Source organism: Adiantum capillus-veneris, chromosome 3 (assembly GCF_014529385.1).
Source record: "Adiantum capillus-veneris isolate H3 chromosome 3, ASM1452938v2, whole genome shotgun sequence".
Lineage (NCBI taxonomy): Eukaryota > Viridiplantae > Streptophyta > Polypodiopsida > Polypodiales > Pteridaceae > Adiantum > Adiantum capillus-veneris.
This window is the reverse complement of record NC_140933.1, coordinates 104,938,323-105,008,761: the sequence shown is the minus strand read 5'-3', so window position 1 is coordinate 105,008,761 and position 70,439 is coordinate 104,938,323. Positions and strand designations below refer to the sequence as shown.

Genomic DNA, 70,439 nt, shown 5'->3' with positions numbered 1-70,439 from the left:
TTTTAGGCCAGCAGGAAGTAAGGTAGGGATGGCATTAGTTCGCCTCTATCGCAACGCCAAGGCGGATTGAACTATAGAAAAATATTGGATACAGGGAGAGAAAATGAGAGAAAATGCACGAGAGAGAGAATGGCAAGATTGTTGCATGCATTCTTGCAACGAAAGAGCAGTATCTTGTGAGATTCTGCTTATTCACCCTTTTTCGAAATGTGTACGACCTACTGCTGGTAGGCATTAACTTTTTGGCCTGCCCCAAAGGGGTGAGCCTCAGCACTATCTCACACGAGCATGGGCATGATGGGATTAATGGCCCACGCCTATTTCCCTGAGCGAGGCATCGTGGGCCGCGTTCGATGTTGCAGAATGTCCCAAATTTACCAATTTGCTTGAATTTACTAAACTAACCCGAATTGACAGAGCGGAAGGATCATCATAGAAGAAGCCCTTCTCCCAATGCTTTCAACAAGCACACGCAAGTGAGGTGGTTAAGGTGATAGGCTTGCAAAGGTGACATTCCGCGTTCGATTCCGAGGGTGAGGGGGAGGGGCACGCCCGAATTTACAAGTTTTGTTGCACCCGAATTTACTAATTTGCTCGAATTTACCACAATCGCATCGGACAGCTCACATCCCACCCGATCCCCAAAATGGGCGTGGGCCATTGATCTCGTCTTGCCCATGCCCGTGTGAGATACTGAGGAGGAGGGGCAAGGCCTTAGTGATGCCTCCCCTTTTTGCTAATGAAAAAGAAGAGTTATTCTTTTAGATTGCATAAATTTTTTGGCCTGCCCAAAGGGCAAAGGCTATAGAGATGCCTTCTCGTTTTGCTGACCAAAATAGAAAAAAAAAAGTTGGGTTGTATTTTCAAGCATTTTCTCATTAGGTTTTTTTTCTATTGGTTGAAGGTCACTTCCATCATTAACCAAGATACGGTGATCTTGTTGAATTAGGTGCGGATACATTATTTTCAATATTGTGTGATTGTAAGAATGATGGATTGGGAGTGGAGAATGATGTTTGTCTGCGGCGGTAAGGTGAGGGCAACGTAACGAGGTTGCGATTGAAGGGTACGGAGGTTGTCGTGGAGATTCATTTACGAAGCAAGGGTTTTGTCGGGGACGCTCTGACCTTGGCGTTGCAGCCTGCGAGCCTAGGGGACCAGCGAGTGTAAAAGCTTGGCATTGCAACCTGCGAGGCCAAGGTGCTAGGGAGTGTCAAAGCCTAGCGGACGTTATGATTCTGCTCGAGAGCTACTGACCAGTTTGTACGGCCTGGTCTTCTTTGACATGGACAAGGGTCTGGATGCAAGGTGCAGGTCGACTTTGGCCCTGTTGGGAGCTACTCACGATGGGTTTGAAGACCTTGATAGTGTTGATATCTGTGTTTGGGGCATATTTCAACTTTGGTGTTGGGCTTTGCTGTGTTCGTGCAACTTTAATGGGCGTTCATGTAGGAGGCACAGGGCATGTGCTGGGAGCCCCACAGCAGAAGCTACGAGTGTCACCCATGATGATGAAGGTGCTCACCAATAGAGCAGGTAAGCAGAAGGTTGTGGCTGCCATGCCGCCCCCGCTGTCCCACTGTACTTGTATAGTAACAAAGGAGATAGGAGGGGGCCAAGGAGAGGACCTCGCAAGGAGGAAGAAGAGAAGTGCATTATGCCCGTCACAAATCTTGGGTGCCTAGTGAAGGAGTAAAAGATCTGTACTTTGGAGCAGATCTACATGTTCTCTTTAATGCCTGTCAAGAGTGTAAGGTGTTAGTCGTACAAATAAGGAAATTATTGCACAAATAACGTATGCCACTATAGCTACCAGCCTACCAAGCTGCAGGTGATGTTGTCCTGGCAGCATCCTACTCTCATGCACTGCCTCATTATGGGCTTAAAATAGGATTGGCAAACTATGTTGCAGCTCACTGAAACGGGCTACTACTTACTCGCAGGATATTGAAGCATTTTGAGCTGAACGAGGTCGAGTATGTTTGAAATGTGGAGGCCTCTAGGGAAGATTGCAAATTGGGGACGAGTGACATCCTTTCACAGCCCTTGTAGATGTCGATCTCATAATTTCTATTGGGAATTATAGGGTTGTTGGAGCCTCGAGGGTGCCCTAGATAGGGGCTTGGACATTCCACACAGTGACAAGAGGTCTGCAGGCTATGGTATGATGAGGTGCTATTATTCTCCATCCACATCATGATGGAAAGAAGAGGTACATCTCTCTAATCATGAAGGGCAAGCAGATGCCCTCGGCCTCTTTGGTCTTTCTACAGAAATAAGAAACGATTGGCTTCATCTCACAGTCGCAAGATGCGGGTGGCCTGATCAAGTTTGTGACTGAGCGAACAACCAACATTACATTATGGCTCATGTCGAGACCACCATCGTGCATGCAGGTGCAAGTAATCAGTTGTTGCTGCTGCAGGTCATGTCAAACCTCGCTTTGCCCACACAACAAACTCAACTTTTTGTTTCACACAGAAGCGAGCCACAAAAGCCATCTTTGCTTGTTGTTGCCTTCCTACTCATTGTGCAAAGTGGTCTTGGAAGCTTTGCCTATGCAATACTGACTTAATTTCTGTGCAGCATTCTGACGCAATCCATAGTGTATCTTTACTTGCTAAGGATATTTTGAGTCGGTTTCAACTGTGGAGGATTTATATAGAGGACATAGATGAGAGCTAGTAGGTGAGCATCTTCAAATTTAAGTTTTTCAGCTACACATGTGTACCATCCTCGTAGCTCCAACACGACCTCCTCTACTTCCTCGTTCATCAAGCCAAGGTCGAAACCTTGCATGCCTAACCATTGATACCAAAATGAAGTCCTACACTCTACATACTCATGCAATTGTATAGTCGCATTCAACAACCTGGCACACCCTCCCTTTTTGCAAGTCTAATAATGAGCTCCAAGAGTAGGCATACATCTTTCACGTGCTTTTTAATGTCCTGATATATGGTTGTTGCCTAGCATGTGATACCTAAACAAATTCATTGTTGTGAATCAGGTTGGATTGCATGTAATTGTAGGTTGTCTGAGCTCCAACAATGGATGTTAATAATACCGTGAAGAAACTGATGAATTTCTTTGGGAAAGAATCAAACCAAAGGGCAAGAAAGAGCATGCATGTTGCATCTACGTCCCGAAGAAATCCGGAACTAGGCAGACTTTGCAAAGGTCTTCAACTTTGAGGGGAAGCAGCCATTGGACAATTTGTAGACCCTTCCCTTGCATATGCAACATGTGGTTGTCTTGTTGATGAGGGATATGAGTCCACATGTTGATTAGAGTGGGATGAAGTTGATGTGCATCCTGATCTCTTAGATAACCAGTTGTAGGAGCTTCAAGAGCATGTCAAAAAGTGCATGAAGCAGAAAGTGCATGAAGGGTGTTGTTCCTAGTGTCAAGAAGGCTAAGGAAGCATTGGGGAGTGTCAAAGGCTAGTCACAGAAAGCAAAAGGCAAATTGAAAGGAGAAGAAGAAGAAGAGATTGACGTAGGTATTGATGTCTAGTTGTCTTTGTTTCCAAGTGAAGGTTTTATAATTGCTACACTTAAAGGTTGTTTGTTTGTAAATCCAAATTCCATATGGGCAATTTAGATTGTTTGTTTGTAGATCCCAAATCCATTCTCATGAAAAGTATTCCCCTGTGTTGGTACACATTCAAATTGAGGATGCTTCCAATGATGTGTTAAGTAGCCCTTACCTAAAAATGAACTTGGGCAAAGGCATCAATGCATCCATTGCAGGATCAACCTCTCATACTCCATCCCCTTTTGCACCAGCACTCTGCAAGCATGGAGGAAGAAAAGGACAACTTTAAAACAACAAGACAAATTAGGAGAGAGAAGAGGGGTGAACCCTACATGGCCATGCCACCACCACTGCCTTCCTTTTCTCGCCTCACAAATGGAACCTACTTAATGGGATCTTTGGTGATTTCATTTAATGGACCACCCATCATCACATGAGTACCCTATTGGCTAAGAGTTTAGCTTATCTATCCTTTATGTTAGGCAGGCCTTGTGATTTTATCACTTGTTTTGATTAGAGAATAAGTTAGTGGGCATTCATTGCTTATAGTGGGATACATAGTAAACAATGAGTGCTTCGTTAATTGGGGGCTGAAATTCGAAGAAATCTTCCAATTTGGAAAGAAATGAATTAGTTGTTGCCATAACCCGCTCTATGCCACATCTTGCTTCCCCTCTAGGCTCTCACCCTCGTCTCCCCTCGTTTATAAAAGTAACACGGGGTGGAGTCAAGGGATCACCAACGGGGTGCCTTTTCGGTGGGGCAGAGGGGCTTTGGACCGTCGGATCCATGCGACAGGAAGGGACAAAGATTTATTCCCACGGAGTCGTTATACCTGCACGGATGCGTGATAGGTGGGTTGGATAAGGCGTGTGAGTCTGGTGGAGGAGGTCAAGGGCTCGAGCAGCGAGCGCGACGGTGGGCACCTATAATTTTACCCCATGTAGCAAAAATCAACGGTGGATTGAATGCCAGTTGTTGATCCCTCGACTCCATCCCCTGTTCTTTATAAACAAGACTGGTCCCCCTCCTCACCATGGCTACCTCCTGCCTCCTTGGAGAACGTGGAAAATGAGAGTGCAGGATATGGTGTAAAAATCGTGGACCGCGGTGCAGCTTTGCTTTCCCGCCTCCTTGGCATCTCCAAGGCTATTTCGATCGACGTTGAAGAGCTCAACAACATCCTTTATGTCAGCTTTCTAGGGTTTTTGTTGTGTCTTGAAGCGATCTGATCTTGTTTGAAGGCTTTCAATCGATTGTTGTTACCTTCTCTCTCCACTCCACTGCCGTAAGATGGCCTCCCATGGCCTCTTTGCCGTGCAAATCGAATGGCATGGACTGCACTCCTTTCCTGCCATGGCACATGTAGGACTTCTTGCTCATTTTGCAAAGTTTTCCAATAACTCTGTGTGTGTGTGTGTGTGTGTGTGTGTGTGTGTGAGAGAGAGAGAGAGAGAGAGAGAGAGAGAGAGAGATATCTTCCCTCCTACTTTGCTGGCAGCTGACACCATGGACGTCACCCTTCTATTAGCTCTTGAAGGCGAGTTTTCCTCATAATTGAAGGGGAATCACTTTTGAGGAAGGGAATGAGATTCCTACGGAATGAATTTATGAATTTCAAAGGAAACCATCACAAGTTGTCGCTCCCATCGGGTCTACAGAAATGCGTCAGCCCTCACATGGCAGTGTAGGCAAAGCGGGCAAGAAATTTGACACTATGCATGATTTATCACCAGCCGTGTGTGCTCATGCAGTTAGCTTCTCCTACTGTGATGTCTCGTTCTGTACTAGGCATTGCAAACGGTAGGGCAAATAAGCTATGGAGCAGTGCATGGGCAAATAAGGGACACAAGGCAAACAAGTAGGCCATCGCATGCGATCAAAACAGACAGCACATGGAGATCTCTCTCTCTCTCTCTCTCTCTCTCTCTCTCTCTCTCTCTCTCTCTCTCTCTCTCTCTCTCCACGTGCCATTTCCCTCCCTTTTCACCTGAAAGGTGTGAAAGCATCTATATTAAACTACATCATGAGTCCTAGTTGAAGAAACCTAATTATGAAGTCACCTCATGATCTTTCTTCAACTACATCATGAGGAGTCACCCATGAAACCGGCTTGGTGCAAAAAAGGATCACCTTATGATGCTCGCATGCTGCATGGGCGGTGAGGGTTGCAACTACCAATAAGGCTTCACACTGAAGACACATAACCAGGCCCAAATCAAAGACCAGGGATTTCACTACAATGCTGACAATGATGGTGTGAGTTGTGCGGATAGCAGGGCCAACACTACTGCAGCATAGCCTTTAAGGTAGTGGGGGTTTGTCCACGATGCATAAAGTATCATAGGCAAGAACCATCAATCAAACCACATCAACGAACCCAAGTTTTCCTACTCAAGGCAGTAGTGCACAAGTATAGGGTAATTTCTTTTTGGATCACTGCAGCTAGATTATAATTGGTTTCAACTTCAATGACATAGCTTCTCCACTCACAAGTGCAAGGCAAAGCATTGCAACATGCAAAATTTACTACATTGCCAAGCAAGATTGCATGTGCATGATCTATGAGCACTTTTATCTTTAAAAGAGGACCATTATTTATAGCAAGCTTGGTGTAATTTGAACCATTTGCAATCAGGTGTGCGCCTCAAGTGGAAACTTCAGGTTGCTGATTAGCAGGTTCAAAGTAGTAGTTGGGGGTGTTTCAAAGGGAGAGCAGGTGGCTGGAACAAGTAGCAAAAAGGATCATGAGCATTAAATAGCAAAATAGCCCAACAATTTTCAACGGAATTTGGGGAATACACCCCAAAGTTGGTCACGCACCATAGCTTGGATGACATGTTGAAAGCCACGCTGCTTTTACCACATTCACACAAATGGGAGACCAAGGCGGCCCGAGGCAGCCACCTACGATATTGACATGGTGAAATGAGGTTTATGAGTCTCTTGCCAGTGCTAGGCACTGTCACCAGCTACGAAAGCTTGAAAAGTGGACGACTGAGATTGACAAGGGTAGATTTTGTGGTTTGATTGCCACCAAGATTTGAACACAAAGGAGGCCATGAGCAGCAATGCCATTGGGATGGAGGCACTACTAGCCGTGTTAGGATAGTTCTACCTATAATAATGTATATTAATCATGGGATTAGCAAGGAATGTGGAACAATAGTGAAGTTGTTGACAACAATAACACAAGGTTTTCATCAATGCTTTTGTCAACAAACAAGAGTATTGTACATAGCTTAAGGAACAATAAGGAAAATCTGGTGTTGTGGTAGAATTGAGTAGAATTTGGTGTTGTCCTTTGTATTGCCTCTTCTTAGGTATCCTAGGATATTTCGAGATTAATACCCATTTGACCTTCTACTCTGGGAGTGTCTTGATTGCACCTTATATGCCCTGACCTTTGGTTTTGGTACCCATATCTATCGGTTACCTCTTTAGTAACCCTTTTCTTTTAAAGTCCATTATGATGATATGCATTCCATATTTATGTCTTTCTGTGTTGATCTTCCATCTTTAATGGACATTGGATAATTGACTTTTACTAGACTACTCGGGACAAATACTTGCTCAACTTTCATTTTCTTTAATGAGTACTTGGGATGATGTACCTTTTCTTTTCTGGATGGCTCTCTAGAGGTTTTATGTGGGTCAGAAAATATATTGAGGATCTATGTTCTTCTTTTGTTGTGGTTTCATCTTGCTTTAGCCGAGTCTCTATGGAAGGTGATTTGAGACTTTGTTTTCCATTAGGACTTCATATATTGACTCTGTTGGTAATGATTGACTGAGCTTTGCTCTTTCTATTGCTTCCTGGTTGTCTGCAACCTTGTTATTCTTCATTTCTAGCTTTGATGGCATCTTTTGCTCAATAGCCATGGTTGTTGTTTTTTGTGTTTAATTTTCACTTGTTATTGACTGGTCTTCTTTAAGATCTTTGGAGGTTTTCTTGGTTGGAGATGAAACATCTTCAATAAACTCGGCTTTGGCATCAATTTCCATTTGAGTTATACTTGTGTTGTCTTCCCTGGGACCAGTCTTGGTCTTCATTCTTTGTTGTCTTTGAAGACTGCATCTTATTTTCACTTTGTATCTCTAGAACATTTTGGGCCAATGGCATTCCTAATATAATATCGTATGGTACATCTTTTGTTGTCATCACATGAAATTGGGCTATGATAGTCTTTGCGCCTATTTGACAGTGGTGGAAATGATTCCCTAATATTTGGCTTGTTTGTTTCCAGAAATGCTAATAAATTTAGGAGCATCTTCCAATTGCGGTTAGCCACATTTTTTCCAATAGTGTGTAGCATAGATCATGCTACAAATGTGAATATTAATCAATACATGTAATCAAGAAGGTATTGTGAATTGATTGTCCATTATTCAATACATGTAAACATGTATTATGGATTGATTATTCAATACATGTAAACAGGTATTATGGATTGATTGTCTGATATATTGTTTGTTGTTGTCTATAATATAAAATTCAAAGAATGTGAGTTATAATAAACTCTTCTTCCAAATGAGTGATGAATTACCTATTATAAAGGTAAGACAAACTACTACCTTTGAGAGAGAGAGAGAGAGAGAGAGAGAGAGAGAGAGAATATCATCTTGAAACTAAGATGCGTGCTAACATTGGCAATTATAAAAAGTATTGTATTGCAAAACATACACAAACCTAGGAGAAGCGTTGTTATTAGTGTATATGCAAAATTCCCTACATTGGTCAAAGTTTAATAATTCATTAGGAAGTGCTCTCTTCAAGATCTTACATCCCTTCAAATGTATCTATTATTGAGCATACGAAAGATTGGTAGGACAAAGAAGCCCCTCATTATTCTCATCTAGCAGATGTGTAAGGCTTTTTAACACAGCTATCCAAGTATTTGAGATATTCCCTTGTCTAAGTATTCTTCAATTTGTTGTGCTCTTCTAGGTACTTGGCATGCATATCCTCACGAAACATAAACTCGATGCTCCAACAACCTCATCATCAAGTTCTTGTCGTGAAATTGCTCCCCCTTTTGACTTTGTATGCTCTATGAATTCCACTAGTGTTCAAAAGAATATAAACGACTTGGCCCATCCTATTATTCATGTATTGTGTAGGATGGATTTTTCTTTTCCTCGCCCCATAGCACTATTTAACATCTGCTTGTCCCTCCCCGTCTCTCTTTCTCTCTCCCTCTTCCTCTCTCTCTTGGTGCATCTACATGGTTGTACTACCTAAGCATATAGACATGCACATACCCCTAGTACTAGAGCTCCATTCCCCCCCTCCCCATAGATCCCATCACAAACCAAGGTTTTTATCCTTATCCTTATTCTGCACCAATTTGGATTGTTTTGTCTTTCCGATAGATGGAGGACATACACACACGAATATTTGATTTGTCTCATAGGTCAACTTCGGCCTCACATAGACGTTAAAAAACTTTCTTTGTTTCTTTCTTTTGTTCCTTCTTTCTCTCTCTCCCTCTTGATGCCTCTTCCCATGTAGTGTATGTTTTTTGCTTGGATCAAGAGTTATTGCATGGATTAGCACCCAACATTTGTTCTTTACTTAGCTAGCCTAATGACAGTTTTAACAGAAGCGACAAAGGGAGTTTTGTAAACGTCGACAAAGGGAATGACATGAATAAAGCCTGTAGAAAATAGTAGCGACATCAAAGGAGCTTGAGCATGAGCAGTGAAGGAGTCGCGAAAGAGATGATGATGGAGATTACGGTGGACATTATCGACATAAGAGAAGGTATGAAAGACGAAGAGACCATGACAAAGAGGATGAATATAGAAAGGGTGGTAGCCCTCAATTGAAAACCGTATTTTTTGAAATAGAAGTTGTTTATAACAGCGCTGCTAAAAAGCAACAGCAAAACGGCCGCGAGGTGTAGGCACGAGCGTCACTAGCAGCAGCAAAGATCTGCAGGAAGTAGCGAGGAGCCTTTAAAAGGACATGCTGATGGAGAGCGCGGTCGACATGAGAGAAGGTCACTTGGAATGTATTGATTGTAGGACATGCCCAACATGGTTGTGGAGCAAATAGCTTGCAAGATATGCCCAACATGTGTGGAAAGGGAGCTCTAGCACCGCACAGAACTAAGAGATGAGAGACCATCATGGAGATTGCACTAGATATGAGCGACATGATGATGGAGATCGCAGCTGACATGAGAGAATGTCACTTCGAATGTATTGATTGCAAGATATGCCCAATATGACTAGTGGAGCAAACAGCTTGCAGGATATGCCCAACATGGCTGTGGAGCTCCTAAACGGTCATGAGGTGGAGCCATGAGTGTTACGAGCAGCAGCTGGCTAAGATCAGCAAGAAGCGGCAAGGAGCCTTTAAAAACTGGCGGAGCAAACAACTTGCAAGATATGCCCATCATGGCTATGGCAAGGAAGCTCATGCACCACATTGGATTAAGAGATGAGAGATGATCACGGGGACGTAGTAGACATGAGCAGCAGGAAGATATGCTCAACGTGGCTATGGAAAGGAAGCTTTAGCACCACAACAGTTTAAGACATGAGAGATGATGACAAAGATTGCAGTAGAAATGAGCAACATGATGATGGAGTGCAGGGTCGTGAGAGAATATCAATTGGAATGTATTGATTGCACGATATGTCCAACATGACTTTGGAAAGGAAGCTTCAGCATCACAGCAGATTAAGAGATGAGAGATGGTAATAAGCTCGAAGTAGACATAAGCGATATGATGATTGCAGTATATGCCCACCAAAATGGATGTGGAAAGGAAGTTCCAATATCGCAGCGGATTAAGAGATGATAGATGATGATGGAGATCATAATAGACATGAGCAACATGATGATAGAGACCGCGGTCCACATGAGAGGTCACTTGGAATGTACTAATTGCAAGATATGTCCAACATGTCTGTTGAAAGGAAGTGCTTGGCTGTTTTAACCAGATGCAAAGTGAGGGTTATGAGATAAAAGATGGAGGCCGTAAAATACGAGTGACATGATTATTGCAAGATATGCCCAACTTGGCTGTGGAAATGAAGCTCCAACACAGCAATGGATTAAGAGACTAGATATGATGATGGAGATCTCAGTAAACATGAGCAACATGATGATGAAGATCGTAGTCGATATGAGAGAAGGTCACTGGGAATGTATCGATTACGAGATATGTCCAACATGGCTATGGAAAGGAAGCAATTTGTTGATATAACCAGATGCGAAGTGAGGGTTTCTTGCCATACGAAGTCCTTGGAGTGCTCTTATGGGAGGATATGCCCAGCAAGGCTGCATGAGGGAGCTCTGGGTGCGTTGATTGCAAGATATGTCCAACATGGCTACAAAAAGAAAGCTCCAACACTACAACAGATCCAGAGATCATGATGGAGATCACATAGACATGGTCCACATGAAGGAAATCATGGTTGGAGATTGTCACTTCGAATGTATGAATTGCAAGATATGCCTCAACCATGGTTGTCTCTTGGCTGTTTAAACCAGATGCAAAGTGAGGGTTTCTCTACCCAGATGTAGAAAGGAAGCTCTTGGCTAATTCAACCACATGTGAAGTGAGTGTTTCTTGCCAAACAAGGAATTGCTCTTACACAAAGATATGGCCAACAAGACCGGTAGAGGAAGCTTTGGCAAAGTGAAGGCATGATACAAAAAACAAGAATTATTGATGAGCCTTCTGTGCAAAACTGCATACGTGGAGCACGTTGATTGCAAGATATGCCCAATCATAGCTGTGGAAAGGAAGCTCTTGGGTGTTTTAACCAGGTGCAAAGAGAGGTTTCTTGCTAGCTGAAAGTCCTTGAAATGATCACATGGGAGGATATGCACAGCAAGATTGGCCGATGAAGCTTTGGGAACGTCGATTGCTCTTGGCTGTTTTTAACACATGTGAAGTGAGGATTTCTTGCTGAACAAAGTCCTTGGAATGCTCTTATGAGAGGATATACCGAGCAAGGCTTGCCATGGAAGCTGTGGGCGCATTGATAACGGGACATGCGCAATATGGCTATGGAAAGGAAGCTATGGCAGTTTTAACCAAATGCGAAGAGAGAGTTTCTTGCCAGACTGGAAAGAAAGCTACTCCATGCTTCATTATGTAAGGCACTTAGGTTTGTGCCATGTTCCATTACATAAGTTCATCTGATTTTCCTAAAGATATGCAAGGGGCACCTTTATCATGAGGTCAGTGCCTCCCTTACATCAAATTTATCATGGTCAAATATGGGTACTTCCAGTGCCTTGGAATGTGTCAAATGCAGCACGCAGCCCCGTTAGCGACTCTTCTACCCAGGTGCATCTGATACATGCCTAAACAGCCCCACGTGATCTCTACCTACTTTTTATTTCAACGATCAAAATATTTACTTCGGTAAGAAATTGACAGTTTTAAACATGTTCATGAATTCAAATGAAAAATACAAGAAGCTCAAATCTTTATTTTTTCATCTTTTTCAGCAGGTTGGGTGTATAAGCACAATATAGTGGGTTGCTTGCTACGGAATCACCATGGATCACTTGCTCTGGAACCAGCCTGGAACACTCTGCCTACTTCACTATACAACAAGGGGCTCCAGCAAGATCTGATACCATATTCTGGCTGTAAAGTTAACTGAGTAATTGGCGCATGTCTGTAGCCCAGAGAAACCCGAAATCGGAACTTCTGTAAGACCATACAAAGAACAATCTTGGCCTCCATCATGGCGAAGTTCTGGCCAACACAAATTCGCGGACCACCCCCAAAAGGCAGAAAAGCTGATGGATGTTTGCAAGCGTTCAAGACCCCATTCGCAAATCGCAGAGGATTGAACTCAAGAGCATCTGCACCCCACAGTTTGCAATCAACATGCAAAGGCAGAATAGGAATAGTCAATCCAGTGCCCTTTGGTATTAAGATGCCACCAAGCTTTTGATCTTTGATGACTTTACTAGAAGTATTTACAGCAGGTGGATACAGCCGTAGGGATTCTTGTAAAACCATTCCTAACTGCCAAAACCACACATGCGTCAGGCCAAAAATGTAGACAAATGTCTGCGTGTAAATCTTATTAGAACTTACAATCTTCAAATGATTCAACGAGTCTGCATCTGGGTGCCTGCTGCCAAGGAGGGAAAGAACTTCTTCCCGAGCTCACTCTTGCCATTCAGAATGGTTGGCAAGAAGCATGACCGTCCATGTGAGCAGTACAGAGGTTGCCTCATGCCCAGCAAAGAAAAAAGTCTTGCATTCATCCATAATTTCCTCCAAACTCATTGTAAGATTCTTCTGGCCTCCCTCTCTAAGAGCAGAGAGCATTAATCCCAACAAGTCACTTCCATAAGCATCACTGGGAAGACTCAAGCGCCTTTTCACAATCCCTTCCAAAGTAGATGTGATTTGTTTCCTTAATTTCCACCGATACCTGTTTGTTGCTGTAGGTAGGTACCTACATTTTATGTAAAACAAGAATTCTATACCATTTGCACACTGTTTTTTGACAAATTTCACATGATCACCCACCAAATCTGAGAAAGGAAATAACTCAAGCTCAGTTCAAGATCTTACATTCAGACCCTCTACTAAATTGGTTCAGACATCCCCACAGTCGGACATAATTTTCCACAGATGCCTAACCTAGAAAATATTTTTCTTCAAATACCCTTTTCAACAAGGAGGATGCTGTCAACTTATACAATCATAATTTAAACCAATAAAAAACAGCCTTCTCTACTGGAAAATGTTCCACGCTTGAGGTTCCATGAGATCTTGTGAAACATCATTTATTAAATGCGATCACATATCAAGGGGAAAATGACAGGCAGTTTTAGAGTTACACGTCATTTGCCCCCTGATTTGATCACTTGCAAGGCACATCTTTTCATGTGTGTCAAATCTCTCTTTTGCTTTCCCATCTACTGAAATGCACTGTTCAACGCCATGCGCCAACCCAGCAGGGGGCCGCGAGCTGTTCGTGGCATTCAGGTCAGCAGCGAGGGTTTCGCTCTGCAGGGAGGTTAACTCCTCGTTACACAGCAGCAGTGGGGTCCCCTATAGGTTTCTATGAGCAGGGCTTTTGGAGCATGTTCTCCCACACCTTTTTGCATTGAGACTTATTGCCCGCAGTGGATTGTGGAGTTGCTTTTTTGGAGCTTGGGTTATGTATGGACCTTTGAGGCAGTGATCACAGCGTTTTGAGTTGAGTTGCATACCCGCTGAGGCGTGGTACAGGTCAAGCATGAAGAAGCAGAATGACAAATCTGACCCTTTAGAGGATGCCATTCAAAAGCGCAAAGAAGAAATGGCCGAGACCATTAACAAGATCACCTGCAACCTCTTGGGGTCGAAGAACGCGTGCTGGTCCAAGAAGGCAAGATAACCACATTGGAAGATCGTGTGACGGCCCAAGATGAAGAGATTGTGCTACTTACAAAAGAGCTTGCCGAGGTGCGATTCCAAAACACACTTGAAGAGGGAGAATTACAACCCTCACTAATAGAAGAACTCAACACGATTAAAGAGCAAGTGCGGGCCATCAAAGAGGGGGAAGACCAATAAAGAAATGACCACTTCTTGGGTGGATGTCATTACAAAGACTCAACAGAAAGCGGACAAGGCCGAGAAATGGATCGAGGTTGCCAAGAAAGGAAAAGGCAAGGAAACAACGTCGACACCCACCATTATTAACCTGACGCTAGAAGAGGAGCAAAGAAGACGTGTGAACTTTACATGTGAGGATTTGTGGCCTTAAAGACAAAGATAACGTGGATGAAAAGGTTAAAGAACTCATGACTACAATGGGGGAATGAACCGATGCACACGAGAGATTGGAGAGTGGGCAATAAGAAAAATGGAAGCAATGGGGAAACCTCGAAAGAAAGGGAACTCATCCTTCGTTTTCCCTCCATGGAAAGGAGGACTTTTTGAAGAAGAGACCAACTCTTAAGAAGACGAAAATCTTTCTTGGGGATGACCTTACCCTCTCGCAGATCGCTCATATATAGGAGATAATGCCAGAGATAAGAGCAGCAAGGGAAAAAGGTAAGATTGCCTTTTACCGAGATGGAAGACTGGTGATATTGGAGCGACACTCCACGTGACGGTGCGAGATCTGTGGGACCACATTCAAAGTTTCTACTTAGAACTGTAATGGATCTATGCGCCTTGGTGTGGGTGCTTTTGAGGATAGTTTTACTGGGAGAGACATCATCTTTTACTATGAGACACATCACGCCCATGGGCAGCCTATGTCTCACATCAATGGATACAGATGGGAGATAGCGTGCACACAGGAGACACGGCCAGAGCACAAAGGGCGGGGCTCAGGGGGAGTGGCAATGTTATTCAGGGAGGAGTTGCAGCCATTGATACATATAGCCTGTAGGGATGAGCAAGCTAGGTACATGTGGGTGAGATTGAGAGTAGAGACAAGCAGATATATCTACATTGCTATTTGCTACTTTCCCCCAAGTACATCAGTATATGCACCACCCAGAGGACAGCCTCTCTTTTCTATTTTGAATGATGGCATATGGGAGTTCTCTAGAGATGGTGACATTATCATCCTAGGGAACTTCAATGGTAGGACTGCCCACCACCAGACAGTATTGTACTTTATGATACTTCAGAGGAGATGCTGAGGGAGCTCGATGTTGCAGAGACGGGCCTGTCTAGACTATCACAAGATGTGGAGCATATTGAGTATGGACGACACTTGATGGAGACTACACATGTACTGGCCATCTTGAATGGCCTAAAGAGATTTCCCGCTGCGGGAGGTTTTACATGCTTTCCACACAGACACGGAGCCAGCACAATCGATTATGTCATGGCACAACCGAGCTTCATCTCTAGTATCCAAGACCTCACGATTGGACCTAGACCTGTTGGTGTGGCAGTAGATCATGCCCTTGTGTGGATGACAATATCTTTTCAGTTTAAAGTGGCATATAGGTTACGGGTAGCAACCCCTACTTGCTACAGCTTCACGCGAGAGACGAACTCTGTATACATAGATGGGATCTACAGACGCATGTACACTGAGAAGCCAAGGCGACTTACTACTATACTGACACAGACACTGCACAATGCGGCAGTAGAGGGTTACCCGCACACCCAGCCTGACTAAAGATGATAGAGACGGCGTTCTGGGAGCATGCCCCAAAACATCTGGTATGATGAGGAATGCCCCGAGACAAGAGCCAGATTTCAAAGGGAGGTGCTTTTGGGGGACATCACTCACACATAGTCACAGATTGACTGACTTCCGACGCCTAGTGTGGCAGAAAAAGAGGGCATTTTTGGCTCGACTAGAGCACGATCTATACCAGCTATTCTTGAGTCAGGACTCACGTGAGGCATGGGGACCCCTTGCCATTATCTCTATAGAGGCCTGGGGCCATAGGCATCAAAGAAAAATGAGGGCTTCCTGTTCTTTCACTTTGCCCTAGGTGCGGCAAAGTTTGTACTTTCGTTCATCTGATTCGGTCCGGGCCCCACGCAATGTGGTGCCAGTTCTGTTTTCATCTGCCTTTTCTACCACATTCCTTTGCTGCTCTAGAACTCTCTGGCCTGTCTGCAATCGGTTCTTGCTATGCCTTTTTGGGGCACTTTGCGGAGATGTGCCCATGTTCCCCGTATCCAAAACACTTCCCCTCTTTGAGATAGATAACCCTTTCTGTATGAGTCTGTCGGGGACGTGTATCATTCTTTTCGATGTTCTGGGAACTCTTTTCTTTCTACTTTCATTGTGAGAGGTCTGTTGGGTTCTCTGAGTCAAGATCTCATCATTGGGGTAAGTCAAATTCCCCAAATGTATCGCAAAAACCTCGTTTTACATGACCCATCAATTCTTCAAAAGAATTCAACTTCTGTTCCAAGCAGTAGTCTCGGATCTCTGTAGGAAGTCCGCAGCAAAACCGCTCAATTTGTTCCTTAAACAAGACCTTCATAAATAAAGAGGCTGGTAGGAAAGAGTTCCAAAATCTCTCGCAATAAGCGTCCAAAGAATCACCCTTGGCCATCCGAAGATGATTCGAAGCAGTTCGTATATCTCGTTCGTACTCCCGAGTCAGCCAGGTTGAAATAAAAAGCCTTTCAACCATATAACCGGAGCTTCGTTTCTCAGTAGAAGAGTGAACCACCATGTTCGAGCATCACGGAACCCAGAAAAGAATTCAAATCGACTATCCACCTTCTTTAAATTCTTTAACATTCTTGCTTTTATCTTCGAGGAAGTCGTATATTGGTTGGCTTTTTTAAAAATATGTTTCTTCTTTGCATAAAATATGTGATTGTCGGAGTCCGAAGTATCTAAGGATGAGTCCTCTGTAAAACTCTCAGAAACTGGGCAAAATCTAGGCTTCTTTGCCTTTTTCTTGCCCTTTCTGAAGCTTTGCTTGTCCATGTCTTTCTGCGAGTACAGGTTCTGCTTTTCTCCACTCGTTTGTCCTTTTGGCTTTACTCCCTTCGTGAGAGTAAAAGCAATGGCCACACGCCATCTCGAGTAAATCATATCAATCGGGTAATTCTTCAGGTGTATTATAAATCTCGGGTTCCTGGAGTACTTAATCAATCTGTTGACACATGCGAATCTGCAGTTGAGGTTTGTACTCCTTTTTTCGCAAACTTGTCCGGAAAAAAAAAATACCCAAATCTTCATTCTTTTCTTCAGTTCCCGTGCCAGACCTTCAACTTTTCTTTGCCTTCCCTCTGAGAGGTGTCATCTCTGTCTGATTCTTCACCAGAACCCGTGTGTAAGCTGGGATTTGTAATGGCTTTATGGCCTGTCAGACAGAGCGATGAAGACGGGAACGCGCCCGATCCGCGATGTATGAAGGGTGGGAGTGGCTAATAAGTCCGGGGTCGGGGCACGAAGATTCTTTCCCAAAAGCTGTGCGCTGTAAGAAGGATCGCATCCTCCGTAGAAGAAGAATCTTTTTGCGTTCTGATACCACTATAACGAGCTTGGACACTTCAAGTCAAGATTCTACCCCGACACAGCAGAGATTCACTTTAAAACAGTTCACAATTCACAATTGATTTGACACGGCCCGACGGAGTTCCGTGCCTAGAGTTAATCCCCAAAAGACTGGCACCCCTTTCGGTATTTTTATTTATATTAATCTGTGTTCAAAGTACAAGAGAGTAGGCAGGCGCTCACTCTCAGACTCTGCGTCCAGATGCTCTGAGTTGTGAAGGCCCTGCCCACTTATTTATAAGTTTACAAAGGATGCCAAAAAACAGAGCCCCAAAAGCAGTCGATTTTAAAAGCCTCTTAAATAAAGCAATTGGCCCAAAAGCTTCCCAAAAATCAGCCAACGTAAATCTGGTATTTCCGTACAACAACGCAAAAAGAGGAATTCCGTACAACTTTGCCACGTCAGCACTGTAGCGCAAAAGGCAGGACTGCCGTACTGTTTGTCAGCGGAATTATCAAGACTGCCACATCAGCTTGTCCCCGCATTTTTCGGTGCTGCCAACCGGGGTATGTGTGTGTATGCTCTGCTGCCCCGTGTCCATGGCCATGCCACGTCACCAGTTTGTGACAATACGAGCGTGGAACATGGCATTCTTAGGGAGGCATACAACACTCTGACTATCACAACCAATCACAGCATGTGTTGGAAGACCAAAAGTCCTAACAAGCCGACCAAGCTAGATGGCTTCTTTCCAAGCTTCTGTGATAGAAATATATTCAGCTTCTGTAGTGCTCAATGCAACAATCTTTTGCAATCTTGAACACCAAGAAATAGCTCCATTAGCCAATGTAAAGACATAACCACAGGTAGATTTCCGAGTGTCAAGATCTCTTGCCATGTCTGAATCACAGAATCCCCGCATTGACAATGTACCCTTTCCATAACATATGCATGTGTCATGTGTACCTTTCAAGTACGTGAAAATGCTCTTTATTGTCTCCCAATGTGGTTTGCCAGGATTAGACATAAACCTGCTAACAACTCCCACTGCATAAGCAATGTCCGATCACGTAGCAACCATGGCATACATCAAAGAACCACAGGCTGATGCATAAGGAATGCTTTTCATAGCATGGGCAGCTGCATCATCTTTTGGGCAATCATGCTTGCTAAGCTTTGTGTGTGGTGGTAAAGGCACACCAAGAGGCTTAGCATCAGCCATATTAAATCGCTCAAGTACTTTGTTGATATACTTGTCTTGAGAAAGGAATAAAAGACGCTTCTTTCTATCCCTTGCAATGCGCATGCCCAAAATATGTTCAGTTGCATCCAAATCTTTCATTGAGAAAGCTGAACTCAGCTCCTTTTTCAAAGCATTCAAAGTTTCCTTATACTTGCCTACAATCATCATATTTTCCACATATAGGACTAGCACAATAAGACTACCATCAGGAGCTTTTTTAGTGTAAACCAGTCATCTGCATACCTACGTTTGAACCCATGGTTAAGCATAAAAGTAACAAACTTCTTGTACCACTCTCCAGGGGCTTGTTTCAGCCCATACAAGCTGCATTTTAGTTTGCAACCAAATGCTCTTTCCCTAGAATGACAAAGCCCTCAGGCTGTTGCATGTATAGCTCCTCATCCAAGTCGGGAATGTAGAAAAGCAGTGATCATATCCATGAAATCCAACTCCAAATCCAAGATAGCACATAAAGCAAACAAAACACGGAGCGTAGTCATTTTCATCACAAGTGAAAATATTTCTTGGAAGTCTATGCCTTCCTTCTGTGCATAACCCTTAGCAACCAAACGCGCTTTGTACTTGGGTTTTTCATCTACACATTTGACCTTATAAACCCACTTGTTATAAATAGCTTTCCTACCTTTGGGCAAAGGCACAAGCTCCCATGTATTATTTGCATAAAATGATTGCATCTCAGATTTCATAGCAAGTCCCCCACTTACTTTTGTCTTCACAAGACTTGGCCTCTTTGAATGTAAGAGGCTCCCCCTCATCAGTCAACAAAATGCAATCCATAGATGGTTGAAACCCCTCTGGTTGCCTTCTAGCACGTGTAGACCTCCTCACCCAATGATCTACATTGACTGACAACAAGTCTACATTATCCAGAATGTGCACATCATCAATTGGTGGCTGATTTTCAGCATTACCTCGCTGCTGTAATTCATTTTCAGCAAGCTGGTCATGTGGTATAATCCCATTTTGTGCATCTATTTGTTGTCCTCTCCTAGCAATTGCACAATGGGTTGCTGCTCATTTTCAGCATTAAAAGGAATCAAATTTTCAGCCAAAGGTGGCTTTATGGCTGGTTGATTATGATGAAACTTGACCTTCTTTTTGTCAATGTTTACATGTGTAGCATTTTTCAGCAACTTAACCTCATTGAAAATTACATCTCGGCTGCATATTATCTTCCTGTACTGAGGTATTCAAACTCTGTAACCCATCTCTCTCTCATCTCCATATCCCATGAAGATGCCCTTGATAGATTTCATGTCAAGTTTGGTCCTCTAATCAACAGGCACATCCACAAATGCATCGCAACCAAAGACTCGTAAATGGTCATATGAAGCTGGTTTGCCAGACCAAACCTCTTCAGGGATGCCATTATCTAACGCACGATTCGGAGAGTGATTGTGCACATGAACTGCATTTTTAAGAGCCTCTCCCCAAAACTCTTGAGGGAGATAAGTTGTGGACAACATGCATCTCTCTCTCACAAATTGTGAGATTATATCTCTCAGCCACACCATTAGATGATGGATTAAAAAGGGCTGTCAATTCCCTCTTAATGCCATTCATCTCACAAACTCTGTTAAACTACGTGATAGATACTCTCCCCCATTATCCGTCCTCATAGCTTTGAACTTAAGTCCTTTTTGTGTGGTCACAAATGCATTAAGTTTCTTAAATGAGTCAAGCACATCACTTTTACTCTTTAGTACACATATCCATGTCTTTTCATTGTGATCATCAATGAAAGACACAGGCATGGTGCAATGTCGTTTCTGCTTGTCTTGTTTTGCTTTCTTTTCCCTTCTTTTGGTTGGCTTGGGTTGTTTGTTTGGGGTTTTGGTTTTAGTTCTAGCTTGTTCATGGTTTGTTTGTTCGGGTTGGCCAGCTACATTCATCTCAGCTCTCTCTACCAAGCTTCTTCAACCGGTTTCCACCTAGATGCTATGTCAAAGACTCCTACACTGCCTCCGAGAAGTTCCCGCTCCAGCTATGGTCTTGAGGAGCCACTTTTAGCAAGTGGAGTGCTTGCTCTTTTGGATTAAAGCCCCTTGTCACCTTTGGTGCAGTGCTTTGTTACCCACCTCGTGTCATCCTCCTGATGCAATTGCTCTTTCCCTTCTATTTCTCCATCACCTCTTGTTGTCAGATTTTACCAGTTGGCAAATATCTACTCGACATTGAGCTTCTCGTAGCTGCTCGCTATCATCTTCATCGTTGGTGGCTTTTGGTGGCTTCGGTTCTTGATTTACAGTTGCTGACTTGGCTTTTAGTTGGAGGGCATATGTTATAGAGGTGACTGATGGCCTCTCTCTACTTAGCAACTTCAAAAAGAGGGTCTCAAAAATAAAACAAAAATCATTGGAAAGAAACCAACAACTAAGGTTAGCAGTTGCCACGTCCTCGTGACGCGCACGCACGCACACACAGAGCTTGGCCGTAACGAAGGGCGAACCTGCCATATGAAAACGTGTTTGCCGGACGTAACTTTGGTCGTTCAAAATTGCACACGTTAACCATAACTGCTAGTCGTTGATGCACGCTACCACCAACTACTTGCTTCACGCCTATTGTGTGCTGCCCGCCTCCTGTGCGTTGTTCGTCAGCTGTGTTGTGCGAATTTATGTGGCAGTTGCTCCCCTACAGAGTTTACACGCTTGCTGCTACCTTGCAGAGTTTACGCACCAGCTGTTGCTTGCTACCTGTTGCCTTCAACATTCCTCTATGTATACGCTGTATAGGTAGGATTGTGGAGACTCCCAACCACTGCCTTTGGCGATCCTTCTTAATTTGGCTTTCTTACGTGGGGAGCAGTCTCGTTGTCAAGGCATTGTCTTGGCAATCATTTGTTTTGTGAGGGAGCTACCACGGATCCAGTATTTATGCTGAGCGCCTCAAGGTATCTCATGGGTACCTTGAGTATGATAGCTAGAGCAGGAGCGCAACATGATGCTCCTTAGATCCGAGATGAGGCATACTGGATGCTATTTGTTGTGGAACAATGGGGGAGCTTGTTGCTGCCACGTTCTCAGTGTTGTACCGTCCACTATTGTAGACATCCTTGCGGACATTTGGGTGGACACTATCCACACTCTAATAAGACCGGCACTAGGTGCCAACAAAAAAGAGTATCCAACTTTATTTTACTGCCTTTTGTCCCTTGGGCCCCATTGGACGGGGTCCCAAAAGTTGGTAGAACTCTCTTTGATAATTTGCCCCCACTCGGCGAGGATCAGTAAGTCGGTGAGAAATCTTGCTTCTTCTACTGCTACTAGGGTTTAGGCCCCTCGGCCGAGATCTACAAGTCAGTTCAGGTCTTCAGTGGCTTGACACGTCAACAGTCTGTGACAAACCCCCTTCTTGAAAGAAGAGTAATCGTCCGGAATTAAAGTAAATTTGCACAACTCAAGTTAGCTCAAAAATTTCTTGAGAGTCATTCCGAGGGACAATATCACAATTTAATAGCATGGACAGCTGTACGGAATACCGAAAAACGCGTTGACATGCTGACTTGGTAGGCCCTACGGATTTTGGCAAAATGCGCTGGCAAATGTTGAAGTGGCAGAGCATAGGGATTTTCGCGTTTTTCGTTGGCAACTCTTGGGCCAATAGCTTTTAAGTTTGAAGCTTTTTGATGTACTGCTTTTGGAGAGGCCATGGGCCTTTAAATATGAACCCAGGGCCCTCTCCTACTTGGACTTGCTGACGAGCAGTTGAGCAAAGAGGACCCTCGGACTTTGTACTTTGCTCAAGCATTAATATAAAAATAAATACTGAAAGGAGCGCCAAATTTTGGGGCCAATACCTCTGGGCACGTGCTTGTGCTAAGCAGATGCTCCAATATTCGAAGAATCCCCAGTATGCAAAATTTTTTACCAAGCATCCGATCGACGAAATGCATATTCGGTGGCGTACAGCCATCAACTCACCTTTAAAGTCAGCATTGAAGAAACCACCTGCCCACAGGTGTACACAGAAGATGAACTTGCCGATGTCATAGAACAATGAGTCAATCAAATATTGAGGACCACGAAGCATTCGAAGAGACGCAGCAAGGGAGTAGACTACTCCGATTACTTGAGTAGTCAGTCTTCTTTTGCAAATGCACAAAAGCCAAAGAAGCGAGTACGTTTTGAGGGTGTTTTAAGTTCATCCTCATCCTCTTCTGACAATTCAGATAGCTCCTCTGATTCAAGTGATGAGGACCGAGAGAGGAGGAAGCGAAGAAAGACTTAGAGACACGGTAAGAAAAAGAAGAAGGCCAAGAAGAGCAGATCCCACCAAAGACTTCGAAATTTTTTAGACAGTTCTGAGGAGGATTCATCCTCTTCTGAGAGTTCGGACTATGATGACCAGATGTTTTGTTCAAAGAAGAAGCACTTTTATAGAGCCAATCAATACGACTTTTTCGAGGATAAGAGCAAAAAAACCAAAGAATTCAAAGAGGGTGGACATGGACTAAAATTTGATACCTTTTCAAGCTTTAGAGCAGTTTTAAGTAACAAGTCGAGCGATTTTGTTGTGGACTTCCCAAAGCGATACGAGATTACCGCTTATTACAGAAATTTGAGTCCATACAACAACTGATGGGACATGCTAAGCAAGGGTTTGCTATGCATTCAAGTAACTTGACTTATCCAACAGATCAACTTTCGACAAATGATGACAGAAGAAGAGGAAAGAAAGATTCACGTATCCAACTGACAGAGGAACAGAAAGCCAAATACCTCAAAACGGGGAAGTGCTTTGATTGTGGGGAACAAGGACATGTACGGTGCAGCGGAAGTGAATGTTGAACTTTGCTCAAGATGAGTGCTCCGAACCGTGCTCAAGGTTCCGTTTACTTACGGAAGGGAGAGCCTTCCGTTCCTTTAGTGAGAGAGTGCAAATGATCACAAACAAAGTGGGTAAACACTGTGCATGAAAGTACCGAGACTGAGAGATAGAGAGAGAAGAATACGACACCAGACAAGTTGTCAAACCCTCCTCCAAGGGCCCCACTCTCTATGGCGAGAGCGGTCTACTATTGATTGCACAAATCTCTACAATGCAATGGACTTGTCGACGACGAAGAGGACGACAACGAGACGGGCTGAAATCTGAAAACGCTAATGGCTGAAATCTGCAAATCTTTATGTGCTGAATTCTGACTCTATGTTGATGACGTCGGCGATGACGACGATGCGCTGAAAACGCAGATTCTGAAATCTGCGTTTTCTGGGTTGAATCTGCAAACTTCGGTGGATCTACCCGTGCGGCAAGGATCTGCTCTGCGGGAAGGTGAGATCTGCGAGGTTCGGGGGCTCTACAGCGGTGTGTCTATACTGAAAACTGGAAACGCTGGTGCATATGTTGAAGCCGTCGCGGAGAATCTGCAAAACGCTAGGGTGTCATGCTGATGCAAAAACGATAGGGTTGAATGTTGTCTTGCTGCAAAAACGCTAGGCTTCTGCTGTAGTCTGCTACTGCCAGGGCTGATCTTCAATGCAAAACGCTCGCTTTCTTTATGCAAAAACGTTAGGCTGGATCGGGGGTCTCCTTGCAGAAAACGCTAAGTAAACTGCTTGGGGGGTCTTGCTGAGAAGATGCACTGTTGGATGTCAGGTCCCTACTACCTCTTCTGCCATATTATGCTAGCTTTGGGTTTTCTTATATACTTGGCTATCAAAATTGCCCTACCTAGTTCCCAACAAAAGTCACTTAAAAATAATAAGTGAAAATTGGCTAAAATAGGAAAAATAGGTCTATGCACTGTAAAAATGTTCTTGATGGGTTCTGATGGAAATCTGATGATCATGTTGTGTGCAACCTAAGGATATGCATCTACTCTAAGTGCCTGGACATGCACGGTCTGCGAACAGACTCACAAAAGTGTCAGAACACTTCCTAATCTAACTGAACTGAACTCATGTCATGAAGTAGCTTGGCCACGTACACATAGGGTTAGATGTGCACGTGACATCCCCTCCTTTTCAAAGTGAGGGACTAGTACCGAACTGTATGGCATCGAGGGAGATCGCCAATAGCGTCTGGAATCTTGGAAAGTACTCTTCGCCGGCCCACTCTGATGCGTGGGTCGTGCAATACTTGAACTTCATAAAGTTCTGCAACGCTTGCTTCTTTGGGCCGCATCGAAAGCGACACAAAGTCATTTGTGGCTCCTTCAATGCTTCAACTTCGTCTATAGTCATGCGTTTACCTTCTTCGAGAATCTCCGAGAATGCAAATTCCTGAAACCACTTCCAACACATAAACATGAACATATCCATTTCATGTAAAGTGACTCGAAAAATATTATTCTTTCGAAAAAACTGTGCATGCAATGCAGATGGACAAAGAGACGGAGTGCCAAACCGTTTATCAAACACATGCAAACAATAGAATCAAAACTTGTCTTTCTGATCTAAATCAATCAACTATGGCAAATCACAATGAAAATGCCTCCTATGCTTGATGCTCAATCCTTCTTGTGCTCTTTCTGTGTCATGCCAAGGATGAGATATGTAATATGAATTCCTTGAATACAAACATTTTCTCTTTTCATGAGTAATCCGCATATATCTATGCTCATTCATGAGTGAATCATGTTCATCGTACCATATGTCATGCCTATGAAAGGGATCACATAAAGACGGTGACTAAAGAACAGGAAAGCATCACGAATAAAACGCTCGAACAATGCGTGCTGACTAATCATTCGAACACATAATACTTCATGTGGGGGTTCTTTGGACCTCGACTCAAGAGCCAAGATCGGTTCTTCGTGATCTATCGAATCTGCAATGAGGTTAGCTTCACTAGAAAAAGTATCAACTAAACCATCATCCTTGTGAACAATTACAGCTTCTTCCTGCAAATCATCATGCTCGTGAATAATCACATCTTCATCATGCAAATTATCATGCTCGTGAATAATCACATCTTGATCATGCAAGTCATCATGCTTATCATTATCATGCAATTCATCATGCTTTGGAAAAGAAGAGACCCAGAGAGTCCCCTTCTTCGGATTCTTTTCAATCTTCGCCTGCACATTAGAAATAAGCGATGAAGAATGAACAACTTGCTCGCGATCCAATTCTGTTTTTCTTTCTACAGCCACCAAGCGTAGTTGCTCGAGCTCACGCTCTAAGGCTGCTATTTCTTCTTCGTCCGCCAAGCGTGCTTACTCGCGCTCACACGCTAAGGCTGCCATTCTTTCTTCGTGTCACGCTTCTTCTTGTCTCATCATGTCCACCATTGTCTTGACCAAAGCCTCCATAGGATTTGGTGCAATCCGTGGCGTAGATGGGGAAGGGGGAGGGTCGGAAAAACCTCTGGTGGGGAAAATTCTTCTTCGCAACTTCCTTGCTCCCTCCATGCGAAGTATCCATTCCGCTTTGGGTAATGAGCGTACACTGAAGTCTTGGGTTCTTAAGTTCACGAGGAACTTGGATTCGTGTGGGTCTTGGGTTCTTGGGTTCTTGAGGTTCTTGAGTTCGTGAGGTTTTTGAGGATCTTGAGGGTCTTGGGGTTCTTGAGATTCTTGCGGTTCTTGAGGTTCTTGGGTTCTTGGGTTCTTGAGGTTCTTGAGATTCCTGGGAGTCTTGAGGTTCTTCTGTAGCTTGCAATCTATGTTAGAGAAGGATCTTCTCTTCACCTAAGCTCTTCTCTTTTCTGCGGGCGCACCCCTTGGCGGCCTTGTGCTCACACCAAGGTTGCTTTTTCCCACCTCACGTCGATTGGCCGGCCGCTAAGTGCACGGTCCGCTCTCAATGAGTGAAAAGAGAAACAAGGGGAGGCTGGACAAGCCCTTCTTTCTTGAGTTTCCTGTCACTCTTCAAAAACACGATTAGGAAATGACACGCCCAAGTCGACTTGGGTTACGTGAGACCGCAACAAGCAAAAAAAATTATGTGGTTCTTTCCTTGAGTGGTACAGAACACTGCCAAAGCTCTAATACCAACGTAAGGTGCATCGGAAGTGAATGTTGAACTTTGCTCAAGATGGGTGCTCCGATCTGTGCTCAAGGTTCCTTTTACTTACGGAAGGGAGAGTCTTCCGTTCCTTTAGTGAGAGAGTGCAAATGTTCACAAACAAAGTGGGTAAACACTGTGCATGAAAGTACTGAGACTGAGAGATAGAGAGAGAAGAATACGACACCTGACAAGTTGTCAAACCCTCCTTGAAGGGCCCCACTCTCTATGGCGAGAGCAATCTACTATTGATTGCACAAATCTCTACAATGCAATGGACTTGCTGACGATGTCGACGATGATGAGGACGGCGACGAGACGGCTAAAAATCTGAAAACGCCAATGGCTGAAATCTGCAAATCTTTATCTGCTGAATTCTAACTCTATGTCGATGACGACGATGCGACGACGACAAGCGGAATCTGCATACTTCGGTGGATCTCACCGTGCGGCGAGGATCTGCTGCGGGAAGGTGAGATCTGCGAGGTTCGGGGGCTCTACTGCAGTGTGTCTGCTGAAAACTGGAAACGCTGGTGCATAGGTTGAAGCCCTCGCGGAGAATCTGCAAAACGCTACGGTGTCATGCTGATGCAAAAACGCTGTCGACGTCTGCTCGGAGCATTCTAGCTTTCGAGCCGTGTGTGTGCTTAAGTGTTAATTCCTGTCACAGGTTTCTTTTGCACGTTCTCTCTGTGTGTGTCTAAAGTAAAGAATTTTGGGTGAAAGCCAAAGCCTACCGCCCCACGGGCCGGGTTCAGTGTGTGTGTGTGTGTGCACGTGCGCGCGTGTAAGGAAAAGAGGCTGATTCTATTACCTAAAAGTCTCCCAGAATGCCCAAATCTTACCTATTTTGGGAGCAAGTACATCAATGTTACATAGCAGGCCCGTAGGCATTAAACGGAAAAATAAAAAACTGGATACGAGGCACATGGCCAAACGGAACAGACTGAAAGAGTAAATCAAGTCATTGAGAACATTCTCAGGGCCTATTGTTCGCAAGAGCCAAAGAAGTGGTTATAATATCTTCCTTTAGTAGAATATGCTTACAATTCTTCCGAACACAGAAGCATTGGAATGTCACCCTTCAAAGCTCTTTATGGACACAACTGTTTAGCACCGCTTAACTTTTCAGACCCATATTCCCAATTCACAAAACGAATCTCAATTGTCAAAAAGGAATAAAGATTAGAGAATTTTCAACAAATCCAACAAAAATAGATACTAGGGTATATTTGGAATTTTTGCAATCTGAGGGGTTTTCTTTTTCTCCTTAGCTCGAGGAACAACTGTCGCAAATTGCTGATGTGTCAAGTCACTCAAGAATGGAGCCAACCTTCAAATCCTAGTCGAGCCTAGTATCCACCAACTTGCTAAGTGCGACGGGGGGAACCTACATGAACTTGTATTGAGTCTAGACATCCTCTTACTATACAAATTTCAGTTCCCGTCTGCGGGTGACACTACCGTTCACATTGGCCATACAATGTCCGACCATTTGCAACTTCAAAAAGAGGGTCTCAAAAATAAAACAAAAATCATTGGAAAGAAACCAATAACTAAGGTTAGCAGTTGCCACGTCCTCGTGACGCGCGTGCGCACACACACACAGAGCTTGGCCGTAACGAAGGGCGAACCTGCCATATGAAAACGTGTTTGCCGGACGTAACTTTGGTCGTTGAAAATTGCACACGTTAACCGTAACTGCTAGTCGTTGATGCACGCTACCACCAGCTACTTGCTTCACGCCTATTGTGTGCTGCCCGCCTCCTGTGTGTTGTTCGTCAGCTATGTTGTGCGAATTTATGTGGCAGTTGCTCCCCTACAGAGTTTACGCGCTTGCTGCTACCTTGCAAAGTTTACGCACCAGCTGTTGCTTGCTACCCGTTGCCTTCAACATTCCTCTATGTATACGCTGTACAGGTAGGATTGTGGAGACTCCCAACCACTGCCTTTGGCGATCCTTCTTAATTTGGCTTTCTTACGTGGGGAGCAGTCTTGTTGTCGAGGCATTGTCTTGGCAATCATTTGTTTTGTAAGGGATCTACCACGGATCCAGTATTTATGCTGAACGCCTCAAGGTATCTCATGGGTACCTTGAGTATGATAGCTAGAGCAAGAGCGCAACATGATGCTCCTTAGATCCGAGATGAGGCATACTGGATGCTATTTGTTGTGGAACAATGGGGGAGCTCGTTGCTGCCACGTTCTCAGTGTTGTACCGTCCACTATTGTAGACATCCTTGCGGACATTTGGGTGGACACTATCCACACTCTAATAAGACCGGCACTAGAGGTTCTTGAGTTCGTGAGGTTTTTGAGGGTCTTCGGTTCTTGAGGTTCTTCGGTTCTTGAGGTTCTTGAGTTCGTGAGGTTTTTGAGGGTCTTCGGTTCTTGAGGTTCTTCGGTTCTTGAGGTTCTTGAGTTCGTGAGGTTTTTGAGGGTCTTGAGGGTCTTGGGGTTCTGGAGGTTCTTGAGATTCTTGCGGTTCTTGAGGTTCTTGGGTTCTTGAGGTTCTTGAGATTCCTGGGAGTCTTGAGGTTCTTCTGTAGCTTGCAATCTATGTTAGAGAAGGATCTTCTCTTCACCTAAGCTCTTCTCTTTTCTGCGGGCGCACCCCTTGGCGACCTTGCGCTCACACCAAGGTTGCTTTTTCCCACCTCACGTCGATTGGCCGGCCGCTAAGTGCACGGTCCGCTCTCAATGAGTGAAAAGAGAAACAAGGGGAGGCTGGACAAGCCCTTCTTTCTTGAGTTTCTTGTCACTCTTCAAAAACACGATTAGGAAACGACACGCCCAAGTCGACTTGGGTTACGTGAGACCGCAACAAGCAAAAAATATTATGTGGTTCTTTCCTTGACTGGTACAGAACACTGCCAAAGCTCTAATACCAATGTAAGGTGCAACGGAAGTGAATGTTGAACTTTGCTCAAGATGGGTGCTCCGATCTGTGCTCAAGGTTCCTTTTACTTACGGAAGGGAGAGTCTTCCGTTCCTTTAGTGAGAGAGTGCAAATGTTCACAAACAAAGTGGGTAAACATTGTGCATGAAACTACTAAGACTGAGAGATAGAGAGAGAAGAATACGACACCAGACAAGTTGTCAAACCCTCCTTGAAGGGCCCCACTCTCTATGGCGAGAGCAGTCTACTATTGATTGCACAAATCTCTACAATGCAATGGACTTGCTGACGATGTCGACGATGATGAGGACGGCGACGAGACGGGCAGAAATCTGAAAACGCCAATGGCTGAAATCTGCAAATCTTTATCTGCTGAATTCTAACTCTATGTCGATGACGACGATGCGACGACGACAAGCAGAAAACGCAGATGCTGAAATCTGCGTTTTCCGGGCTGAATCTGCATACTTCGGTGGATCTCACCGTGCGGCGAGGATCTGCTGCGAGAAGGTGAGATCTGCGAGGTTCGGGGGCTCTACTGCGGTGTGTCTGCTGAAAACTGGAAACGCTGGTGCATAGGTTGAAGCCCTCGCGGAGAATCTGCAAAACGCTAGGGTGTCATGCTGATGCAAAAACGCTAGGGCTGAATGTTGTCCTGCTGCAAAAACACTAGGCTTCTGCTATAGTCTACTACTGTCGGGGCTGATCTGCAATGCAAAACGCTGGCTGTCTTCATGCAAAAACGTTAGGCTGGATCGGGGTTCTCGTTGCAGAAAACGCTAGGTAAACTGCTTGGGGGGTCTTGCTGAGAAGATGCACTACTGGATGTCAGGTCCTTGCTGCCTCTTCCGCTAGATTATGCTAGCACTCGGTTTTCTTATATACTTGGCTATCAAAATTACCCTACCTAGTTCCCAACAAAAGTCACTTAAAAATAATAAGTGAAAATTGGCTAAAATAGGAAAAATAGGTCTATGCACTGTAAAAAAGCTCGTGATGGGTTATGATGGAAATCTGATGATCATGTTGTGTGCAACCAAAGGATATGCATCTACTCTAAGTGCCTGAACATGCACGGTCTGCAAACAGACTCACAAAAGTGTCAGAACACTTCCTAATCTAATTGAACTGAACCCATGTCATGAAGTAGCTTGGCCACATACACATAGGGTTAGATGTGCACGTGACAACATATATATACGCGCTGCCCCAAAGGCACAAGAATGAGAATGACCGACAGACTAAAATAGAATTGGACAAGGAGATACTCGCTCTAGAACAGATACTGGATAGCAAACTGAAAGGGATACTGATGTGCTGACAGTATTCTGCTTTATGGCTTTATAAAAGAACTTTGAAATGGAAATTCTCGAAGATGTCTCTGATTTATATGTGAAATTATTATTTTTTTGAAGAAATTGTGTACAGATAACATGTGAAATTGAGGATGAGATAGTGAGGAATTTGCATATGAATGCAATTGGGAGCAATGACGGCTCATGAGTGAAACCCGATCACTATTCAAGATAAGAATGATGAATTTTGTTTAAATGAATGAGATGACTGGATATTGTGGTGAGCGCATCAAGAGTTCTCGAGGGATAAGATGGCTACACAGGGATCTAGGTGCATCAAGGCTTCTGGACGGATGAGATGACTAGACTGAATGATTGAAACATTGTGTTCAGTATGAACTAAGTGTATGATTTGTGAACTGGAATTCCCGAAAATGAATCTGATTTTTGTGCTCACTCATTTGATTGTGTTTGAGTGCAGGTTTGAAAGACAAAAAGACTGCAGTATTTCGGTCTTGAGATTCGATGGACATGATCGCAATAAGCACTAGTTAATCCGACATTAGTTTGGTCCGGTGTGGATCTAGGTGCGATTGCTAAACACGTTGCCAAGAATCAAGGTCCTAGATCTCTATGGATTCTATGTGATTTGATTTGAATGTGATTTGATGTTCAGTGACTGTCGTCTTTGTGCAAGTGTTGGATTTGTGTCGTCTAGTGTGTCGGTACTTAAGAGGCACTGTCTACTGAATTGGTTTATGGCCTATGTCTGATTTTGAAGGCGTAATCCAAGGCGATTACAATTCTTTCAAAGAGAGGGTATGTCACAGATTGATGACGTGGACAACTGTACGAAATCCCAAAAAACGTGCTGACATGCTAACATGGCAGGCCGTACTGATTTCCGCCTATCATTCTGAGGTTTCCAAGCATACAACAAAACGCTTCCCAGACATCCCGTCTGCATCATTCTGAGGTTCAGACAGTACCAACACAACATTTCTCACTACTCCACCCGGGAGTAAATCACCGAGCATTGAAACTTGTATTAAAACCAGAGTCAAACAATTCAGATCGGCACCAAGACAAGTTTAAAACAGGTCCCGTCCATTTCAAACAAATTCCAAACAGGATCACCAAACATGTTCTCAAAAAAAATTTAGAAAACTCCTAAATCAAAGTGAAAAAGCATTCTCGGCATAAGTTGAGCGAGAGCGGTCTACTATTGATTGCACAAATCTCTACAATGCAATGGACTTACTGACGATGTCGACGACGAAGAGGACGACAACGAGACGGGCTGAAATCTGAAAACGCTAATGGCTGAAATCTGCAAATCTTTATGAGCTGAATTCTGACTCTATGTTGATGACGTCGGCGATGACGACGATGCGCTGAAAACGCAGATTCTGAAATCTGCGTTTTCTGGGTTGGATCTGCAAACTTCGGTGGATCTGCCCGTGCGGCAAGGATCTGCTCTGCGGGAAGGTGAGATCTGCGAGGTTCGGGGGCTCTACAGCGGTGTCTATACTGAAAACTGGAAACGCTGGTGCATATGTTGAGGCCGTCACGGAGAATCTGCAAAACGCTAGGGTGTCATGCTGATGCAAAAACGATAGGGCTGAATGTTGTCTTGCTGCAAAAACGCTAGGCTTCTGCTGTAGTCTGCTACTGCCGGGGCTGATCTGCAATGCAAAACGCTCGCTTTCTTTATGCAAAAACGTTAGGCTGAATCGGGGGTCTCCTTGCAGAAAACACTAAGTAAACTGCTTGGGGGGTCTTGCTGAGAAGATGCACTGTTGGATGTCAGGTCCCTACTACCTCTTCTGCCATATTATGCTAGCTTTGGGTTTTCTTATATACTTGGCTATCAAAATTGCCCTACCTAGTTCCCAACAAAAGTCACTTAAAAATAATAAGTGAAAATTGGCTAAAATAGGAAAAATAGGTCTATGCATTGTAAAAATGCTCCTGATGGGTTCTGATGGAAATCTGATGATCATGTTGTGTGCAACCTAAGGATATGCATCTACTCTAAGTGCCTGGACATGCACGGTCTGCGAACAGACTCACAAAAGTGTCAGAACACTTCCTAATCTAACTGAACTGAACTCATGTCATGAAGTAGCTTGGCCACGTACACATAGGGTTAGATGTGCACGTGACATCCCCTCCTTTTCAAAGTGAGGGACTAGTACCGAACTGTATGGCATCGAGGGAGATCGCCAATAGCGTCTGGAGTGACCGGCTCAAGGGCAGTGTCAGACTGTCGTAAGGAGCAACTTGGAGGCAAGTAGATCAGATCAGCTTGGAGATTTTGCGCCTTGGGAGCAAAGCCTTGCGGGGCGGGGAAACTGGAGTTGAACAGAGGGATTGCAAAGGGTGCATAGTAGCTGGGAGTAGCAGAAGAGTGGTTTGTGCGGCTTGGGAGTTATTTCAAGCTTGGAATTGTGTGCAGCCTATTGGAGTGCGAGAAGGTACGAAATACCAGGTTTTGCAACTTCAACTAGGAATTCCCTTGCTCGAGACCCAACAACAACGACCAAAAGCAACCAAAAGCTATAGATAACGGAGAAATCTATTTAGCGGCCTATGCAACGGCACAGTTCTCAAGGAACCGCACAATTTGTTTAGCTCGAATTCGTGAAGTCAAAAGCAAATGGAGGAGTTCGCTAGAGGACAGCGGCAAAGGTCACTTGGACACACATGGTAGTACCAGTACTCAGTTAGTTGCCTCGGTACCCGAGAGGTACGACCACAGTTATTATTGTAATTCAACGCTTTGTTTGGCTCGAAATTGTGAAGCCAAAGGCAAAAGCAGGAACTCACAGATAGACAAGGACAAAGGCAAGCTGGACAGAGATTACGGTAGTAAAATTTGACACAGGAGATCGGCATGGCACCTGTGGCGGTGGCCACAGTGGCCTCGACGTCAAATTTCTAGTCAAATGACAGGTGTCACCACTAGCTTCAACTAGAGAGAGGCTTGTGAGTGGCAGAGAGGGGCAACCACATGCTCCCTATAATTAATTTGGACCCTTGTGTTGGAGTTCAAGTTATTGGTGTTTGGACCCGTAGGTCGGAGTTCAATGCACATATATCTGGCAGGGAACCAATCACACGTCTAAAACACTATGGATGAGCTAGCCAATTCATTGTTGTTGGTCAGATTATGCACAGGATGTGTTCCAACGGTTCATTATCTTAGAGTTTTATATTTTGGACGTGATGTGTTCACAGTTCACGAATGGGGATTATTGGACGTAGTATGGTCTACAGTTCAAAGTTTCTACATAGGCAATCGACGCTCAAGATGGCATTACTTTCAGGTACAAAATTGAGGAGAGCAACACTGAGGTGTATCCAGTAGTCCAAGGCCTTCTATTGGGATGTCCATGGTAGCTTCTTCATCGATGTGGTCTCCCTATTGATGTCGACTATGAGCTGCAAAGACGGTGTTAAAGTTCAGGCATCTCAAGTGAGCTGCCCAATGTGATCCCATTATTTACTTTGGCTTTTAGGTATTTATTTTACTTAGTTGTCAAAGTCTTGGGTAGGGCAATTTACTGGGATTGCTATATAAGCAACCCTTGCCTCCATTGTATACACATTCAATTATTCATTGCCAAGGTTGATTGGTTCAGGAGACTCTCTCTCTCTCTCTCTCTCTCTCTCTCTCTCTCTCTCTCTCTCTCTCTCTCTCTCTCTCTCCTTGGTCTCTACGCTTCCGCATCGTCGACTTTGACAAAGAGGCAAGCCACTCTACTCCTTTGTCACAAATTTCCTAGAAGGAAATAAATTCAATCGATTTGTGCTTGACATTTTGGGGGTGCTAAAAAGCTGATCATACTCTGTTCTCGAAGGGTTCACCGTTCAATACCCCCGTATGTAGCATACATTCGTGGGGTATTAAAAAAACCCCTCTTTTAACATGTCTGAATGAATAAAATGACCCCTTATATTAAGAAATTTTTCCAAATTTGAATATAAAAACCCCTTATTTTAATGTATCTCTGTTAAATTGCTTAAAAATTTTGCATTTTAAAACCCCTCCTATCGAACTCACGTTCTACATTAACATGATTACATAGTGCACCCCCCGAGACTCTGTTGAGGCCTCAGTGACATTATCTGCTTAGTGGAAGAATTATTGCCTGGTTGAGTTTGCTTGCAACAACACTATAGACATACATCCATCAAGAAGGCACCATTTGAGATAGTTGAGAGTGGCAAGAAAGAGCTGCCTATCTTGTGCACCAAATACTTAACCTTTCAAGCTTGTAATTTTGTAGACGATTTGTCACAATCTCGTGATGTGGCACCAGATTGTGACATGGCACTAGCTAAAGATCTGTCCAACTTGCAAAGCTCGATCAAGGGGCCTAAACCCTAGCAGAAGAAGAAGAAAAAGATTTTCCACCTTGTTAAAGCCGACCGGGGGCTTGCAACCCACAATCCTAACCCTGCCCAACCAAGGGGCCTAAAAGTCGTACAAAGACCCCCAATGACAAATTACGTGAGAAGATGTTGACGTGGCAACTTGGTACGGACCTACCCACGAATTGCCCGGGCATCAATTGACGCAGTAGCGCTATACAGATGACCATGGGCTAGAGCTTTTAGAACAGATGCTTTTCACGTAACATGCTTTTGGTAGGCCAAGGGCCTTCCTTTTTATAAGTGGGTTTGGCTCTCTCTAGCATTCTACATCATGGAGAAGCAGGGCAAAGCTCGCCAATTGTACCTTGTTGGAGCAATAAAGAAATATACCGAAAGGGGTGCCACAGTTTGGGGCCATTGCAGTCTGGGAGTGGAACTCCGTCACTCCATGTCTTGAATGGATGCTCTCTCTCTTTCAGATCTGTTATTTTGTAGTGTCTAAAGTCTGTTCACTCTATTCTTTTCCGTTGGCACGTGGTGCTGTCCCATCACAATCTAGAAATATCATTTGCCAAGATCAAGGATACTCTACAACAGTCTCAAGAACGATGACTTGAAGTTAAAGGAAGGTGATTGAAAGCTTCTTATGCTTGAGAAGGCCATAATGAGAAAGATGAAGGTAAGGGAAAGCCTTATTTGCAGCTAAGTACGAGATACTATGGACCCTTCCTATAATGACCTTTCAATGGACAACTACCAACAGGGAGCCTGAGTAGCAACCTGAGGTAGAAGAAATAGAGGAGATTCTTATGTCGGAGCAGATCCTAGCACACAAGGAAACAAAAGTAAAGGACAAGCTGGTCCAAAAATACTTGGTCAACCTCAGGAACTATTCTAATCTTGATGCTTGGTAGATACTCATAAGTTGTTAGAGCTTTGCCTTGAGGCTTTGGTTTAGCTCCGGCCATTCCAAAAGTGCACGTCAATTCAGAGAGGGTTGAATCTAGTGTAGTGCGTGCTACACAAGAGAGAAGCAACGCCACTCCTTTGTCAAAGATCAACAAATTGCAATAGAGACACCCATTTTGTCTTTGAAATTAGGAAGTATTGATGTGCTCACACTATTCTGGCAAGTGATTGCTATATAATATGTACATATGTTATACCATAATATGTGATGTTATGGTTAAAATTCGAAAGTTTGGGATTAATTTGTTGTACAATTTCAAACTATATGTTTTATTTGGGTATCTATGAGGTAGAATGTCTGCAACATTTTATGTCTTTTCAAAAATCGGGGTGATAATGACAGAGTTACCAGGGAACGCCCCTACCAAGGCCTGGAACGACGGAACGGCGTTCCGGCCGGTTGCAGGTGCCCGGAACGGCCAGGCGTTCCGACAGACCAGGGAATACCAGAACGGCAGGGGTGAACAGGGCCGGAACGTCTCAGAACGGCCCGGAACGGAAGCAATGGTAAGAAAGCATAAAGGGGCAGATTTTGGGTGTGTGTTTTTCCTTATAAATTGCTCCCCCCTCACCCCTTTCCTTCCCAAATGCAACAAGCCTCAAGGCTCTCTCTTTCTTCCTCTACCCTCGGGCTCGGGCCTCAAGCTCTCAAGCTCTCTCTCTTGGGCTTGCCCTCAATTTTCAAGGCTTCAAGCTCTCTCCCTTGGTCTCAAGAAGTGAAGCCTCTCTCAAGCTCTCTATCTCAAGCATGCATTGTGTCTGTTGTAAATGTACTATGACCGCGCATCACCAAGCGATGCAATCAAGCCATAATAAGGTGGAATGGTATGTTTTTTGTGAGTATTAGAGTCAAAGGACTCTAACACTACTTGTATTCAAAGTTCAAACACATAACGCTAAAAATTGCATTATTTGGGTGTTTTTTAATGCCTCCCGTTCCGCACCGTTCCCGTTCCGGACCCCTTGCCGTTCCCCTGTTCCGCAGGGAGGCCCGTCACCGTTCCCGTTCCGCGTTCCAGGTAACTATAGATAATGATGGTTAGAATGGTGAATTGAGTGCATCGGAACATCTGTGAGAGGTCAACGAGGCCTAGATGTGATGGCTAAATGATTCAGTGTGATTACAACTTGTGTTTGAGGTCTCGATGGGGACTAAGATGTCAATGTACTGCTATGTGTTCGTTTTTCTAGTGCATGCTTTGAGATTGTACTATGTTGTGAGTGATGGTCAAAATGCATGTATGCATGCACTCATTGCCCAAAAAATGGTCCATAAAAGGCCTAAAATGATTGGTTATTCTTTAATATGAAATGTTGAATATCAAGCAGATCTCAGATCTACAACCACAAAGTGATATGTGTGTATGATGTGCTGCTATGTATGCCAAACAAAGTAGCCATGATTGAAGTAAATCCATCGGAAAACTCATAAACAAATAACTGTTCTACAGAGATTTGTAGTATAAATCTTATAAGCGCACGCTATCTCACTTTCTTCTATGTAATTGAGCAATAGTGTGACATTCTCCGTAAACGACAGTTGAGTCTACAAATTCAGCTACAATTTCAAGAAAGCATTTTAATGCCAAGACCCCGTGCAAGGAACTGCAGTCCAAATGTGGATGTCACAGGACAGCTGAGACGACTTGTGAAAGCCTTTGAATGGGGGCACCCATTTGGAGATTCATTGGGTGGTCTTATATCTTCAACATAAACAGGAGACAGTCAAATGAAACCATGTCATGATTAGCACCAGAGCGCAATTCACAATCCACATGCATTAATCAACATAACAGGAGACAGTCATATGAAACCATGTCGTGAGTAGCAACAGAGCGCAATTCACAATCCACATGCATTAATCAACAGTTTTGCCTAAAATATTTACACTGTTCGAACATCAGAACGCATTTACAAACAGTATTTAAAGACATTCTCCCAGCATTCATCTGCATAAGCTACAGAACCGTTTATGGATTTCAACTCTCACCTTGATGGAAAAGACGAGAACATACCATACTGCTTAGACCATACGGAATGAGTAGGGAGGGCGCGAGGTATGATATCATGGGTGATGTGAGGAAAGGGAGAGGCTCGGCTGGCTTTGTTCAGGGCGGAGATCTCAAGATAGTTACCCAAAAAAATGCGGCAAGGAGGGCCGCTGATTCCTTGAGCTCTCAAGCACTTCTGAATGCGCAACGGCGCCCATACAAGCAAAGAAAGTGCCTTGTGTGTGAGAAGCACCAGAAGAAGCAAGAGTGGCAGAGCCGCTAGGCCATAGCGAAGCAATCTAGAGCTGCACGCGAAGCAGAAGAAGCTGGGCTCTCTCAGCTCCACACGCTCTACGCTGGTGTCTTTCATGCTCCACAGAAGGGGCAATCACAGCCTTGATTATGACCACGGTACTTACGTAATGCGAAATGTCCACAGAAACTGTACGCCTGCATTACTTTTAGTTGCAAAAGAGTGACTTAGGTACCCCAGAGGGTAACAAAACACGGGAGAGGGTAATTTGTTAGATCAGGGAATCTAACTAAACCATGTGGTGGTTACACGTGAGAGTGAGGTAATTGTTATTTTGGTAGGGGGGTGGGGGGTGGGCCGCAAGGCTCATTTTTTAAGGATGACCTTAATCATTCATTTGAAGGGTCAATTTTTACCTATCCTTCATTAAGCTATATTTATGCAAAAATATTCGAAGGGCTACTCAAAGATTTTCCAATATTGTATCTTTCTTTCGAAGGGTGAAAATATTTTTGTCATTCATTGAAAGGTAAAAGTGCCTCCGAAAGGTGTCGAAGCCTTCAAAAATTAGGCCTCTGCTGGGGGGAGAGCAACTGCACCTCTTTGAGGTGCAGAGATGCAGGGAGGTGTAGTTGGCTCACCTCAGAATTTATGAATCTTTTTGGGAGTCTCTAAACGTGCATAGTAAAATGTGAACTTCTTTTAGTTTTTCCAATCCCATGAAGTGGACCCTTTTCCCCATGTGGAGCTTTCATTTCCCTCAAACCCCAAAGCATGGAAAGCATGGAAGAAAAGGAATAAACTAATTTTTTATTCTTCAACTTTAACCCTTGTCTTTTCTTTTCAATTTTAAATCAAGAAGATTTGGGTTGCAGCTTTTTTAACGTCGTGCTCTTTCCTTTTCTTTGTTTGTGAAAAACTCTACACCCACACACACTTTTAGGAGTTTCTCCCTCTCAAAATATTTTATTGTCAAAACAATTTAGCCTGTGGTTGTCCCCACTTTTAGTTGTTCCCACTTTTCAAAGGGAGGGGTAAGTCGAGCAACTTGCCGACCGCAAAGGAATAAGTGAGGGTTGCTCTATTATAGCTGACCCCCTCTCGTGTGGGGGCTCTCTTAGTGCCCTCAGCACTAAGTGACAACAGGAGTCGGGAATTGCAAGCAAGGATATCGAGATGCGTTGTGCCCTCTGATTGGCAAAAATTAAAGAAGGAAAAAGTTTGGGGAGGGGGGGCTTTGTCACTATCGAGGGGGGATCTAAGGCCCAAATTTGCGGGTGTGAAGCGGCTTTGATCTCAACCGTCCGATCTTTGGTGAACTAGGGGTGGACTCGAAGTAAACTATGGCTGAACTCGGGGCAAAAATGGCGCCCTGAGTTCACCCCTAACTCACTCGCCTTGCGGGGTGTGGGTCGAACCCGAGACCTCTCGGTTGGCACACGAATGCCCTACCATCACGCTAGCACGTGTCACTGTCCATGTTGGCATGGTACATAATCACACCCTAGTTTACCCTCCCCTAGTTCACTACATGATCCAACGGCTAAGATTAAAGCCGCCTCGCCCCCTGAAATTTGGGCCCTAGATCCCTTCTGAGCCATATGGTTGTGCCATATAGTGACGAGGGGAGTGGGGGTCTGAGTTGACTTATAGTCTTCATGTTCACCACACAAGGCACATGATGCCGGTGGGCGAGTCAATTAGGTTATCAGGCTTACTTATGTGTGGTTCTGGGCTCGAATCGCCCGCCTGCAAGGGCAACCGCCACTTTTTTAGCACCGTTCATTGGCCTCGAGATTCCTGCGGGGGTCAAGAGTCGTTAATCCCACGCTCATGGGTCTTAAAGACCCCGTGTTACTTAGTGTTGAGGGTAGGTGCCCAAAATATGGCAACTGCCAACCAACCTACTGGCTTACCTCCTACTGGCTCTACTTTTAAAAAATTCATATTATATCAAGCTTCGGGCCCCAGCCTAAGGTCCCCCTCCCCTGCCTATTAAAGTCCCTACATAAGGCCTCCCACCGTGTTGGTTAACATCATCGTTACTTCCCCGATGCACATCCTCTCGGCTCTCCACTCTCCAACAACCCTCAACATGCAGCAACTCTAAGCAGGCCTTCATCCAGTCTTCAACATCCCTTCATTCGTAGATCAACGACCAAGGCACATACTTCTTCAACACATATATTAGGCGATCAAGCATTGTTATGCACTCACGGTAGGCAAGACAGAAAGATGCAGGCCTCCGTAGGGCTGAGAGAGAGAGAGAGAGAGAGAGAGAGAGAGAGAGAGAGAGAGAGAGAGATAGCAAAGCAAATAAGAGGACGTGCATGCTCTCCACGTCCCCGTCGTTCTCTCGATCCAATCCCAAATGAGCCGCAATTTAGGCCAGCAGGAAGTAAGATAGGGATGGCATCAGTTCGCCTCTATAGCAAAGCCAAGGTGATTGAACTACAAAAAAATATTGGACACAGGAAGAGAAAATGAGAGAAATCACACGAGAGAGAGAATGGCAAGATTGTTGCATGCATTCTTGCAAAGGAAGAGCAGTATCTTACGAGATTCTACTTATTCACCCTTTTTCCAAATATGTACGACCTACTGATGGTAGGCGTTAACTTTTTGGCCTGCCCCAAAGGGGTGAGCCTCAGCACTATCTCACACGAGCATGGGCGTGATGGGATCAATGGCCCACACCTATTTCTCTGAGGGGGGCATCGTGGGCCGCGTCCGATGTTGCAGCATGCCCCAAATTTACCAATTTGCTTGAATTTATCAAACTAACCCGAATTTACAGAGCTGAAGAATCGTCATAGAAGAAGCCCTTCTCCCAATGCTTTCAACAAGCACACTCAAGTGAGGTGGTTAAGGTGATAGGCTTGCAAAGGTGACGTTCCGGATTCGATTCCGCGGAGGGGGGGCATGCCCAAATTTACAAGTTTTGTTGCACCCGAATTTACTAATTTGCTCGAATTACCACAATCGCATCGGACGGCTCACATCGCACTCGATCCCCGAAATGGGTGTGGGCCATTGATCTCGTCCTATCTATGCCCGTGTGAGATAGTGAGGAGGAGGGGCGAGCCCTTAGTGATGCCTCCCCTTTTTGCTAATGAAAAATAAGAGTTATTCTTTTAAAGTGCATTTTTTTTTCTAGAATAAGTTAGTGGGCATTCATTGCTTATAGTGGGATACATACTAAACAATGAGTGCTCTGTTAATTGGGGGCTGAAATTCAAAGAAATCTTCCACTTTGGAAAGAAAAGAATTAGTTGTCGCCATCACCCGCTCTGTGCCAAATCCCGCCTCCCCTCTAGGCTCTCACCCCGGTCTCCCCTCGTTTATAAATAACACGGGGTGGGAGTCAAGGGATCAACGACGGGGTGCCTTTTCGACCGGGGGGGGCTTTGGACCGTCGGATCCACGCGACAGGAAGGGACAAGGATTTTTATTTGCAGAGTCATTATACCTGCATGGATGCGTGATAGGCGGGTTGGATAAGGCGTGGGAGTCTGGTGGAGGAGGTGGAGGGCTCGAACAACGATTGCGACGGTGGGCACCTATAATTTTACCCCATGCAGCAAAGATCAACGGTGGATTGAATGCCAGTTGTTGATCCCTCGACTCCATCCCCTGTTCTTTATAAACGAGGCTGGTCCCCCTCCTCACCATGGCTGCCTCCATGGAGAACGTGGACAACGGGAGTGCAGGATATGGTGTAAAAATCGTGGACCGCGGTGCAGCTTTGCTTTCCCGCCTCCTTGGCATCTCCAAGGCTATTTCAATCGACATTGAAGAGCTCAACAACATCCTTTGTGTCGGCTTTCTAGGGTTTTTGTTGTGTCTCGAAGCGATCTGATCTTGTTTGAAGGCTTTCAATTGACTGTTGTTACCTTCTCTCTCCACTCCACTGCCGTAAGATGGCCTCCCATGGCCTCTTTGCTATGCAAATTGAATGGCATGGATTGCACTCCTTTCCTGCCATGGCACATGTAGGACTTCTTGCTCCTTTTGCAAAGTTTTCCAATAACTCGGAGAGAGAGAGAGAGAGAGAGAGAGAGAGAGATATCTTCCCTCCTACTTTGCTGGCAGCTGACACCATGGACGTCACCCTTCTATTAGCTCTTGAAGACGAGTTTTCCTCATAATTGAAGGGGAATCACTTTTGAGGAAGGGAATGAGATTCCTACGGAATTAATTTATGAATTTCAAAGGAAACCATCTCAAGTTGTCGCTCCATCGGGTCTACAGAAATGTGTCAGCCCTCACATTGCAGTGTAGGCAAAGTGGGCAAGAAATTTGACACTATGCATGATTTATCACCAGCCCTGTGTGCTCATGCACTTAGCTTCTCTCAGCTTAGCTTCTCCTACTGTGATGTCTCCTTCTGTACTAGGCATTGCAAACCATAGGGCAAATAAGCCATGGAGCAGTGCATGGGCAAATAAGGGACACAAGGAAAACAAGTAGGCCATCACATGTGATTGAAACAGACAGCACATGGATCTCTCTCTCTCTCTCTCTCTCTCTCTCTCTCTCTCTCTCTCTCTCTCTCTCTCTCTCTCTCTCTCTCTCTCTCTCCATGTGCCATTTACCGCCCTTTTCACCTGAAAGGTGTGAAAGCATCTATATTAAACTACATCATGAGTCCTAGTTGAAGAAACCTAGTTATGGAGTCACCTCATGATCTTTCTTCAACTACATCATGAGGAGTCACCCATGAAACCGGATTGGTGCAAAAAAGTCTCACCTTATGATGCTCGCATGCTACATGGGAGATGAAGGTTGCAACTACCAATAAGGCTCCACACTGAAGACACACGACCAGGCCCAAATCAAAGACTAGGGATTTCACTACAATGCTGACAATGATGGTGTGGGTTGTGCTAATAGCAAGGCCAACGATAGTGAATCATAGCCTTTAAGGTAGTGGGGGTTTGTCCACAATGCATAAAGTATCATAGGCAAGAACCATGAATCAAATCACATCAACGAGCCCAAGTTTTCCTACTCAAGGCAGTAGTGCACAAGTATAGGGTAATTTCTTTTTGGATCACTGCAACTAGACTATAATTGGTTTCAACTTTAATGACATAGCTTCTCCACTCACAAGTGCAAGGCAAAGCATTGCAACATGCAAAATTTGCTACATTGCCAAACAAGATTGCATGTGCATTATCTATGAGCACTTTTATCTTTAAAAGAGGGCCATTATTTATAGCAAGCTTGGTGTGATTTGAACCATTTGTGATCAAGTGCGCGCCTCAGGTGGAAACTTCAGGTTGCTGATTAGCAGGTTCAAAGTAGTAGTTGAGGGTGTTTCAAAGGGAGAGCAGGTGGCTGGAAGAAGTAGCAAAAAGGATCATGAGCCTTCAATAGTAAAATAGCCCAACCATTTTCAAGGGAATTTGGGGGATACACCCCAAAGTTGGTCACGCACCATAGCTTGGATGGCATGCTGAAAGCCACGTTGCTTTTACCACATTCGCACAAATGGGGAACCAAAGCAGCCCAAGGCAATCACCTACGATATTGACATGGTGAAATGAGGTCTATGAGTCTCTTGCCAGTGCTAGGCACTTTCACCAGCTATGATAGCTTGAAAAGTGGATGACTGAGATTGACAAGGGTAGATTTTGTGGTTTGATTGCCACCAAGGTTTGAACACAAAGGAGGCCATAAGCAACAATGCTATTGGGATGGAGGCACTACTAGCCGTGTTAGGATAGTTCTACCTATAATGATGTATATTATTCATGGGATTAGCAAGGAATGTGGAACAATAGTGAAGTCGTTGACAACAATAATACAAGGTTTTTATCAATGGTTTTGCCAACAAACAAGAGTATTGAACATAGCTTAAGGAACAATAAGGAAAATCTAATAATTTGCTAGATTCTTTGGGACACCTGCTTGTAATGCAACTTCTCTGAGACATACACCCACTTGGATGTAGTGGAATAGTGTGCCTGCATGAGAGAGAGAGAGAGAGAGAGAGAGAGAGAGAGAGAGAGAGAGTTTTTCCTTCATAATTTTGTTGCATGTTTGCTAGCTCGACTCCTTTGCCTTGACTACTTGTATTCCTCTGTGTCTTTGAACACACATTTAACAAATCTCTGAGGAAGAAATTAATGTGAAGTGTGTTGTCAGATACTTGCTAGTTTTCATGAATCATATAATTGTTTCAATATGAAAAATCATACCGTTGTTTGATAATGCTTTGTATTCATGTTCCCGTTTGCGATAAGTACGAAAACTAAGGGATGATGTATTGTAACTTGCGCAAGAAAACTTCTAAGATGTTAGGTTGCAATCTAATGCATGTGTTTTGTATCTTGTATGATGTTACGTACTGGCAACCTTAGATGCTACATCTTGTTTCTTGGACCTCGTCTTAAGGTTTGCAAAGTCTCAACTAATTGCATTCCACAAGGGCATGCCTTGTGATTTTATCACTTGTTTGGGTTTAGTTACATATTGTCAGGAGATACAAATAATGGTGTGGTCCTAAAGCATGATTATTAGTAAGACGAATGGGACTCTTGTCACCTCCGACGGTGGTGCTGTTGTGTAAAGAGGTCATATAGTAAATCATGAACATATATCTAAATTAATTTCAGAGCCCATTATGGCTCAAGCTGCTAGGACAATCACACATATACATCTCAAAACGTTCACACCTAGAGACCCAAACTATTATGTGTTATTTATCCCTCTCCTTTTGCAATTGTTCACACATATTACATAAGTAAAATACCCAACAAATCTTCCCATTTCACAATGCATAGACCAAATGTAGGCTACTGTTTGCGACATAGACTTCATTACAATACACAATGTGTACAGTCGCATCCACACAGCCCACACACAACAATTAAGAGTATAGTAATACCCTACTATCTCTTTTTGGTGATCTCCTTGCTATCACCCCACAACGCCTTTAAGAAGGTCACCGTTCTCCTTCTCCATAGCAAGATTTTTATGCACTTACTTGCCAAGTCCCAGTAATGATACACTTTTTAGCAAATCCTAGAAGGACACATAAGCAAGATTCCACCTCATAAAGTGCAAACTCTACATGAGCACATGGTTGTGTCACCTTGATTTCATGGGGATTGAATCATAATTGGCTTCTTTGCCCTATATGGTTGCATGTTTGCATGGCATGATCAACTCCCTTACACAATTGGCCACTTTCACCCATGTATTGCTTGCCATGTCTCACCTCTAGAGAAGAGCTTAATCCCTTTGATGGTGTGAGTAGACCTCTTTTTGCACATTTATGTTTTGTAGCTTTACACATCTATTTGATTGTTTTTCGCAGAGCACTACCAACCTTTACCTCCTCACCAACTTTTTTTGCCTTGTTTGGTGTTAGATTGTCCTTAGTGCTTGAAATATGTTGAGGCTCAATGCCCTAATGCAGGTTTAATTGATCACTCTTATAATGCGCTTAGGATCGATTAAAACTCCACCCCACATATACAAGTGATAAAATCACGAGGCCTTCAAAGCTCCAGTTGGTAAAATGATAAAAAAAACTAACCTACTAACTTTAAGTAGCTAAAAGATCCAGTAGCTGCCATTTGGTAAAATTGTTTGATATTTGAGTTGTACCAACAACTGGCATCAACTACAAACTGCTTGAAGGACATTGAAATTTGACCACCACCACCAGATAAACTATTAGTAATTCAAAGCTACAAGCTTGAGTTGACATGGTTGACATGAAGCTACGACAAGGACATTGGCAAAAATCTATTCACATTAGTTATTGAAAAGTAAACTTTTACACACCTGATTTGAAAAGTTTTGAGCAGAAATTGTTCGTATTAGATAGTTTGTATTCGCTCTTAACAATAGCATTACATGACTTGGCCTTTCCCACACCTAGCTTACAGTTGTCCACTGAAGTAGATTTATTTCTACTCTATGCTACATTATAATTGAGAGAGAGAGAGAGAGAGAGAGAGAGAGAGAGAGAGAGATGCTAATGACTTGGCCTTTCCCACACCTAGCTTACAGTTATCCACTGAGGTAGATGTATTTCTATTTTATGCTACATTATAAAAGAGAGAGAGAGAGAGATTCAAATTAAGCCCAAAAGGGCCTATAGCTAAGGGAGACCTCATTGAGAAGTAGATGAGGGAACTCTTTGTTAAGCTTGAGATGCTCTTTGATGGGTAGTACATGTCACACAAAGGCTTTGAGCTATGATTGCTTACTAGCTATAAGCATTGACCATGTTTGTGTGTTAAGGGCATACTATGTTTTTAATATATAAGTAAACCAAATGCCTTGGACCGCGCTTCTTGAAAAATTTGTGATACCTTGCAGACTCATGTATGTGCAAATTGGCCCACAAATATTACCCAAGGGAGTTTAATTCACCAAAGAACTACTATAAGGATTACCTACCTAGAATAGGCAGATGGTGTACAATCCTAGGGGAGAAAACTTACCGTACCATGTAAGTGCAGGGGAGGGTTTTTTTTTTAAACAAGTTACGTAAGCCTATAAGTTTGGGGCAATCCCCCAATGATTTATCTCCCAAACTTAAAAATAAGGGAGGGGGTAATGATATTTATGGGGAGGGGGGGGGGGGGGGGGGGGGGGGGGGGGGGGGGGAAGACTAACCCAGGTTGATTACTTGTAACGATTGGTCATAGGTGTGCACTAGAACTTGGATGAATTTGGAGAAGTTTTTTATCAGGTCACACATCAAATTTTGCATCAAGCCGGTCATAAATAAGGGTTGATTTGGAGTCAAAGATTGAGGTCAAGGATTGATTTACACCAGCTTTGGATGGGTCACAATTGGAGGACGAGTAGCTAGAGTGCAGGTTGATCGGGCATATAGTTTGAAAGTCAAACTAAGACACATTGAGGGTACATGTAGTTATCAACACAAGTGGTTCCTTAGTACGTTGTCAGTAACTATGTACACACTCTTTGACTAGTTTTACTTAGTTAAATCATGTGAGATTTAAATTTTATATCACACTCTTTGACTAGTTTTAATTTTTTAAATCATGTGAGATCTAAATTCTATATGTAAGATAGGGATATGATAGTTTTCTTCATTGATTATCGTGTAAGTGTAGAAAGGGGGGTCATATTCCCTAATATGAGTCGTATATAGGGGTTTTATCAAAGTTGTGCGCTCGCAGATGGCGTCTGGTTTTGTATATAGAGTGAATTCTCCGGGTGTACAATTTGTTCAAGCCTGTGCTTACCAAAAACTTTATTCCAAGCTAGTTAGAAAAAGGACACATCTAAAATCTTCTTGATTTTAGTGTCAGAAATATGAAGGATTTGCTAGTTTTTACACTAAAATGTGTAAAAATTAGACGATTTCCTTCAAAACGAGCTTAAATCCTTGTTGGGATTTTGTAATTTCAATACACTTTAGGTCAATTTTTGTGAGCATTGGTTCAAGCTACATCTTTCAATGTCTTTTTAGAACTTCTTTTCTTTATCCAATCCATCCATTTTACAAATCTAGTCTTGTTTCATCATCAGCAAGTTACTTTCCTACACCACACTTTACGCAAGTTACTTTCATCATTAGCAAGTTACTTTCCTACACCACACTTTACGCACCAAATCTCCCCTTTTGTGCACTACAATCCTAATCATTACTATTGGTGAGATGCATAGATAAAATAAAGTTTAGTCATTGTGAACACTCACTTCAACCCATGCCATGTCTCTCTCTCTCTCTCTCTCTCTCTCTCTCTCTCTCTCTCTCTCTCTCTCTCTCTCGCATGACGTGTGCATGCACACACACACACACACACAATGCCATTTTTTTTAGTTAACCACTTTGCATTGTGTGTGTGCGTGTGCATGCACACATCATGAGAGAGAGAGAGAGAGAGAGAGAGAGAGTCCTATGAAACTGAATGACTCATGCCTATGAATTTTTAAATAACCCGTGAGCCAAATTGTGTTGATCAGTCTTCTTCTATATGGGTATAGGTGGTCAAAAGAAATGTGTGTATGTGTTGATCATTTGTCATAGTTCTAATCAAGTGCCATACCAACAAAGTATTCTTTTTCTTCATTGTGGATTATTTAGGGACAAACACGACTTCTTAGTTAGAATAGAAAAAAAAATCAATGCAAAACACATTAGTATGCTTAATCTACTTTCTTAAATCACCTACAAAAACATTGGGGAAGTCCAAAGTAAGAATGTGTTCACATAAAGTAGAGGTCTAGCCACAATCTCTATCCCACTCCATTGCATTCGTTGACAATAGTTTATACAAACCTGTGCAGGAATGCATGCGCATGGGTGTGTGCACACACATCCATGCTAAGAGTCATTGATAGATGACTATTGTCCTTGTTAAGGTAATTGTACCTATCTGCACTTGCAAAGATTTATTCGGACAATTAGCTAGCTAGAAAGCTACAAATTGAGCTAGTACAATGCACAATTAGAGGAGAGGGTGCAAATATACATACATAAAAGAGGGTGTGCCTTAGTAAAACTGTTATTGACTCCCATCATGCTTCCCTCTTGACGAGAATCTTGCGCTCTCTCATGCAATGTACACACCGCCCTCATCGGGCTAGGTATTTCCCCCTTTCACTAATTTGACATCACATGGTAAGTATCTCAAAACTTCTCATCTTGCCCTTCAGGCTACTGACTGGTTGAGTGGGCATTGCGAGGCCAATCCTTATGTTTGTTTGATCTTAAAGGCATGGCATATTGGTGCACAATTGAAGAAGAGTTGGACTCCTTTGTTCTTCTACCTTCCTCTGTTATAAATATATGTGAGGGGCCCTACTTCCCTCAATTAGACGGGCTTACTGGTTTTGGTTTTACAAATGCTCCATCCCTCACTTAGGCTTGATCTGATGGTATTTTTCTTCCTTCAGCAGCATGAGGCAATGAGTATATATGATCTAAGGGGTGTTACCATGCTGGTCATTGATTGTTGTGGGCTTCAATCTCTAGGAGTTTGTTGATCTGGCTACACCATAACAAGTCATCTATAACATTTTACAACTGTTTCATTTTTATAAAAAAACCAAGCTTGGGTTACTGCTTCTTTGAAAGATTAACAATGATTTAGTTAATTAACTTGATTACATCCGACGCATGACACTGCTTGGGTTACCCGGATTTTTAGCATTCTATGTTTTGGCTGAACCGATTGTACCTCAAGTTGATGAGGTTGTAGTGTAAACTTTTCAGATTTTCCTCCTCACTTAACATCATAGTGCTTGATTTATTGTGTTAACCGATTACACTAATCTCTGATTACACTTTAAGGTTACCTTGACATCTTACTGTAAGAATGGTATGGGTTTTCAACTATTATTAAGGTGCCTTATGGTTAAAGCAAGGTTTAATTTGCTAGGCCCTTATGTCATGTAATTGGTGGGTTGGGTGTTATATCTGACAACCTTGACATCTTACTGTAAGAATGGTATGGGTTTTCAACTATTATTAAGGTGCCTTATGGTTAAAGCAAGGTTTAATTTGCTAGGCCCTTATGTCGTGTAACTGGTGGGTTGGATGTTATATCTGACAAAGAAATACTGATTTGGCTTGCTTCATAAGGGTCGTTTATGGTTTCTTTTTTAAAAATTGGATTAGGTTAAAGTGATGTTCTTCTCTTTGGACTACTATCCTAGGCAAAAAAAATTTCTTCCTTTCCCATTTCACTTGGCTTGAATGAGCTAAATGGCTCACCAGATAGGCCAGCTTTCCTTATGGCTCATGCTTCAGCTCTTGGAGTTTAAGGGAAATTTTGTATAGATGCTTGGAGTGGTGCTAGTGGGTGTACAAGTGTTAATGTTTGCTTTGTACCTTGTAGGGACTACTTCCCCTATCTGTTGAATGTCCACAATCAGTTTGGGGCATTATACTAGTCTAATTGAGTATTACTTGGGGTGTATTGTGGTTTTAGTGAAACTTTAATGAGGATTTCACTAATTCTGTATCAATTCTTCTTTGCCATCTATCTTCTTGCCAGGTTTCCATGAGATCTTTCTTATAACTAGCTTCATTCTTGGCTCTTAGTCTCACTAATGAGTACTATTGTTTTATGGCTTTGAATCTGCTTTGTTGCTATTGGTTGTTTTTGTGCAAAGGTAGTTTCTACTGTGACATTGAGTACATATGATATGTCTCTGGTCTGTTACAAAATTGTGTTGGCATGCATAATACTCTCGAACTCAGCTACTTTTTACTGTGTTTTGTTAATTTACCTCCCCTATTGATGGTTTCCTTGGGGCGTTTTACTAGATGCTTGCTTTGGCATTAAATAAAGACCACATTGCTCGTGCTTTTTGCAAGGATTTGATGGTTTCTTTCATTTCTTGCAGTCATTTTTTACTTATACTCCTACTAGTTTTTGGCTTGGATTAGCAGATACTACTTGCTTTATTTTTGGACGAGGAAAACTTGCTAAACTTTGTTGTTGTAGGGATGCTTTGTTACCACATACTCACTTTGATCCTATGTTCTTTCTCTTACTAGGTATGTTTGGTTGATTCGAAGCCCTCTTTAGTTGACTAGTTTCTAACTATGATTTCTACTAAGGTATTGCTATTGGTTGGGTCTTGAATGACATAATACTGTTGCTCCTTTTTGGGCATGTTGTATTTTACTAGCATGATGGCTAGTTTTAACCCTCTGTAGATGATTGGCTCTTCTAATAAAGTAGATATTGTCTTGTTGTACTGGTTATGATAATCAATCTCTTGCTTCAGTTTGTTGGATGCTTTGATGCTGGGCTACAAGCTGCTTTTGTAAAAAAATAATTCAAGAGAGCTTGAATAAGGCTACTATGACCTTGCTCGCACTAGATGGATACAATATTTTCCCTTATTTGGTTGAATTTTCAATGGTACTTTTTTTGCTTGCTTCATGTATAAGGTTCCTAACTCAAGTTGATGCTGGCTCTTCACACACTATATATTGTTTTCCTCTTTTGTTGGCTTGCAATTATCTTCTCGCATAACGGTTTAGATCAAGCATGCCGAGGCTTGGAGGGATTCCTTTATGGCTTTTTTGGAAATATGGTTTTTGATGGTTCTTGACAACCAAGCTTGTTGGATTTGCATTAGCTGACCCTTATTTGTTTTTGTCTCTACCTCTTGCTGCTAGGTTTTAATATTGTAGGTTACTGACTTTGGAATACTCGCTTTTATTGAGTAGGTTTTGGTTCCACTATTTGAAGGGCTTGACTTTGATCCATACAACATGATTGTAGTTACTATACAAAGCTTCTCTAATCACTTTAAAGTTATACTTATAGGTTTTGGCTTAAATTAGGGATGGTTTGATAGGTTGGAACTCTTTGATACAGTAACTAGTTACTTCAAAAGTTAGATCATATGGGTGCTACTTTGAGAATAAAGTATTTGTCCCATTATTTGAAGGGCTCAACTTTGGTCCATACATTATGTTGTAGTTACAAAACAAAGCATTGCATACAATTTTGGTTAACTAATGGAAGGTTTGACATTTTTTAACAATAAATGGTTACCATGAAAAGCAATTTTCAAGACCATATGGTACAATTCTGCTAGGGTTACTTAAAATGTGGAAAGTACTTGAGATTTGTTAATTACTTTAATATTTAGGACATTAGCTAGTCTAATAATTTTCAAGTTTGACAAGGATAACAATTGATAGGTTCTTTGAAGCCTGACATACATAGCCAAGTCTAACAAATCTATTGTCTTGACTATATGGATGCATGTGAGAATTCTATCTTTACTTAGAAAGGTGTAGCATGCTACAGACCGACTCTGAAGTCCCTTGATGATTCAATCAGGATGACCTCAATAGCTCTACTACTTTTTCATAAAATCATTAGAATGATGCCTCATTCTTACCATGTTGTTCTTAAATGAATCAAAGATTGAGTCATTTCCGTACAAATCTTTGCCCAGTTATCTAAAGCTAGTTGTCTTTTGAACGTTATGTTCTTTTATGTACATGTATCTAGGTTAATACAACACACAGACACACACGCGTGCACATGCACACGCACACGCACAACACACACACACACACGTGCACACACACACACACACACACAGGAACAACATGGCTTTTACGTCTTCGATACTTGATACAATTCTTGAGTCTTCAACAAACATGGACAAGCATACATACATTGCCTCACCCAGAAGAGGTTGGGAATGAAAATTTGATTGGGCAAGGGTCTTTGAAGTCCTCAAGTGGCCATTAAAACTTTGCAAAGCATCGAACCATCACATATATGAAAGCGAGAGATTCAACATGCAGATAGGTGCATCTGTACCTACTTGCACCTGCTTAATACTGTTTGGTTTTTTTCTTAAGCATTGTTTGTATGATGCAATTTTGTACTCTTTTGAGGCATGCAAAGTTACTAGCCTTGTACATAGTAATGTCATAGCAACAACGGAGGTCATTTATTGTTGAAATGGGGTATAACACAGCACAAACTTAGGCTATTGCTTGTCATTCTTGGATCATTATATACTTTAAGAGGATAAGTTGCCCTCTTGTTTAGGTTGTACATCATGGATGGTCACAAAAATGGCTAGACTCATTTATTGATGATTATCTTAATGGAATAAAATATTGGACTTCTACTAGCCAGATTCTGCTCAAAGGGTTTTGACCACAAATTCATGTTTTTTGCTTATTATTCGTTTTTTTTTTTTGTTGAGACATCTTCATCACTTGTGCTCGCTGTCTCTCTTTTACACACACTAATAGACGATTGCCATAGTGGAGTGCCAAATGGGCAAGATTGATATTCAACCTTCTCAATGGATCTATGCATATAGGATACTACTTACAGTCTTCTTGTCAAACATAATGAAGAAGTGTGCGCGTCTGTCGCACGTGGCAATGCAAGGGACTTGCCGATACACTGTGTGCGAGCCACAAATGGCTCCAAGCACGCAACTAGCCTAAACTAGTAAGCTCAAAGATGACGATGGTGTGTCACTCACCTCTCTATGTTTGCTGTCGTGGAGGATTCCTCGCCGCGAAGAAGAGGGAGACACCACTACGCCGTGCTCAACCGCCTCGCCGCCGTCGTGCCGCCATTGCAATGCTCGATCACACATCCACACACCCACTCTCTCTCTCTCTCTCATGCATGCACACACACACACACACACACACAAAGAGATGAAGAAGAAGAAGATGGAGATGGAGCAAGAGCACTCTTCAATTGCACAAATGAGAGAATGCGTGAATTTTAGGTTTAGTTGACTTTTATATGAGCTCATCCCATTCACACTTGGGCACCCATGCTTAGCCAACTAATCCCTTGAATGTTCCAGTTAGAGTGTGCCTCTCATCTGCGATCACTCTTACCCTTTTCCTATTGGATCGACAAGCCCGGTACCTGACTCTACCAAATAAATAATACGACGTCCGTCTTAGGTGATAGGAATGTGCGTGAGGGTTATAATCAAATGCATAAACAATTGTAAAGGTAAAAAATTAAACAAATATGGGGTCGCTAATTTAACGATCGAAAGGCACTAAAAATTGACTATTAATACCGTGGGCAAGCTTCTCAATTTTCTCTGGTCAATTAAGTTGTTTAAACGCGAGAGCAAAGTATTTCATGTCCGAGGACTGACTAGAGGCTATACCTAGAAGACATTGTAGTTAAGCTACGATAAAAGGAATTGCTCATGAAATCATCGCCTGAATTATTTCCTTTTCTTTGAACCCCCAAAGTCTTTTCACAATGATTCCATTTTGATGTGTGTGCTTATTTTGTATGCCTTGGGTTTTTTGCTTTTCAAGGAAAAGTGCCCACACTAGGAACCTCTAGGGCTCTAGTACCATAGGCGATACATGTGAGTGAAGTACCAAATCAAGCTGAGATTTCTCTTCCAGCTTAAGATTTTACATTGTGGCACTTTGATTTTTTTGGTTTGTTTGTTCGTTTCCAGCATTTTAATTTTGTAACTTTGGCGGGTCATATAACACTATTACCCTTCCGAGGCTCATCACATTAGTAAACTCCCTTTTATAATACTTAAGCTAAAGGTCGATAGGGAATAAGCCCACTAGAAAGCCCTAGTACATTTCACACAATGCTGCTTAAATCGGATTAAGAACCTAAGTAACCATTGATTATTAGGAATGCATTCCCCATGGTATTAAGAGAAGATCTCTAACGCCTAGCTTGGTCAAACTAGCTTAGTTGGACTGCTTAATTTTAAACCTAGACAAGTGATTATGACAAAAATTACATTGAATTTAATGTTTGATACTAAGCAAATGCGCTGAATATTATGCTACCAATCACAATTAAAGCAGACAAACGTGGATAAGGGGCAATGCTAATGGACAAGAAACACCTATTTGTGTTGATGGTCACGCTTGATTTGAAGTGTGAACGAGAGGAAGATTCCATGAAGGTCCAAATCCTAACAACAACAACACGTTCCTGTACACACTAGGAAACACAAAGAATACCTCTAGGAGGCACAACAGTGGAAAAAGGTACCAACACTAAAAACATAAGGAACCCTAACCTAATTATTTGTACTCCCCTTAGAGAGTCAAGGGAATAGGATATTGTAGAGATTGGGGGGAAATCCTAAGGCTAAGCCCCTATCCTCGTCGTCGAGAAAAACAAAGTCATTATGGTGCCATCCATATAATCATGTAAACCTTCTTCATCATCAGAGGCACCAATGCTTACTAAGAAGGTCATTAGACGCCTATAGTCATCTTGGTCAAAAGATAGGCTTGTGCAACAGGAGATACACTCTCTACTAAGTATGGTCAATCGTGGTCAAGAGACGTATCAGCCATTCTAGCTCCTCGAAATTCCTCTCACATGCTAGCATACCTACCAAATCCCATTCACAGGCAAGCACCGGAAAGACCATGTGAAACATTTGTGAAAAGTAACGAGGTACCTAAGGTAGGAGTGGATGACTCTAGCGTACTAGCCATATCTGTACACGCAAATAGATGATGGTTAGAGTGCAAATATTACAAGGGTTGTGTTCTTCTGCATAATGTGTTTTTATGATGTTGTGTTATGGATGTTGCTCTTTTAATTTTTTATCTTGTTTTTGTGAGTATAAGGCTTTATATATATATTCCCTAAGATTGGAGATTGAGAGGTCAGGGAGGAAGGTTGAGAGGGAAGCAAGTGAATGATGGATGTCAGCAAACACTCCCCCCTTCCTTGGGTAGATCATACCTTTTGGAATGATGTCGTCACCTTTTGAAACCAATTGTTCCAAGTTGTTATGGGTAAAGGCTTTAACCAATAGTTTTCAATCGCCCTATGCGTTTCATCTAGTTGCAAGGGTGGTATTAAATTAATCTCCCATGATCTTATTTGCAACATTGTTGTAGGTGGTGAACTTACAATGGGAGGTGCAAACTCTTCCTTGTTTGTATGGATATGTACAATGGTGGGTGGAGGTTGTGTCAAAGATTCTATTCCCGTATAGGAACTACATGAAGAGCAAGAAGCTTCATTTGATTTCCCCGTTCCTGAGCTAGGTGGAATAAATCGTTTTTTCTTCGGTATGCAAACTAGCTCTGGAGCGGGTGTGTAGCATTCCGTGATTTTTTTCTTTCCGCGATCTTCAATTTGTTTTGGAGCCACAGGATTGAGCTCACATGGGCCCGGTGACAAGTAAGAGCACAATTTACGTTTTGGCACCCAGATTTGATCATTTCCTTTATAGTTGCCTTGGGCTCATTTCTTGGGGTGAATGGGACGTCTCTTACCAGGCTCCTGTCTTTTAGCACTAGCTATGGTCGCTAAAGAAGCTTAGGGATCCCATTGTATGTTTTCTTTGTTATATTGGGATGGGTCTTGTGTGCCTCAAGCTTTATTTCAACTACATCGGTTGAAGCTCTAGAGAGTTGGGTTATGGGGACATATGATTCAACCTCTTGGACATGCAATGATTTGGGTTTTATTTCCTTAAGAGGCAATATCTCAGGGACTGTGGCTTGAGTGGCCGGGCTAAGAGTTGGTTTCTGCATTGTGACACCCCTTGTCCCCCAATCAATAGTGCATTGCTATCATCCACGTTTGTCCTAGATTTATATCACCCTCCATAGTTCCAGCATACATGACCAAAAAGTCTTGAGCTACCACCCCATTGTCAAAACTGACAGAAGTGTGCCAGATTCCAAAAATCGCAGTTTTTTTCTTGTTGACATCCTTGACCTGGATAATACTCTCAGATAGAGGTGGCTTTCCTAACTGACACCAACCTCCATATGACAATAGGTTATACTTAGCACCCGTGTCCAATAAGGCGTTATATAGCACTTTTCCATAGGCATTGTTTAGCTCAATAGGGTATCGTAGAGGTGTGTCAGAGTCCAACCAATCCTTGTCGGTTTCAATGTGGAATGCGTGTGTAACCCCAAGGTTAGCCTCTCGTTTTTGTCTTATGCGTTGTTGTCGCTCCTTAGCCTCAGCTTGAGCTTGTATCTTCTTCAATTCTGTTTGTGTCTTGGCTGTCTTTTTTGTATGGATGGCATGTAGCTCCTCTTGGCTTAAAGGATCATAGTATCTTTTAAATTTTCTCCCATTGAGGACTCCAATGGTTTCAACTCCATCAAGAGTCTCCACACGAATGGTTCCTTGTGGGGTGATCTCACATACTCTATATGGTCCTTTTCCCGCATATTTCAACTTTTTCTTTTCGTTACACACTCCATACATAAGGACTTTATCACCAACATTGATATCTTTGTTCTTTAGATGATGGTCAAACCATTTCTTCCTCCTATCTTTCTTCACAAGTGCATTTTGCACAGCTAATTGCCTCTCTTCATCTAGCCTTTCAAGGATATATAATCACTCAACTAAGGGGTTACCATCCCAGCCTTCTTGAGAAGCTACTCAAAGACTAGGAACGACAAACTCCCATGGCATAACCGCTTCTTGGCCATATACCATCTTAAACAGTGTGCAGTTAATGGCAACTTTATATGCAATACGATAAGCGCGCCCAGAGAGATGATGTAAGCTTTAAACCCCAATCTGCGCGATGAGCTTCCACCGTTTTGGTCAAGATAGAGATTAAGGTCTTGTTGGTGCTCTCAGCTTGTCCATTTGCTTGTGGATAATAAGGTGTGGACTTATGGTGAGCTATCATAAAGTTGGTAGTGAGTTCTTTTATTACTCCATTTATAAAATGAGTACCATTGTCACTCACAATCTCAAAGGGACAACCAAATCTTGTAATAATTTTCTCAAAGAGAAACTTGGTAGTTGACCTCGCATCGGCCTTACGTGTCACCCTGGCTTCCGCCCACTTTGTCACATAGTCAGTGGCAACGATAATATATCGAGATTGAGTGCTACGAACTGCCGCACTAATTGGGCCTACAAAGTCCAAACCCCATTTTTCAAATGGTTGAGTCACTTTAACAGGATGTAAGGGCATCTTATCCTTTCATTGTGTGATCTTGTAACGTTGGCATTCATCACATCCTTTTGCAAAAAGTGATGCATCCTTGAATAAGGTAGGCCACCAATAGCCTGATTGCAACACCTTTCTAGCTATTAGTTCCCCTGAGAAATGTCCTCCGGCTATACCCATGTGGGCTTCTTGCAGTATGTATAAATACTCATCCTCACGGGCACAACGTTTAAGAATATCATCCTTCCCTAGCTTGTAGAGAGTTCCTGCAATGAGAAAGTAAGTTTCACATTCTTTTAACAGTTTTCGAGCTATGTCCTTACTAAGCTCTTTGAGTGGAAAACCATTAACTACAAAGTTCACAATCTTCTCACTCCATTCGGGTATGGTTTCGACTAGGAATAGAGAAGTATCGGGCAACTCATCATCGACTCCAGCAGGGGCTTCACCATTGGGTATGCGAGACAAATGATCCGCCATGACATGTCTTTTACTAGGTCTTACCACAACGGTAAAATCAAACTCAAGGAGAATTAACAACCATCGTGTTAATTCTTCCCATGGAACAAGGTTTATTTACTAGATACAACAAGGCTTGATGATCAACATAGAAAACAAACTTGTTGGCCAGAAGGTAGTAGGAAAATTTCTTCACTGCATAAATCATACCTAAACCTTCTCGCTCTGTAGTGGTGTAGTTTCTCTCGGCATCATTCAATTGACGACTTGCAAAGCTAATGGGGTAGTGCAGTTTATGTTTTTTCTGGTTGAGCTAGAACACACCCAATAGCAAAGTTCGATGCATCAATATGCACATGGAAAATTACATTCCAATCGGGCACTCGTAGAATAGGAGCGCTAGTCAAGGTCTTTTTCAATGACTCATAAGCATGGTCAAACTCCGCTGTCCATTGGAACTCAATAAGAAGCTTGTGCAAAGGATGAGCTATCTCGGCAAAGTTTAAAATAAACCGGCGGTAATAACCAACATGGCCCATGAACCTTTGAACTCCTATATAGTGTGTAGGTGGTGGAAATTCAGCAATGGCTTTAATTTTGCTATCATCTGTGGAAATCCCATTTTTGGATACTATATGTCCTAAAATGACTCCATGTTTAACCCAAAATTGACATTTGAAAGGGTTTAAGGAGATGCGGTACAATCTGCACTTCTCAAACACTTTTCGTAAGCATGATAGATGTTCTTTCCAAGAGGAATAAACACAAAGGTCATCTAAGAAAGCTTCACAAAACTCCCTCAAATATTATCTAAAAGCAGTGTTTATTAATCTTTGAAAGGTAGCAGGGACATTGGTTAAGCCAAAAGCCATAACACAAAATGCGAACACTCCAAATTCGGTTATAAAGGTTCTTTTAGCTTGGTCCTCCAGCGCAACTGTGATTTGATTGTAGCCAGAGTACCCATCTAAAAATCTATAAGCTTCCTTCCCTAAAACTCTTTCAAGAACATGTTCTGAATATGGCAAGGGGTAATGGTCCCTCCTAGTGGTGGCATTGACCTTCTTGAGATCCACACACACTCTAAGTTTCCCATTGTTTTTTGGCACAATCACTATTGGAGACACCCATTCTGAGTGCTCAATAGGGTATATGAATCCGCATTTCACAAGCTTTTCAATCTCTTCTTGAACGATTTTCACATATTTAGGATTCATTGGGTAGAGTCGTTGCTGAACTGGTTTAGCCATGCTATTCATGGGGATTGTGTGTTGCACCACGGAAGGTGGAACACCTTTCATATCATGATATGTCCAAGCAAATATATCCTTGAATTCCTTGAGAAGTTCTTTAAGTACACACTCCTCAGTCTCTGTCAGATCTTGGGAAATGAAAACAGGTTTGGACTCTTCTCCTGGGTCTGCTAACTCTATTTCCTTAACTATCGCTGGACCATCATAGACTCCATCACTTCCATCAATAGGTATTCTTTGAGCCTTTGTATACACAACCTTACGTTCCTTTGTGGTGTAGGATTTGAAATGTTCAGGTGCAGGGTGTAAGTCTGTGGGGTCATGTTGTTCTGTGGACTCTGATTTCACTTCCGATTCCTTTTGTTGTTGAGCTAACTCTCGATTTTGTCATCTCCTTACGGTATGGCTCAACTTTGGCTTCTCTATAGCCTCTAGTTATGTGACGTCAATGGGTTGTGGACTACACCACATAATGCTTTGAAAGTATTCACCCCAGTTATCTACCAATTTTTGATGAGCATCACATGCCCCTATATAATTAAGCCATTCTGTGGTAGATTTCTTTTCATTTATTGTAGCACGAGAGGATGAGAGAGAGACCTCTTAAAGCCATAAATATTGTATTTGAACAATTTTGCTTCGTTTTATAATATATATTGTATTCACGTGGCTTTTTGTCCATTCCTGTCTATATGCGTCATTGTATTTAATCGTCATTGCGTCCACTCCAGGTACGTATGCTTCAGGTATGTTCTCACAAGCAGGAATGACGAGCACTGCGCTCCGCAATCGCGAAGGAAGTGATCTATCTCTGCTCATAGATGCTGCTCGTTCCACCGCTAGATCTAGTTGATTGGGTGAAAGAGACGCTAAGAAGAACTACTACTGCTTCTTAGTGTCTCTTTCACCCAATCAACTAGATCTAGTGGTGGGGCGAGCAACATCTATGAGCAGAGGCGGATCACCTTCGCGATTGCAGCTTCAATCTCCATCGCACCCGGAGCGCAGTGCTTTTACAAATTCACAAGAACTTCAACAAAATTCACATTTGCTCAATATTGTCTCTTCTTATATCTCTTACTCTTCTTGTCTAATTTTTTAATACAGCCGATTTCTAGTGAAGAGTCACTAGATGAATCACTACTTGTGTCTTCTGCTCCCTGGGATAGATTGTCATCTAGGATACCACTGGGTGCTGAATGGTTTGTCCCCACATTTGCACTAAGATTTAACTGAGATTCTTCGTCCTCAGAGTCAATTTCAATTGATGATTCTGACCCCAAATCGTGTGGGCTATAGTCTTGTTAGGCGCTACTAGTTCCAATGCCAATCAAACCTTCATCTTGTAGGTCATCAGAAGCTATATGCATTGCTTCTAGCATATTTAAGGGTACAAGTGGTGGCATTTCATCCCCCTCAGGTGTTACCTAGGTCGTTCCCCTAGCTCCCCAAGTGTCTATGGTTGCTGCTAGGTGGACCCAATCCACATTGTCTGACTCAGTCATCCCAGGTAGTACATCCATATAAGGAGAATCTTCCCCAACATCAGTGTTCGCTTTACACATGTAACAATACTGCAATGGGGCCGAGTGAACTGTGGTGTCAGATCTATGATCAATTATAAACCTGTTTCCTAGGGGATGTGCTCAACCATTTACAAGATCCACTTGAATGACATAATCTTGGAACTGCAGGTAGACATGGTTTTTAGACCAGTCATGCACCATTTTTGCTTCCCTCATGAAAGGACGTCCTAAGATCATCTCCGATGCCATAGTGTGCTTGGAGAAATCCATAACAATGAAGGTAATTCTTATTTTATGTCCAAAGACCTTCATCTTGAGAACTTCTAGCATCCCAATAGGTTTAACAATATACCCATTGGCCATCTTCACTACTATAATTGTGGTCACAAGGTGAGGTCTTCCCATAGTTTCCGAGCAATTTTTAGTCACAATGCTAACCCCAGTGCCACCATCAAGGATTCCCTTCACAATTAATCCCCTTAGTAGTGATTGGTATGGTCGCATTGGATTCATCACCCTCAAAGTATTGTCCTAGCTTGTTAACAAGTATTTCTAAAACAAGGTTCTCATCTAAGTTGGGCTGTGGATCTAAGTGTTCCTCCTCTATTGGCATCTCCCCAGCTCCATCCATCTGTGAAAATTGTGGTAGCCCAAACTTTAGTTCTCCATTGAGGAAGGCTCGAAGAGGTGAGACTAGCTCAGGGTCTTTATATAGTTTGGACACGATGGTGGTTCTAATTTCTGAAGACATGAAATCCATCAATTTGGCAATGTTTAACGACACCTTTTGGGGTTCAGTCCCTTGACGTGGGAAAGATGGGATCTCCATTTCTTCTACAGGATTAGGTAGTCCCTTTGTAAACATTCTTTCCATCAAGAAGTGAGTACGCCCACTTTCCCATGACTTTAAGTCACTTTCTTCTTGGATGACACTAGGTATGGCTAAGGCTCTATGGAATTTGTGAGCTTGTTGTTGCATAGGGAACACTGTGTCTGTAATCTGGATCTGCCTAGGTGCTGGTTCTAGATCCCTTTGGGTATCTTCTACCAAACTCCTGAATTGCGTGACTCGCTCAATCTCCTTTGTAGGGTTTGGATAAGTTCCTATCTTCTTCTTGCATCTTGGCCATTGTGGCTCATGAAGATCTTCCTTGTTGGTTTCTATGTTACCATATACATGTTGTAGTGATGTGTGTGAACACACTAGGACCACCGGGGCATTTTTTCCCTCTTTAGGAGGTTTTTTCCCCCGTGCATTATATATACACCCATCACTCTACGGCTATCTATCTTTCCATTGCACACAAAGTAACACACTCTCTTTTGTGTGCCTCGATCTTCCTTCGTCTTCTCCAAGCTGTGTGCGTTTCTCTGCAACCCTAATTCCAACAATTGGTATCATAGTAGGTCACGTCCTCCCGGGCTTAGTCTCCAGCTGCTCCAGCACACGCCTGCTCACTTTCTCCAATTTCAGTGAGCTTTGGCAAGCGTTCGCAGGTCGACAAATGTTTTGGGCGAGCTCGTAGAGCTCGGTCTGCTCTGAATTTTGATTTGGGCTCATTTCGGCCTCCGTTTCCACTACAGGCAGTACTCCACAGGCTATTTCGTCATTTTGTGCAGAATTTCTATCAGTGCCGTTTTCTGCATAATAGGTGCCTTACAGTCCACGGTTTGTGCTATATAGCACAGGTTGTTCCCGCTCCGTTTCTCCTATTTTCGGGCAGTTTTCACATCAGGTGCAGCATTTACCATGGCTGACAACAACAACACAGATGTGTTCAAGATGTTTGCTGCTGAGGACAGGTTGGATGGGGACAACTACCCTATGTGGACTTATATGATGCAACATGTTCTTGTGTCAAAGGGTGTCTGGAACATTGTGCAGGGCATTGATGTACGTCCTGGTTCTGAGGATGTAGGCGATGTTGAGGATGTTGCAGGTCTTGCTGCAAGGATTACAACTGTTAGAGTTGTTTTGCCTACGGCAGAAAAAGCTCATTGGGATGTTAAGGATGCACAGGCTCATGCATTGATTGCGTTGTCTGTGAAGTGCACCATTGTTCCTCACATCCGTTCAGCAAAATATGCAAAACAGGCTTGGGATATTCTAGGAGGTCTTTATGCAAGCCGCAATGAGGCTAAAATTGCTTTGCTGCGTAAAGAGCTAGAGTCAAAGATTATGCATGAGGAAGATGATATCGAAACTTTCCTTTCTAGTGTTAAGGATATCAATGAGCAACTTATTTCTGCAGGTGAAGTTATTTCACACAGTTCCCTTGTGCAGACTGTTCTTGATGCCTTACCAGATTCTTACCAGACTTTTGCTAGTACTTGGAGACTTATGACCCAAGGAAATCCAGAAGTTGTCAAGTTTGATGCATTATGCACATTGCTGTTGCAAGAGTCACTTTCCAGAAAAAATAGGACTAGACAGCGTATAGTTGAGCAGGCTTTTATTGCTTCTCAAAGAAAGGGTGGTAACAGCAATGCAACCATTTCTTATGATTCTGCTGCGAGTGGCAAAAATTCTATTCCTAATGCTTCTGCTGACAGCAATTCGTCTGGAAATTCTGGTGATAAGGGCAAAAAGAAGATGCGTTGCCATTATTGTAAAGCCAATGATCACTTGATCAAGTCGTGTCCTAAGTTGAAGGCCAAAGAGGCTAAGAAGAAAGAGGGTGGTTCCACTGCAAATGCTAGTTCCACTACAAATGCTAGTTCCACTACAAATGCAGCCATTGTTGAGTCTTCTGTGAAAGGAGACTGTGTTGTTGATGTTGATGTAGAATGGGCTTTTAGCGCAGAGTGCACTTACAATCCTGCTGTCCATGATGCATGCTTGTCAGTTGCTGCAGATTCACATGTGTGGTATTTCGATAGTGGTGCTACAAAGCACATTACCTCACATCGTGAATTGTTTACCTCTCTCGAGTCTATCCCTCATGGGAATTCAGTCACTTGTGCCAACAACGCCTCTTATCCAGTTCAGGGAGTTGGAAAGATTGTGCTCACTGCTGCTAATGGCAGTTCCTTCACACTTGTTGATTCACTTCATGTACCTGGGATCAAGAAGAATCTCTTGTCTGTATCCGCACTTGCTAGACTTGGATTTATAGTCAAATTTCGTGATGAAAGATGTACAGTTCATGATCTCAGTTTTGGTGATGAAATTGTTGCATCTGGGCTTTTGTGCCGTGGGCTGTATAAGCTCACTTTGTATGACAAGTGTGTACAAAATTTTGCAAATGCTATTGCAGATTCAAGGGCTATTTCAGATGCAAAACTTTGGCATGCACGTTTTGGTCATCTGAATTTTGCCAGTTTGCTGCGTTTGCAGAAATCTGATGCAGGTTGCAGCTTGTGCATAGTGATGTTTGTGGGCCCATGCAAACTCCGTCCTTGGGAAATTACCTGTACTTTGTGACTTTCATTGATGATTACTCCAGGCATGCATGGGTATTTCCACTTAAAGCGAAGTCCGAAGTCTTTATGTGCTTCAAACAATTTCTGACTATGGCTGAAAATGTCTCGAAATGTACTATGTGCACCCTCCGTTCAGATCGAGGGGGGGAGTATATGTCTCATGAATTTAATGCATTTTTGGCTAGTCGTGGGATAAAACACCAATGTACAGTGCCTTATACAGCTCAGCAAAATGGTGTTACTGAGAGGAAAAACAGGTCACTGACGGAAATGGCACGATGTATGGTCAAAAGTCAAGCTTTGCCGCATTCTTTTTGGCTTGAGGCCATCATGTGTGCCACTTATGTACTTAACAGGTGTCCTACGAAAGCTTTGCAGTCTATTACTCCATATGAAGCATGGCATGATAGAAAGCCTTCTATTGAGCACATGCGTGTTTTTGGCTGTTTGGCATATGCTTTGGTGCCACAAGTGCAGCGCAGAAAATTGGATGATAAGGTTGTCAAATGTATTTTTTTTGGTTATAGTGCTGAAAGCAAAGGTTACAGGTTGTATAATCCGCAAACAAAACGTACTCTGATTTCTCGAGATGTAGTGTTTGTGGAAGATTCTGTTCAGCCCTTGCTGTCATGTACTAGAGACAATAATGTAAGCTCACAGGACATTTATGACACTTTGTTGCCTCTTTTCAGTGGTGGAAATACGAATGTAAGTTCCAATGAGGCAAATGTACAGCCTATGGGGGTTCCTGAAAATGTTCTAGATCAGCCTATTACTGATGCAGATGTACATGATGTACTTGATGAGGAAAGGGCTGAAAATGAGCAGGCTAGAGGTATGCCAAAATGGCTGGTGCACACTTTGCGTGATAGTAAATTGGATGCACCTTTGCCCAGTCGTACTCGTTCAGGCTCTTGCCATGCATCATATTGTTATGCTTTGGCTGTGTCTAGCTTACATGATGTTGAGGAGTCTCTGTCTTTTGATGAAGCACAGAATTCAGAAAATTGGATGGCTGCCATGCAATCAGAATATGATGCACTCATAGAAAATGACACATGGACTTTATGTGATTTGCCTCCTGGCAAAAAGGCCATTGGTACAAAGTGGGTTTACAAGTTGAAACGCAAGCCGGATGGTGAGATTGATCGCCATAAGGTTCGAGTTGTTGCAAATGGTTATGCACATCAAAAAGGCATAGATTATGAAGAGACCTTTGCTCCCACTTGTCGTATGACTACTATACGTTTTCTATGTGCATTGGCAGCTCATTTTGGATGGGATGTACATCAATCAGACATTGTTAATGCTTTCTTGAATGGTGACATATTTGAGGAAGTTTATGTAACGCAGCCTCGTGGTTTTGTCATAAAAGGACAAGAGGACAAAGTGTGCAGATGTAAGAAGGCTTTGTATGGGTTGAAGCAGTCTCCTCATACTTGGTATGAGAAAGCTGACACTCATTTAATTAAACGAGGCTTTCGTAACAGTAAGCACATTGTATGTAAAGCGTTAGGATGATGTATTTCTCATTATGGTTCTTTATGTTGATGATTTGCTGATCACTGGACCAAATGAGAGACATATTGCTGAATTTAAGGCTGATTTGAATGCTACTTTCAAGATGAAAGATTTGGGGCTGTTGCATCATTATTTGGGCATACAATTTAGGCAGTGTGATGGTGGTATTGCCTTGTGTCAAAAAAGTTACATAGAGACATTGCTATGTAAGTTTGGACTTGAGGATTGCAAACCTATTGTCACTCCCATGGAAACAGGTTTGAAGTTGAGTCTACATGATGCTGGCGACCTGCTGATGTCACTCTTTACCAAACTGTTGTTGGCTGCCTCATTTATGTATGCAACATGAGGCCGGATATTCAGTTTGCAGTCTCACAGGTCTGCAGATTTATGCATAGCCCAAAGTCTAAGCATTGGCAGGCTGTCAAGAGGATTTTCCGCTACCTTAGTGGCACTTTACATCTTGGCTTGTTTTATCCCAAGGGGGATCATTGCCGCCAGACTTACATGCTTTTTCGGACTCAGATTGGGCTGGTTGTTTTTACTCTCGAGTGTCCACAAGTGGTTTTTGCTTCATGCTTGGCAGTTCATGTATATCATGGTTGAGCAAGAAGCAACGTACTGTGGCCACTTTGAGTTGTGAGACTGAGTACAGGGCAGTCTTCACAGCTACGGTTGAGTGTGTATGCTTAGACGCCTTATGGCTGATTTGGGTGTTGGACATGTCACTGCCAACACTATCTACACTGACAGTCAAAGTGCATTGGCAGTTGCGAGGAACCCAGTTTTTCATGCTCGCACAAAGCACATTGAGGTGCATTACCACTATGTCAGGGAGAGGCTCTCAACAGGAGAGATCAACTTGGCTTATGTGCCAACATAGGACAACCTTGCAGATCTTTTCACAAAGGCATTGTTTCGTGAGAAGCTTGAAGCTTTCCGCAAAGCTTTGGGCTTACTCCCCTTCGTGGACTGATCCTGTCCTCAGAGCATGGCACTTCCCTTTACTCATGTGCCAGCTCTCGTTCATCGCATCACTCCAGGGGGGATTTGTTACCATATACATGTGGTAGTGATGTGTGTGAACACACTAGGACCGCCGAGGCATTTTTTCCCTCTTTAGGAGGTTTTTTCCCCCGTGCATTATATATACGCCCATCACTCTAGGGCTATCTATCATTCCATTGCACACTAAGTAACACACTCTTTATTGTGTGCCTTGAGCTTCCTTTGTCTTCTCCAAGGTGTGTGTGTTTCTCTGCAACCCTAATTCCAACATTCTATGTTAGTGGTCGTTTTGATCTCCATGGTTTCTCCTGAATCAAAATCCTCTTCAGCGTCGTTCATATATACGGGGTCATCACCAGTCTCTATGTTGGTCTTTGAACTGGGGTCTGAACTGGGGTCTGACTTCGTTGCTTTTTGAGATCTCTTCCTTCGTGTTTTCTTCTTTTTTTGAGATTGGGCAATTGATGCCGTGTCTCTTTCCTCAAGAATATAATTTTGTTTTTGGAGCATCGATCGTATGAGTATGTTTACTGGTACTTTGTGATGGCTCCTTGGTAACCTCAATCAAGTTTAATGGCGTGATCTTCGGTGCATTTGGATTATTTGGACATTGGGCAATCAAATGATCTATGCCACATCGATTACACATGAGTATCGGCATTGTAGACGTGCTCGCTTGATTGGTTTGCATTAGTGTGGTGTTCTTTTGTAGCCTAATAGGACACTCGGCCACACGATGTGGACCTCCACATTCATAGCATTGAAGAGGTGGTCTCTTGGTAGTGTAATTGATATTTTGGCCTCTTGCAGCAAGAGCAACTACTTGATAGAAAGGTTTGACTTGTCCCCAATAGTCCTCCATGTAGTATTGTGAACTTTCTTCAAGCGCATCCATCCCATAGGCAATATTATGGTCTATATCTTCCTCACAGACTTCCAAAAAAGCAATAGATGACTCACAACCCACTTGATTTGTAGAAGTGATTCTCGGATGTGGTGGTTGTGGTCCTAGCACTGGAGGTGGTAAGGGTGTTGTTTGAACAACATTTTTGGCCCTAGGGACCATGTGTTGTGACGTTTGTTCAAGAGGTGGGGCCGGCATCAATGCAGGCACTCGAGGTGTGTCTGTCCATGGTAAGGTTGGTCTATTGGCCATCACATGCTTAAATACTATGCAATCCTTAGCTTGATGACCATACCTCCCACAGGCATTGAAGTTCCCATTGAATTTTACTCTAAAAGTAGGGCATTCACTGGTACTATGCAGTCCATAGCATACTGAGCACCACTGTCGCTCCCTTCTTGGATACATATGATTGTTTTGCGGAGCATGATTGTCTCTAAGACTCTCTTTAATAGCCTTGGTGAGATTTGCTAAAGTCATCTCAAATATCTTTGGCTCCTTAGCAATAGACTTTAGGGTCATTGGCTGATGCCCCGATGCTTGTGAGCTAATAGATTTAGGCTCAATAGACACTCTTTCTCCTTGAATCATTAAATTATCCTCCAATTGGATCGCATTGGTGGTGACTGCTTCCCAAGTGGTGATACCTCTAATGACTAGGCCATTGTAGATATCCTCATGTCGCAATCCCCTAATGAATCTATCAAGCAATTGATTATTATTGAAGTCCTCATTTGGATTACAACAAGAATTCAAATGCTTCAAGCAACTAAGAAAGTCTCTCACCGACTCTCCTTCCTCTCATTGGGATTTTTGGAGCTGAGAGGCTACACCCCAAAGCACTCTCTCTCGTATGTATTCTTTTAAGAAAAATCTCCTAAGAGTAGGGTAAATCGTTTTTTCTTCCACCCTTAGGGTTCTATACCAATTCCCAGCCTTTCCACTTAAGGTTAGGCTTAAAGCATTACTCTTATGCAGGTCATTGTGTTCTCCTAGTGAATCGCATATTTGTTCAAGCACTTCGATATGCTTTCTCACATCCCCGTCTCCACTAAATTTTTGTGTGAGCTTGGCTACTTGTACTGCCTTACTTCTAGGTTCTCTATCAGGCATGTTACGCATATTCTCAGCAATAGATCAACCGATAGCTTGAGCAAATGTTGCCAAGTCACCTAAGTGAGCAGGAACCGTGGGTGGAGGTGCTCCAGAGACTACATGTGGAGTAGGTATTGGCATTGGGCTTGGCGCATAGGAAGCCCTTGGGTTCCATGTTTTGTATGGTGTTGTGCCATGTGGTGGCCCAAAGTTCATATGGGTGGCCCTGGGCATAGCAAACATCGGATGTGACATGCTAATGCTAGCTGGTATTGTCCCATGGAAATAAAAACTTGGTGTTGTGGTTGTGGAGCATATGTAGTTGAAACAATGGGAGGGGTAGGGACTACATGAGTACGAGGACCTATAGGTATATACGACTTGTATGTATTGTTGCAGGCATTGAGCTACCATGTAGCGGTGCTTTACTAACAAATGAGGTCCATGGCGTGTTTCTCGGCATGCCCATCATTGGGGTAGGCATGGTAGCCGTGGTGTCATCAAGGGAAAGATGAGCTAGACTTGTAAAGGTAAAGCTATCACTTGTGGGCTCAGATTGCACTAAGACCCCTAGCGAAACAACATATGGAGGATCCATCATACTTATCGAGGGAGTCTCCATTTGCAATAAGGTCAGTTGTTTATCCTTCCCTGTATCCAAGAATCTCATGAGACCCATTGACGGCATGTGGATCCCCTTGTTCTGTCTCTCTAGCTCAATAACCCTATGGATGACCTCACAAACTCTTTGTTGTTGATCCTCCACATTAGTAGCACCCGTTGTGGATGGTAGGACATCTAACCAACCCACGTGATAGGTGTGACCTGTGTATAGGTCAGTTAGAGTTTTCGTTTGTAGTTCGTACTCCCAGTTCTCATTTAGGAATGCTCCATCTAAGCTTGAGGTGTTAGGGGTGTCCTTTGAACTAGATGCAATGTGGCTCTCTATGGGTTGACCCTTAGTGGTCTCTAATTCAGGAGCACTCGATTGCTTTCCTAGCAAAGATATTGACATAGGAGCTTGCACGCAACTAGCTCAAACTAGTAAGTCCAAAGATGATTCCTTAAGCGTAGCGGCGTCACTCACCTCTCTACGCTTGCTATTGTGGAGGATTCCTCACCGCAAAGAAGAGGGAGACGCCGTTATGTTGCGTTCAACCGCCTCGCCGCCGTCGTGCCATCGTCGCAATGCTCGATCACACACACACACACACACACACACACACACACACACACACTCTCTCTCTCTCTCTCTCTCTCTCTCTCTCTCACGCATACACACACACACACAAGGAGATGAAGAAGAAGAAGATGGAGATGGAGCAAGAGCACTCTTCAATTGCACAAATGAGAGAATGCGTAAATTTTAGGTTTAGTTGATTTTTATATGAGCTCGTCCC

General features: G+C 43.0%; 1 pseudogene across 1 annotated transcript; it reads right to left on the bottom strand.

The window, feature by feature from the left end:
• Nucleotides 1-11,915: 11,915 nt before the first annotated feature.
• LOC147461442 (cytochrome P450 709B2-like) lies at nt 11,916-38,654 on the bottom strand (annotated as a pseudogene). Its single transcript, XR_015187595.1, has 3 exons — nt 38,196-38,654; nt 12,612-12,978; nt 11,916-12,539 (listed from the first exon to the last, which is right to left on the bottom strand). The product of XR_015187595.1 is annotated as a cytochrome P450 709B2-like (transcript).
• Nucleotides 38,655-70,439: the final 31,785 nt, after the last annotated feature.